Below are 71,089 nucleotides of genomic sequence, written 5' to 3' on the forward strand. Positions count from 1 at the left end.
TAAAATGTAGTAAATAATTAATTATTTATTCATCAACAATATTTATGATTAAAATATTTAAAATTGATAAATAAAATTTTTTATGTTATTTTATTTAATATATAAAAATAATTTATATGTACTAAATAATACATACATTAGCATTATTTTACAATATATTTTATAAATATTTTCTTAGTTTCTTTTACAACTACAATTAAATTTTTTAATAAAAATTGTTATTTTTAAAATAACTCATATAAAAAATAAAAAAATATATATATTTATAATACATGTAATTTAGGTTGCTAACAATCCCCCCATTTTGACAATTTTGTAATAAAATAATAATTATATAAGCTTTACAATACTCTAAAATAGGAAAAAATGTATGAACCATGATAGATAACTAAAGTCACAATCCAAAGATCATGATGTGATAAATAATCAAATATAACTGCAACCATAATCAAAATAAACCATCAAGAACATCAATGCAAAACATCATCCCCACATGTATCATTCTCCTCTATGAAGAATATGGGAAGCCATAAATAGCAAAATATGCAAAATAAGAAATATCATAGATAAATGAAAATGATGTCTAAAATACATCTATATATATCCTTTTAAATAGACAAGTATTAAAGTTATAAGGGCACATTTCTATTGTTTCTTTCCCTTCTACAGAAAATTTAAAAATTACCAAATAATTTTCCCAAGTCAAATCACTAAAACATAAAATTATGAAAGACCCATCTTTCCAATTCACCACATTTGCATCCCACCTTTGTATGGAAGTGGGGTTTCCCAATACTCCTCTGTACATCCTCCCAACTGAAAATGGCTGCAACTACTACAATAGTGTTCTTGCTTTTGAAGATTATCCAATAATCCAAGCACTCAGAAATGTGAACAATGTTGGAAAATTTTTATATGGGCTAACATTAATTAAATAATTTGTATTTGCAAAAACGGGTTAATGGATAGTCTATTCTATAATGGACCCAATTAACTAGTGATCATATTTTGGATTAGGTTTTGCATCTTTTGAGTAGAATCTCAGTTGAGTGGCAAGTGTAGGTTATGGGTCTCGTTGAAGCCCACTATGGGAGGGCCCAATGAGAATCCAATTTGAGTTATGCTAAGTCCCCCTCTCTAATCTAGATAAAAAGGGTTTTCTGTTTTCCCATAGAGTCACCATAGCTATTATCAAGATCATAGAGAGGAAGACTTGGTTGCAACAATCAATCACGGTTTTTTATCATGGCTCAAACAGGTATGTTCTTTATAGTAATTTCCTATTGTTAGTATCCTTTAATCATGTATGATTAATCTATGTGATTATGTAAATATTTTTACATGAACAAATCACAAAAACATAGAATCAGGAAACACCCATCTGCCAGCCTACCACATTAGTCATTTTACATACCACTCTTGATAAAAATGGGGTTCTCCGATGGCCACACAAAACCAAAAAATGGACTTGAAGATCCAGGTATATTCAATATTGAGGCTGTAGCCCCCACATTACAGTGACCTTTTTGACAGAAGAAACAGTAGAATTATGAATCAAAGAATGTTATAGAATGTCATACAGCATAACTGCTTCCTTCCTATGGATTACGCCCTATACAAACAACTCTCTTTTCCTCCAAGTTATGCTGGGATCACTCAAACCATAATAAATCCAACATCTAGTAAGCCAACCACTGGCCCCTTACTATTTGCAAGTACATCTGGTATCGGTTCATATATCTACAAGATAAAAAATATATATGGCTAAGGATTGAACTAATGTCTCTACTTGTTCAGCTTGGTTACTTTGAGTTTCTGCATGGTGTGTTTTGTCTCAGTTTCTGTTTGAAGAACTCTAGTTAACCTTCAATTCAATGCCCAAGGCCCAGTAAAGCTATATAACTACCAGCTTAACGATTCCCACAGCATTTAGGTCCGTTTCCTAGTTGCAGCTTCTGCCACAGGCAGAGCATTTCGCGGGGGCTTTGGTAGTGGGCAACAACGTACCCATCGTTGCACCCCTCATTATAGACCCTCACTTCTTTAATGTAACTAACCTCCATTCCCCCCTTCTTCATCTCTGCTATCCAGATCCCCATTGCTACATCTTCCAGCTTGAACATCTGCACACATATAATCTCGTTGTCAAGCAAAATTGTTGGTTCACCAACATGCCTTTTAGTACTTTGAACAATTATAAAATTCTTATTTAATCATCACTATAAAATTCAATTGCAAGTGATAAATGTTTCCCAAAGTACGTTTTTGCCTGCTTTTTCTTGTTTTGCCAAAGAACTTTAGAAATTATTTAATAAATAGGGAAAACGAATATAGTGAAGAGAAATTCGATGCAAGCCATGTCATAGTATGTTGGGAACTCAAAAAAATAACACTCCCCCATAAAATGAGCTGAGGCAAATAAGGATATTGAGATGGATAATTGACAAGAAGAGAAGATAGAGGAAGACATAAATGTAGCTGTTAGAAGCTAAATGTAGCACTAGAAGACAGGATGAGAGAGTTGGTAAAGATAGTTTAGCCATGTGCACAAGAAACTAATGATTGCACTGGTAAGGAGTGGCTTAAGTTCGAGACACTGTAAGAACAAGAGATAGCTGGGAAAATTCAGGGGTCTCAGTTTGGAGAAAAAAACATGATGGATATCCACTTACTAAAATGAAGCCTCTATGACATCGAACCTCAACATTAAGAGATAAACGAGCACAATCTTAAAACTACTATTCCATTTGGGGGCAACATAAGATCCTTAGCTAAACCCAATCTCCTGACTAAAATGGATAATCCTCTACAACACATGGAGGACAGTGAGCATTGCAAAAAATCTTCAGCAAAAAAATGAAAAAAAAAAAGGAAGCAACAAGTCATGGATTTCAAAAACCAAAAGATAGCAGATATAATTAACATACCTTTAAACGACCTTCTTTGTGTCTCTTGTACACTGTTTTTGCTATGTCATTTGACACCACGTAACCAGGACCATGTGCCCAAGGTGGATAAGTTTCTCCAGCCCATTCCTTCAAAAATAAAAAAAGAGTTGTTTTATTCAACTGATTCAATCCAACTGCATTTCACTAATAATAAATGACAATAATGACCATGAAGATGATAAACATTGCATTATTCCAACTGTTTGGCAGTGGTAACGAAAGTCCTATCTTGCCTATCAAAAGTCAAATAATTATTATGTTTATGCATATCCTTGTCGCATTCTGTCTTAATTGAACTTGCAGTAGGTCATCCCTTTACTTTCGAGATTCTTAATACATTTGAAGAATTTTGTTTTCATTCAATCAAGTAGTTTTCTTATACTTCTAAATCCAATAATGAGAAATTAAAAGTTGCACTGGAGTGAGAACTACCTCAGGGCTGATGTACCATTTACTGTCAGGACTACGATGAGGTCGGGCATCAGAGTTAATAAGACCATACAGCAACCCATGAGTCACTTTGGTCCTCTTTAAAGAAGCAAGCACTTCATCCACACGAACAAATGAATCATCATCTGTTTTCATCACATACTTGGCCGAAACAGCTTCAGTCTGTTAAAAAGAGGAAATGAGCACATATGATAAAATTTCTTTGTCACCAGAAGGAAGTGGAAAATTACCCCAAAGATGCAAATTGCTATGGTCTTCCAGGTTATAAGACTGTAATAGTCAACAAAAGGCATCAGCTGAATGTCTCCGTATGTCTGCACCTCCTTCCAGAGTTCCTCATTCACCATCTGGTTTTTATGCTGCAGCAAAGTGCAAATTTCAGACAAATGTTTCAACTAATATTCAGGAGAAACCTGAGACAAAAAGGTAGCAAAAACTTCTGTATGATTTACAGTAGCTGGTATTACACAAAGGCCTAATGGAACATTCTTCCAAACGAGAAACACTGATGATAAGGATGAGAAAAAATTTGGTGATATAAGAAACATACAAACGAAACCTACCAGACCAACAAAAAAGCGCACGGCAACTGCCCCTGACCTCACTGCCAAATACTGCATCCATGTCCTCCGAACAGCCATCCTACGCTTGAAATTGTTGGCTGTAGAAAAGACACCAATGAAGAGATCCACTGGCTGTCGAGGTGGAACTGGAACTGATCTCAGTGTTTCCAGATCAACAATGTGTTCAAGATCTTCTGATGTGGGTAAACCACTGGCCACTACAGAGATCAACTTTATGTCTCCAGATATCCTTACTTCACTGACAAGCCATGGCTCCAAACTCTGAGAACATCACATGCCAAGAAAGTAAGTTGAGAAACAAAAGCATTTTCCCTCAGGTGGAGAAGCAACTTAAGTGGGAAACAGGAATTGTTACCTCACGGTAAGCAAAGGATGTTGTGTGCTTTCCATCAACTGTCATCTGAATCCCTTCTTCTCCTACCCTAAGTGTCATAACAGATAGATACCCTTGCTTAAATGGAAAGTACCGCCTGGCTCTAGCTCTGTTCCATGCCAAGGTTGAGTGTGTAGAAATCTTTGGAGATTCACTAGCTGTCAACTTGTTGCTATCATTTTTACCCACCATCTCATTGCACTTGATCAAATCATCCACTGTTTATGATGCAAACAGGAAGATGGTAACTTTTAGCATCATCACATATATACATATAATGGAGCTGTCCAAGTTATACAGATACAGGAAAGTGTACATGAAACAGTTTTCAGGGATTGTATTTCTGCCTACGTTTTCCTTATAAATCATCTAGCAACCTTTTCTTTCAGCAGTTAGGGTGTTTTTGTCGAGGGGAATGTGTGTCTCACATATCCAAAGTACACACAAACTGAAAATTTTTAAGTGAAACAGTTCATGAGGATAGTATTTTTTATCAGAAGTTCATAAGGATAGTATTCTCCCTGTATTTTCCTTTCAAATCATTTTATTTTTCCTTCCAGCAATCATGATGTTGTTTGTCGAGGTGATTGTACGTATTCCAGCAATGTTTATAAATTGAACCCCATAATTTCCTATTCTTGACTTTCTGGTCAGAATCTTTTTATTGTCAAATTTTACATTGGACTTGAAGCAGAGTTGGTTTTTCTGTTTATTCAAGATCAGGCTAGTGAATATCTCTAATTTATATCTCTTGCACCCTTATCAGTGTCATTTGTATTTTGCCAATAGGCAAAATATCGAGTTGGAAATAAAATAAATAATAGAACATTTTTTCTATTTTTAAGTATACCATCCAGATATAACTGTTAATTACATGGGGTAGGGGCCAGAGGTGGGTTCTACATGATGTTTGTGCACATCATGTTGATGGCGGCAGAAAAGGAAGCAGAGATGGTACTGTGGGCAAACCAATAGGGGATGTATTGATTCTTTACTAAATTATCTGAGAAAAATTCACATAATATGCTTTAGTAACAACTTTCCCATGAACTATTTATTAAAAGAGAAACCAAGAATACCCTCAAAACAGGCAGAATGTTGGAAAAGGATTTTCTAAGCATGGATGAAAAAATGGAAAAAACCAACCACAGTACGCTAAACCTTTTCTTTTGAATGTAATGAATGGGAATGAAGGGTGAGTTGAAGTTTCCCATCATAGAGTTAAGTATAGTGTAAACAAGTGATGAGAAACAAAGAACACAAATAATAACCAATGAAAAGAAAGATGGAAAAATAGTACCCCTTCAGCATCAATATAATTATAAACAAATGCATGCCATTGAGTAACAAAATATGATATACCATTATAATTCATGTACAGCCTTACAAATCTAAAAGCACAGCATATCACAGGTATTGATACCTGTCTTATTACTGCTGGGAACTTTTGAGGGGCACCTCTCCTCTTCACCCCAATCATGAGCTGCAGTCCATGTGTTTTGGACAATGACAGGGTCCTCAGTTATCTTATCGCCATGAAGTCGAACATTGTAGTGCAAAATAATGGAAGGATCTGGCTCCCCTGGATGTGGTTCACCTGTTAAGTCAATCCGAAAATTACCAAGAAGGCCATTTGGAATGCCAATAATAGTGACTGAAGATCCCTGAACAAGGCCACATGGGATTCGTAATTTATAACTGTTGTCACCCAATTCTGTGGCATTCATTTTATTAAGAAAATGGGGACACTGTTTCTCCTTTGATCGAGCAAGCGAGCTTTCATTTGTATCACCTTGTTGTTCCTTCTCAACAGAAACCATAAGGTTAACCCATGCAGCCCCAGCTTCTCTGATAGCTTCTAATGCATTAGGCAAGCCCCGAGAATGATTAGTCAAGTGTTTCATACAGTTCCATGTCTGTAAAGAACTTAGCACTTCACTTGAGAAATTTCTCTGCGAAAATAGGCCAGAAAATGTATCAGGGGATACAGATTTATTGGAATTTTCGGGATTTTGAACTGCAGGTGGAGCCCGAGGTTGAACCCATTCAAGAGGATTAGATACATTGAAGATAAATGAACTTTGAATTGGCTCAAACCCAATTGGACTTTTCATTACACCATACCTCAAAACCAGCAACATAAAAAAGGAGCCAACCAAAAGACCTCCAGCACATTTCTTCATTTTCTCCGGTACCACTCTACATCCAACTATTATAAGCCTAAATTCCCAGGTATTCAAATCTAAAACTGAAATCCCAGAACCTTCTTATCTGCTCAAATGCCTATTACCATCTGAAATTATATTCTCTCTGAAGTGAAAGCTAAAAACTAGAAGCATTTGGAGGAAATGCAGGACAAGTCTGGAGCAAGAGACTCTTCTGCTAGGCTATTCCAACCAAAAAATTTTCATACATCTCCAATCTATTAGTCAGCTGCGTGATCAATTGATCCATTTTCAATAACAATACCACTAGGAAAGCACTTCAACAACCAACCATAGGGAAGGGCTTCCATACAAAACTGTAAACCCCAATCAAATAATCAAACAACCCTTCACCCTGTGAAGATTAAGCAGAAAGGAAACAAAAAAATTTCAGATAAAACATAGATGAACTGATGAAGATGCGCAGAAAATACATGGCCAGCAATATTACTAGCAAAAGTAAGCATAAATAGTTTTGTAGAAAAGAAATTCTATAAACTATCTAGTTTAAATTGGAGCATCCAAGTATAGATATTCCATATTTGGTCATACAAGACCTTCATTCAATTGGGAAAATTAATAAGCAATCAATGATAACCTCTGAAAAAAAAAATACAGGATAATAATTCAATCAACTTTGGACAATCTACAAAAAATCCTACAACAATCTAACATTCCACAAACCCAAAATACAAAACAAAATCAAAATGGAAAACCATATTAACCAGGAAACTCCAGCTCCATTAACTGAAACTCAAAACCAGATTATCCATGCAATTCAATCCTCAACCTCCCAGTTCTTGGAGAAATCACCCAAACCCGCCAACAAAAATCACACAAACATACCAACAAACTCTAAAAAAAATCCTCAAACCAACTCCAACATAGAAAAGATAAATCCACCGCTAATGTTAGCAAAAACAAAACGATCAACAAAGCCCAGAAGCAAAGATTCAAAAACTGAAACAAATCACAGAGACCCAGAGAAGAACGACCTCAAATCACCTAAAAACAATCAAAATTCCAAGAAAATAATACGGATACCGGCTGCATACCTGAGGATGGACGACCAGAGGGCAGGATGAAAATATGAAAAGAAAACGAACAAAAAAAATATATATATGTGGGCATAATAAAAAAACAAGTTTGAATAATACAAATTTGACGGGTGTAGCTCGTGGAATTCGAGAAAACGAAAAGGAAGGCTGGAGCAGTGTTATTGGATGTTTGAAACTTTGAACTTGAAGGCTACGCCAGAGCTTTTAGCTGTTGGAGGCGAGCAACTGTCTTCATTTTTGCTTTATTCTTAGTCTTTTGCTTTGACTGTGACTCCACAATCCATGTTTCGCTGAAGTTGCCTTACCGAACGGCGTCGTTTTAAATTTCTTCCGCATGCCGCATGCCGCCTCCGCTAGATTGACCAGTCAACTTGACGCGTGGATTATGGTTAGTTCATAATAAAAGCGATATTATATCTTTCTTGTTTTTTTTTTTTCACATTTTGAAATATTCTATTTAACTCAAAATTATAATTGGGTGTGTTATTTGTAGAATGGCCCCTGACCAAGTCCAGTCCAGTGGGCAATAGGTAAAAATCTACATACCGAGTCCAGTGGGCCCCCAACGAAGTCGGGCTCCACATAAGAGCCCAGCCCAGGCCACCTGACGACGCCTTGCTGTCATTTCAAAATGGCAGCACGTTTGCAAGGGGAGCAATCACAACCGTCAAAAAATGGACGGCCGAGACTTGGCGGATGGAAAAGGCACCATTTCGGTAGATTCGGTGACACTGCGACGGTACTTTCAGAGTATAAAAGGCCTCACCGCTTTTCTTGGACGATAGGGCAAAGAGAGCTAACAGACCACGAATATCCGAAGCTTGAGGTAGATGTGTTTTTTTTCTCCTTTTTTTCTCCCTTTATCTCTCTATTTTAAAGTTTGGTTGCCGAGAAAATACTGGAAAATAAATGAAAGAAGTGGACATTGATGTACTGAATGCGGTGTTTTGTTTTATTTTTAATTTTTATTTCATTTTTCAAGTTTTTGGTTTGGTGGTCTGGATTGAAATTTGGATAGCTCATGTAGCTGTGTAATGAAGGTTTGAGTGAAGATTTTGTGTAATGAAGAGTCGAAAGGTTTAAGTCTTAATTTCATTTGCTTTCCTGCACTTTCTCAGCAGCCAAAACAGGGCTTTTTGTTGTTGGAGGTTTTTTTTTTCTTTTTTTTAAATCTGTGTGTGCAATTTTGATTTGTGAGCTTGATTCAGATCTTGAGGCTCTCGAATCTGTGATTTGTAATTTTTGTTTCAGTCATTTCTGGCCAAGTTTGTGAAATGCATGCATGGATTCAGTTCAGTTTGTGTATTTATTTTATGCAATTGTGATGATTTTCTCTAAGACCAGTTTGATTGGTGAGTTTGGGAGAAGATTGTTGTATCATTAAAATAATTTGTTCGAGTATGCGTCGTCGGCATCAACTCTGATGTTTAGTCTTAGACAGTGATGTAGAGATACGGTTTGGGACTTGGGAATCAATTACATAGTGATTATAGTTAGGTGTAATGTTTCAATGATTATGACCATACGCAATGTTTTCAAATCTGATATAAATGTTGTAAAGTTCATCAGTATTTCAGAGAGTATCAAGTATATTAATTATTTCTCTCAATGGGACCACTAGACACAAAAGGACGTTGGTCTTTGGCTGTTAGAAAATCTATTGTAAATGGATTCCTTATATGTTCATTCTCCCTCTCTTCCATATACATACAGGAGAGCATTAGAAGCTCACTGGCTCATGCATATGGGGAAGCAAAAATCAATCAGGATATTTTAGCAAGTGCTCATGTTGAAACAACAAATTTTGCAAAGTCCAAACTAGTTTATCTGAGAGTGATGATTGAATGGTTCATTGGCTAGAGAAAAACCAAAAGGAGCTTGAGTAGTGACAATTGAAAAACCAATGGTGAAACTAAGCATGCGGATAAAAAGGTCAACTATAGAATAAGAGATGGGTTGAAGGTAGAAATGGTGCATTTGCCCCTTTGTGTTGGGATGTAATAGGCCTCTGCCCTTTTGGCATTTGGTGGATAAATATTGAGTATTTGATGTTACTATATTTTTTTAGTACCTTATCCAACTTTCCATCTAAGCATTTTTAGATATGTTGAACTTGTTTATGCCATAGCATGTAGCTTCAGGTATATGCAACAGAAGAAGCAGCCATTGGTGAATCTCAGTATTTTAGGCCTTCTCCACTACTCTGGGATGAAACTAGTGTAAACTCAATAATAGGAAAGACAGGTAAGAATAGGAAAAACAGGTAAGGCCAAGAGCAGGGATGTGATGAAGGTTTAGAGTTGTTGTTTTTTATTCTAAACCCATCATGGACGATTAACTAGTGTAGGGGTGAATTGATTCAATTGTATTTTATACTCCTAGTTTTCTTTCAGCAAGGACTGCCTGCCCTTCATATTCTTTTTAATGATTAACCAATGAATCTTGTTGCTTCTGATAAAAAAATAAATAAAACTTTGAATTTGTAAGGTCTGTCCAGTAAGAGGAATGATGTTTGTGTAGAATGATTCCAGATTTATTTCATTTTATTTTATTTTGGTTCATTCATAAAAAATCATAGTTGAAGCTGTGTTGAGGCATTGCAGGAAGGAGAAAAATGTCAAACACTCAGAAAACCCCACAGAAACCGAGAACTCACCTCCTGTTTATTATCCTTTGCCTCCATCTATATACAGAAGTATATACTATACACGGAGTCTAACTGATTCCTAATATTCAACATTTATACATGGTAAGCCAATCTGTACAACTAATATTGATAGAGTCCTAAATTATATAACTTCCTAAATTGTATACGGTAACATTAACATCCCCCCTCAAATTGATGTTGGTAAGTCAACCAACAACAATTTGCCAACAAGAAATTGATGTCGTTGTCGAGTCAAAGCTTTGGTGAAGACATCAGCCACTTGGAGATTAGAAAAGATGTGAGGAAGAGATATCACCCGACTTTCTGAGGTGTCTCGAATAGAATGGCAATTAACCTCAATGTGCTTGGTGTGTTCATGGAAAACGGGATTGGTGGCAATCTAAATAGCACTAGTATTATCATGAAGAGGGGTAGAAGTAGTCTGAGGAAACCCAAGCTCCTCAAGAAGACCGCGTAGCCATACAATTTCAGAACAAGCAGTAGACATGGCATGATACTTGGCCTCAGTAGAGGATTTAGAAACACGATCTTCTTTCATACATCTCCAAGAAATTAAGGCATCACCTAAAAACATACACCAACCCGTAGTAGATTGATGTGTATCTGGACACCCAGCCTAATCAGCATCACTATAGGCAACAAGTTGAAGAGAGGAACCAGTAGGAAAAAACAACCCACGAGTAGGTGAACCTCGAAGATAGCGAATGATGCGTCGAACTGCAGCAAGATGGAGATGCCGAGGAGAAGACATAAACTGACTAACCTGATGAACAACATAGGAGATATCAGGTCGAGTAGCGGTCAAGTAGATAAGGCTCCCAACCAGGCGCCGTAGAGATTAGGATCATCCAGAAGGTCCCTTTCATCTTTCCTGTATTTGACATTTACCTCCATAGGAGTGTCAACAGAGGAAGTGTCCTTCAAACCAACCCAAGTGATAAGATCTTGAATATACTTATGTTGGTTCACGAAAATACCACTGGGCCAATGATGAACTTCCAATCCTAAGAAGTATGTGAGTTGTCCAAGATCTTTCATATGGAAAGTTGTATGTAACAGCCGCTGAAGCTTAGTAATCAAACCACAGTCAGTGCCAATAATGATAATATCATCCACATAAACCAAGAGAAGGACTATACCCGACACAGACATGTGGAAGAAGAGGGAAGAATCATACTGACTTTGGGTAAAACTAAAGGAAAGAATTGTACTGCGAAACTTCTCAAACCAAGCCTGGGGTGCCTTCTTGAGCCCATACAAAGAACGTTTGAACTTACAGACATCATGAGGAGAAGAATTAGTCATACCAATGGGAAGCTTCATGTAAATCTCTTCTTGGAGATCACCATGAAGAAAAACATTCTTCACATCCATCTGATGCAATTGCCATGACTGTGAAGTGGCAAGAGCTAAGATGGTTCGAACCATGGTCATTTTGGCAACAGGAGCAAATGTCTCCTCATAATCAACCCCATATTCCTGCTTGTTACCCAAAGCTACGAGGCGAGCTTTGTACCGGTCCAAAGAGCCGTCAGAACGAAGTTTTACAGAGAAAACTCATTTACTCCCAATAGGTTTGACTATAGGAGGACAAGGAACAATATCCCAAGTATGATTCTCCTCAAGTGCTTGAAGTTCTGCTTACATTGCATTTCGCCAACACTCATGTTCCATGGCCTGTTTGTAGCAATAGGGAATAAAAATAGTGGATAAAGTAGCAACAAAAGAGATAGGAGAGAAGAATCCATACCAATCAGGGGGTTGAGAAAGACGAGTAGACCGACGAAGAGCGGTGGAAGCAAGAGCAAGATCAGGCGTCGGGTCAAGATAGGAAGAGGGCATAAAGGAAGTGGAACCGGACTCATGTTGACTACGTCTTTCATACACAAAACCAGGTTTGAACCTTTCCACAATTGTTGGGGATTCAGAAAAACTAGGCAGAAGAGATACAGATGCAGATGGCAGCTCAACATGAGATGGAAAGAAATATTGATTTTCAAAGAAAATCACATTCCAGGAAACTCGCATACGACGAGCATGGGAATCATAACAAACATGACCCTTGTGAGGGATAGCATAACCAAGAAAAGCACACTTAACAGACTGAGCAGTAAGTTTATGTCATTCATGAGTAGGGAGATGCACAAAACAAACACAACCAAATGTACGAAGATCAGAATATAAAGGAGAATGACCAAACAACTTAGAGAGAGGAGAAACATGATTTAACATAGGAGAGGGTAAGCGATTGATCAAATGAACCGCAGTAGAAAGTGCTTCACACCAAAAACAAAGAGGAACAGATGAGTCCAGTAAAAGAGTTCTTACCACATCAAGAAGGTGGTGATTTTTCCTCTCAGCAACACCGTTTTGCTGTGGTGTCGAAGGATAAGAATGCTGAGAGATGATCCTTTTGCTTTGAAGAAAGTCCTGAAACTCATTAGACATGTATTCGCCGCCAGAATCAGAGCGCAAGACCTTGATGCTGGCAGAGAATTGAGTCTCAATAAGTGCAAAAAAGCGCTTAAAGACTGAAAAAACTTCAGCCTTAGCCCGGAGGAAGTAAACCCAAGTAAAATGACTAAAGTCATCAATGAAAGTAACAAAGTACTTGTAATGTGCATGAGAAACAATAGGTGCAATCCCCCAAACATCACTATGAATAATATCAAAACATTGTGAGGCACGAGATGCAAGATGAGGAAAAGGTAGAACTTTACTTTTGCCAAGTTTGCATGACGTACAATCGAAAGAAAGATCAAGAGAAGAACATGTTTTATTTCCCAATAATCCAGAATTAAACGAAGTACATTAGAGTTGGGGTGGCCAAGACATCTATGCCACATCTTATGTCCAAAACCATCAACATTACATGCAAAGGAAAGTAAAGGAAAACTAGGAATAATAGTGGAAGGAAACATGAAGAGGAAAGAGTCATCCCACTTTAGAGTGATCTTTGATGCCAAACGTTGATTGGTAGAAGATTCTCTGATGCCTCGGTTCAGAGTGATCTCAAGCATTGGTCATTCAAGGTCGTTCCTGGTCCTGGTTCTGGTGACAAACCCAAGATCTCAGTCACCTCGGTTCAACTTGAAGAACACTGTTGTTACAGTGCCTGCCTACTTCAATGACTCTCAGCGTCAAGCCACCAAGGATGCGGGAGTTATTGCCGGCCTCAACGTGATGCGTATCATCAATGACCCAACAGCTATCGAGATACACCCCTCAAACGCAGCTATTGAAGGGATCGAAACCCAAAAAAACACTCACGGCAATCCCCAAAAAAACCACAAATCACCAACAGGAAGTGCTGAAACCTCCAAGAAGCACGAACTCCACTCAGAAGGCACCAAAACCTCGGTCTGATACCATGTCAAACACTCAGAAAACCCCACAGAAATCGAGAACTCACCTCCTGTTTATTATCCTTTGCCTCCATCTATATACAGAAGTATATGCTATACACGGAGTCTAACTGATTCCTAATATTCAGCATCTATACATGGTAAGTCAATCTGTACAACTAATATTGATAGAGTCCTAATGCAGTTAATATTGATAGAGTCGTAAATTATATAACTTCCTAAATTGTATACGGTAACATTAACAAAAAAGTGATGCCAAAATGTTTCTATCATTGATATTCAAATTCAATTTATATGCTATCATGGTTCAGTCAAATGAACATGTAAAAGGTTCCAGGCTCAAGTTTCAGCAAGGACCAAAAGAGGAAAAAAAAAACTATCAATATGAGTGCATGTGTGTGTGTGTGTGTAAAATGGTTGACCAATCCTGGATGATTGTTGTACTCTCAAGTCTGTACTCTTTGTTGCCTTTCATTTTGTATGATTTGTTTGACCGATAGTCATATGCAATGAAGTTGCACAATTTTTGTAAAGCAGAAGCAGAAAATTAAGATGTATGACATGATATAGTAGGTTGTTTGAAAGTGAATTTGATAATTTGGGTTCTCTATGGGTTCATTCATCTAATCTTTTAGACTGCTTCAGACCTGAAAAAATATGCTGGTGGAGAGCATCAGCATGAACATGCTGATGAGCAACTTAGACATCAGTTTTTCTCTCAAGAGAGAAGGCTGGGGTTTCTGGTGATGCATAACTTTTGTGGGAAGGGCAACCTTTCATACCCACACTTTCCTAGGACTAGTTAACTCAACCTTAGGCTAGGTGATTATAACCATCTTGCTAGGGTCAGAGAGTATTCTCAGTGGTCCCGTGCTCACAATCAAGTGTGCTAAGTTGCTAAATCAAACATGGAGTTACAGATATTCATTCTGAGGTCTCTCTTTTGTATAAAGTGATAGCTCTTGGGACTTTGAACTTCCTGTGCCTTTGTCTAGTCTGTTGGACGAGTTAATGGCAGCAATGCCCCCCTAGCATCTTAGGTCCTTGTCTGTGGGTCAAATACTCTTGATGTTGCTGCCCAAAGATTGGTATTGGGCATGGGCTTAGGCTTCATATATGGCCCTTGGGTTGCATCAATGTGAAAGTTCAAGAAATTTAAGCCCAGGAATATCTAGTGTGTAAAATAAAGAAATCCGTGTATGGGTTAGAGTAGGAATCTAATTATTGTGCATTAGCTTGCATCAAATCTAGTTGTGCACTGTAATAGCCATATACTCTGTTATTTTCTCTTTGATTTTTGACTCTGTACATTCCTTTACTACTATGATTTATTTTAAAATGCAAGAATGGGCTTTCTTCTGCTGGCTGAATCAACTTAATTGTTGTGCATTGTAATTTTTGTATTTTGGTGCCATAAAAATATCTAGTGTTGAGAAACTATGGCCTTGTCAATAAATTCTGAATTGGTTTGTGTCAATGGAGCACAACAAAACTATCTCAAGTGAGGTGTCATTTTGATGCATTTACTTATGGATCATAGTATTGTGGACAAAAATGTGTTTATTAGGTGTAGTTTGTGAGGATGATATTAACATAAATGTTTGAAAGTTTGGAAGGTTTTTGGCAAGTGTGGTGCTATCATTATCTTTATATTTGAAGTTTTAAATGTAGTTTCTATGGATTTTATTGATCTAGTAGATCAAGTTATTGGCCAACCAGTTTCTCTGTTTTCTTTAACTTCAAATGTGTGTTTTACTTCATTCACCTAATAAATAAAAGTTGCCTCTTATCAGATTGCAAGATGGCAGCAACATCAACAGCAAATTTTTTTACCACATCAACTGCTTCATGCAACTCCAAGCCATGTATGGTTTTGAAATCAAAGCCATTTGGTTTGCGATTCAACTCTCCTAACTATCTTAGGAATTTCAGTGGTCTCAAGGCAGCACCATCTGTAAGCTGTGAATCCGAGTCCTCTTTTTTGGGCAAGGAAAGTACTGCTGCTCTCAGAGATTCTTTTGCACCCAAAGCTGTAAAGCAAAACGGTGACTCCATCACTCGTTTTCAGCCTCGTGCTTCATCTTTCAAAGTGGCCATTCTTGGAGCTGCTGGAGGGATTGGTCAACCCTTAGCACTTCTCATCAAGATGTCTCCATTGGTCTCTACTCTGCATCTGTATGATATAGCAAATGTCAAAGGAGTCACGGCTGATCTCAGTCACTGCAATACCCCCTCTCAGGTTCTGGGTTTCACAGGAGCAGCTGAATTACCCAATTCTTTGAAAGGTGTAGATGTGGTTGTCATTCCAGCCGGGGTTCCAAGAAAACCGGGAATGACCCGTGATGACCTCTTTAACATCAATGCCAACATAGTGAAGGATTTGGTCGAGGCTGTTGCTGATACCTGCCCTGATGCCTTCATTCACATCATCAGCAACCCAGTCAATTCAACAGTTCCAATTGCTGCTGAAGTTCTGAAGCAGAAGGGTGTCTATGATCCGAAGAAGCTATTTGGTGTTACAACTCTGGATGTCGTTAGGGCAAACACATTTGTAGCACAGAGGAAGAATCTGAAACTCATTGATGTTGATGTCCCAGTGGTGGGCGGACATGCTGGGATCACTATTCTACCACTCCTGTCAAAGACAAAACCGTCAGTGAGTTTCACTGATGAAGAAGTGGAAGAGTTGACTGTGAGGATCCAGAATGCTGGGACTGAAGTTGTGGAGGCAAAGGCAGGTGCAGGCTCTGCAACACTGTCTATGGCATATGCTGCTGCCAGATTTGTCGAGTCATCTCTCCGTGCTCTGGACGGAGATTCAGATGTGTATGAATGCTCATACGTGCAGTCAGAGCTGACCGAACTCCCTTTCTTTGCATCCAGAATTAAGCTCGGAAAAAAGGGGGTTGAAGCTGTGATACCCTCTGACCTCCAAGGACTGACTGAGTACGAAGCTAAGGCCTTGGAGGCTCTTAAGCCAGAGTTGAAGGCCAGCATCGAGAAGGGCATAGCATTTGCTAATAAGCAGCCAGTGACTGCTTGAGGCTTGCAGTTGTGGTGGACCAAGGTCGAACAATGAAGGAAAGATGTTGCCCATCCATTTTTGTCACTGGTTTCAGTTTTGTAGGGTAGAAGATTAAGGCATAGCTTTATATTGAGTGGCATTTTTCCTTATACCTGAAAATTCAGATTCGGGAACAGAGTTATGGTGTAATTTATAAAACCATTCTGGCCCTGCATTACCTTTCCAACCTTCAGCCCATTTCAAATGGTATTGATAATTTATACCATTTTCACCCAAAATCTGCTCATTTTCTTCTCCCTGTAGAGGTGAGTTGTGAATTGGCGAGCTATTCCTGTTGCCCCCTGCTCATGCAGCCATTCTCAGGGTTTTAAAATTAGTCAATAGTTTTTACTTGAATTTCTCATAGCAAATAGCCAAAGACTTTACCATGTAGTTTTCTCTTGATGATTCGCATTAACATCTGCTTGAGAAAAACCTAAAAGATAGGAGCACTTTTTGGCCATGTGATTTCAAAAACAATTTTCTATTTTTGAAAACTAACCGTGTCTTAAAAATTTTATAATTTTTTGAAACCGGTTTTCAAAATAAAAATAAAAATAGTTAAGTTAAATATAAATATACATGTTAAAAAAATTTTATTTAATATTGTAAGGAGATAAAAAGGGGAAGGTATTCTTTGCTGACATTTGGACTAAATGATGCAAAACAATGACAAGTTTCAAACAACTCGGTCAGAATTCAGTCTCAAAGGAAAACTATAAGGAAAAGGAAAGTGTGGGAAAAATAGAGGGAAAAGTAAGGGTTATCTTTGTAACCGTTGTTTAAAAAAAAGAAAAGAGAAAAAGAAAGAGTACCTGAAAAAATTATATATTTAATAGATTTTTGAAAATTTGTTAAAAAATAAGTTGTTTTTTAAAATAAATTTGAGGTATTTTAAGATTTTTTTAATAGATATTTTGATAATAATTAAAATACAAAAAATGTTTTGCATACTTTTACATTATCTAAAAGAATGGAGAAAATAGTTGTTTCATATTTAAATTCTCAAATGAAATCTTACTCATAAAAAATCTTGAAATATTATTATAAAAAAAAAAGTTATAAATTTAAATTTGATTGTTTTTATATTTTTTTATATTAATCTTTTTTGTTTTTTCTCTTTGCCCCACCATTTTCGATCATGCAAACAGAATCAAGGTAAGTTGGAAAGTAGAATTGGATATCAAACTCTAACCAATGGTATCATGTCTCTTAAGATACCAATAGTCTGAATGATTCCTTTTGATAATTTTAATTAGTCAATTCTTCAAATCATGGTTGGATTTGAAAAATCCCCTGAATGGGGTCTGAATTAAAGCACACCACCAACATAATTTAAAGCTTAAAAACAACAATAAAATAAATTAAAATAAATTAAATTAAATTATGATTAGTAATGAGACCTCAAGTTTGTTTTGGTCTTGTCCTTTGCTCTTTGTTTCAATGCTTCAAAGGGCAAAAACACCCATATTGGAATCTCAAACCTCACCATCAATTTGAAACCTACCCATTTCCAATAATCTATTCACTTGGATTTCCACCCTCCGCCTGACCTCAACCGTATAGCCAATTTTCATGGTATTGGATTTAAATTTAATTAAGATGAAAGCCCACCCATGATTGATTTTTAAGAACAATATTTATAGGCTCAAGATAGCTACTTGGGGTTTCTCTAATCACCTCACATAAGATAAGGTTTGAATAGTAAATCATCATTAAGGAAATAGGAGGATTAGGGTTGCTTTCAAAGATCGCAACATCGAAAGCGAGATTTATTGACGTATAATGTAATTGTTTAATATAAAGTTGATGTCAATTGCTAATTAATTATTAATTATCAGATATTGTTGATTAATGAAGATGTTATTGTTGACTTCTATCTTGAAAACAAGATTTCTTTTGTCTTAATCAATTCTAAAGTATTAGTATTGTTGAGCGTGTCGAGGAACCGGACCTACCCTAGGTTACTTAAAAGGATAGCTTATTCGTTCAAGGGCTCCTAATCTAATATCAAAAATATAAGTTTAGATCGGTTTAAACCCGTTTGGTTAATAAAAACATGATAAACTATTAATAAATTTGTATCCATGAGATTAAATTATATCATTACTATTTTTAGTTTATTATAACACAAAAAATCATCTCTTTTTATTCTTTTCATCACTCTTTATTATATGGGTATAAAAACGTAATTGAACTAACAAAATCCTTTTATTTACGTCAATTTGTTTATATATTTTACTCTTAGGGGGTGTTTAATACGTCGGAATAGGGAATGGAAATAATATTTTGTTTCCTTTCCTATTTCTTAGTGGAATAGAATGAATTTGATGATTCCATTTCTAGCATTTGGATGAACTTAGGAATGCAAGATTGGAATGATTATTTGTTTCCATTCCAATGTTTGATAATAATAGGAATGGAAATGAAAAAGAAATAAATTTACAATAATATCCTTACATATAATTTAATTTTTTTTTTTTTTACTTTTATTTTTAAAAAATAAAATTTGAGAGGTTTTTGTTATTAAATAATAAGACTAAAAAATATATATATACTCAATAAATAAAAAATTAACCAAAAAAAATCGTATAACCCTAATGCACAAATATTCAATTATTATTTTTATTAAAAATTTGAATAATTTGTCATGCTTAAGTAGTTATAAAATTATATTTTTCAAAAAAAAATTATTTATTATAATATTTAAATTCTCAAAGCTAGCAAATGTTTTTCCTATTTTCAAAAGAGGAAATAAAAGAATTCAAATTTATTCTAATTTTCAACAAGTATCATATCCGATAAAATCCATAACCTTAAAAAATTTTAAATATTCGTTTTTTTTTATCAAAATTTTAAATAATTTGTCATGCAAAAAAAGCTATAGAATTATATTTTACTAAGAAAAAAAAAAGAAAAAAAAAATAAGAAGTGGATGATGAATGGATAGACCTTTACAAAGAAGATAAACATCGGGTTTGAAAAACAAGATAAGAGGGTAAAATAATAATTTAGGTTATTTTATATTATCAAATAGGTTTAATGAATCAGAATACCACCTACTTTTAATGAATGCAAATCCGACTCATAAGTTGGATTTGATTTCTGCCGGAATAATTTTTTATTTCATTTCCGCCTTCTTAACATTTATCCAAACATAGGAATAAGGGAGAAAAGGAATGAGACGTCTATTCCCACTTCCTATTCTCGTGTACCAAACACCCCCTTAAGGGATAACTCATTAAAGGAATGAAATCTTTGACACTTTGGAAAACTAACCCTTCATCATTTTTCAACATAAAAAATATAAATTTTTGATAAAAATGTCTTTTTTTCTTGTAAAAGTAACAATTTCTTTTAAAACATGCATATAAATAATAAAAATGTTGAAAAGTATTTATATCAAAAATGGGTTACTCTTCAAGTTCAATAATAGGGGAGGTTAGTTTTACAAATTTAATAATGTTTTCTTCCTTTTCCGATCTATTAATCCTATTTTTAATCACTTGTCACGGGTAAACTAAGAATACAATAAAAATGGGATTATTTTAATGACCTTTAATGACCTCTTGGCTTTAACTACAAAATAAAGTAAAAATATGATCCTAAATGACTTTTTGCATAAATTAAAATAAAAATTATATGAGAAGTAATATTTTTTATCTTTTATATTATTTTTTTAAAATTATTTATTTATTTAGTAAAAATAGTCAAATAATTACAATTTAAAAAGAAAAAAAAAACTAAGAAAAATTTATTGATTTCTCAACAACCATAAATTTTTTTTATCTAAAGGTGATAGAAAAATGAATATTTTATTGTTGCTTAGCATACGTAGCTCAAGAATAAATTAGCTTACCCGCCAATAATTCTCTAAATTTTATGAAATACCTTCTTAGAATTCATCATCACAAATTCAAAGGAGACGAAGGAGACGAATTAAATACCATTTCCAAATTTCCAAACTTGTGGAAATCTTCAAAGTTCAAAACCCTCCATGGAAAAAATGGGCACAGAAATTTTAGCTACAAAGGAATTTGCGTGCATATTTTAACAAAACCATTTGAAAATTAGAACCATTTACCATTAACCAATGACTCTCATGAGGATTTGGACCATTGGAAAAATGAAATTTTCACTGAGAAAGAGGTGTGGGAAAATGCTTAAACTTGACCAGTTTCTCAACTTGTGTTGGATGCATGGACTCCAAAGCCCTAGGCCAACCAAGCAACAGACAAAATGGGTTTCAAACGAGGGCCCTCCATTTGGGAAATTTCACTAATTTTGGAGTCCCCCGATTGGGGATTTGACCCATTTATTATTGGTTTAATGCCTTGTTTTCAAAGAAGGAGACATGGGGGTTAGCAAACTTATGCAGATGCATATATTTTAGTTAAAAGTTTAGGGGCATTTTAGTGGTTTGGAAAGACAAAATTGCCCATGGCTTGTATGGGGTGAAATAATGGTGGGCATGGGTAGTGATGTCTTTTTGCATATCACGTGGTTTTGAGAAAGTAGTAGCCCTAATCCCAATCCTTATGACTTAAAACCCGAATTTTGAAATTTGAGGATTTTGTAGTTCGATGCTTGCAAAATCTAAGGAATTGACTCATGCTTCATCAAAAAATTTATGATAAAAATGTGATGCTTCCTCTTTAAGAAGAATGATAGCGAATGATATTAAAATAAAATACCATGATTTATTTCTGAATTGTTTTTAAAAATAGTTTTTAGGTTTAAATTAAATATATATATATTTTTAATTCAGAAAACATGGCTGACAAGTTTATAATAGAAAATAATTTATTGAGAAAATAAGTTATTTTTTAAAATAAATTTGAGATGTTCTTAGTTTATTTTTTTATATTATATTAAATAATAATTGAAAATATGAAAAATACTTTGAAACGTTTATATGGTATATAAGTATATTGTATAGAAAAATTGTTTTTTAAAAGATTTCCCAAAAACCTAAATATTATGACTAAATGGTAACTTGTTACCCTAAAAAGTTGGATGACATATCCTAGTTTTTAAATCCTAAATTTGTCACCAATACTAATTATTGAAGTGTTTACGGCATATTACATGATGTTATGATAGAATCAAGGTTGAAATATTTGAATATGCCTACCAAGAAGTGAAAAAATAAAAAATAAAAAATCTCAACTACCATGACATCGGTGACATGAATTCAATAATGTTAGGGTTATTAAACTTGGCACTTTGGAAAATGGAAGCTTCATGGTTTCAACTGAAATTCAAACCTTTCTCATTACCAAAATTTTAGGTGTTGAAATTTCACTACACCAAAATTCCAATATCATTAATTAAATTAAATATTTGATAACGAAAGAAAAAAAAATTATTTGACCCTTATTCTTTTATTTTGCCAGTCTTCATCATGCGTAGTCATACTTTTTCTATCTTGCTTATATTTTTCATATTGTTGATCATATTATTTTTACCTTAATCATATTTTTATTTTACATGTATATAATTTAAAGTGAATAAAGTATCTTAGTAAAATACCAAAAAGTATAATGTGATGTTAAAAATTAGTCCTTTTAATTTATTGTTACATCATTAAATTATAAACCCATACCCTTCTTGCCAAAACAATCAAGTGGACAAATATATATATATATATATATATATATATATATATATATATATATATATATATATATATATTATGATTTACTTCTTCAAAATGTGAATACGGGGTTCTCTCATTAGGGTACCCCGAAAGAGAGGTGGTTGTGGGGGTCCTTTTGAAGGGTCCAAATGATTATTGAAGAGGGTCCAAAATGTCCACTCTGACAGGTCACGTGTTCATATGTAACAGAAAGAATGAGGAATAGAAGCTCTGAGAGGAATGGAATAGAAATGGCATTTTTATATTCTAGGGATACTAAACTGAATTTTTTTTTCTTTTTGCTTTTTTCCTCCAAAGGGGTCTGTGAGGAATTTGCAGAGAATCTCTACGTTGATTGAATATAGATTTGAGCTTTCTCCATGTCTTGGGAAAATGGTCTGTGCATAGGTTACAAAAAACAATTCAAAGAAACATTATTTTAAGGGCAAGAAACTATGACATGGGAGCTAGCTTTGTCACTTGACTTGTCTTCATTTGAGGAAGAGATCAAAAGAGATGTATTCGTGAGAAGTGTGAATAGATTTTCAATGAAAATCCCCAAAAACTGCTGATTTGTAGTTTCTTGGAGTCCTTAAATTTGATTTAAACAAACCCCAAATGGATGCCAAAGGAGGAGGAGGAGAAGCAGGCAGCCCTGAGCTCCATTGAAAACTGCACTCCCTTGTAGCTAGCTGTTCTTCACAGAGCTTTCCTTCACCTGCTCTCATAAAGTCATCGTGATCTTCGCTGATAAACACTCCCCCTTACAGCCACCATAAAACCCGGCTCAAGCTGCGCAGTCAAGCCCCTTATCAGGAGGCATATAATGGCTTTGAATCAAGTGAATTGTAATTTCCATTGATGGGTTGGTGTTAGTTTTCCAAAAGCTCACTCCCATATCAGTTTAGAGAGTCCATTGATTCTGATTCCTAACCGGGTTTGAGGAGATCAGGGAAGAAGAGGGATGATGGATGAGAGGAATGATACTGATAAAATGGATGATGTCATGCTGCCTGGCTTCAGGTTTCATCCCACAGATGAGGAGCTTGTGGGGTTCTACCTAAAGAGGAAGATTCAGCAGAGGTCTCTGCCGATTGAGCTGATAAAGCAGGTGGATATCTACAAATATGATCCATGGGATCTTCCAAGTAAGATACCAACATAAACAAATCTTCTGGTTTCCTTTTATATTCAACTGTTGTTTCAATCTTTGGTTGTTGGGTTTCTGCAAGAAGAGCTGGCGACCACAGGGGAGAAGGAGTGGTATTTCTACTGCCCAAGAGACAGAAAATACAGAAACAGTGCTAGACCCAACAGGGTGACTGGAGCTGGATTTTGGAAGGCCACTGGCACTGACCGCCCCATCTACTCCTCTGATGGCACCAGGTGTATTGGACTGAAGAAATCCCTCGTCTTCTATAGAGGCAGAGCTGCTAAAGGGATCAAAACTGACTGGATGATGCATGAGTTCAGGCTTCCTTCTCTTGGAGACTCAGCCCCACCCAAGAAGTTCTTGGATAAAAGCCTTCCTCCAAATGTAAGTTTTTCAGTCTTCCACAAACCTTTTTTTTCCTGTACTTCTTTTCAACATGGATTGAATCTTTTTCTCTTTTTTTTTTCTCTCCATGAATGAACAGGATTCATGGGCAATTTGCAGGATCTTCAAGAAAACCAACTCCATGGCACAGAGGGCTCTCTCCCACTCTTGGGTCTCTCCCCCATTTCCTGCAACGGCTATGACAGCTGATATACTCTCCCAAGGTGCCCACTGCACACAGTTCAGTTCAGAGAACATCTCTTGCACAACTGAAAATGGATCATCCATAGACTTATGCTGCAATAATGATTTACAGCAGGCTTCACCTGCTAGCTTCTCAGCTCTAGATATTCCCTCTTACAAAGCCATTAACCCAGCTGCCTGCAAGCCATCTATGTTCCCCATCCCAAATGCAGGAGACCTCCAGAACAGCTCCATGTTTTTGCCTCTTGAAGTTCCAGGATCATCCCCTGGGCTTTTGAATCTTCCCCTGGGCTCCGACAGCATCGACTTTGGAGGGCCACAGCAGCAATTCAATGGCTTCTCAATCAGTTTACCAGAGGAACTGCAAGGAAACATCCACACTGGAGAAGAAGACACAGGCTTCAGGAAGAGCGCAAGTGCAGGACAGGCTAATAATCCATGTGGGAACATTCGCTCTATTGGATTTCCTTTCAGCTTGCCTTCAAATGTTGCTGATCCATGGAAGCTTAATCTCCCATGGGACTCTCCTCCATGTCCCAGTGAGATGTCCACAAGTTATTCCACAAACAAAGGCTATACATAATAACCAAAATGCTGTGTTAGAAGGAAAATGTTCTGTCCTGTTCTCCAAAGTGCTTCTTTGAATTGCTTCTCAAATCAAACTCAATTGTATGCAATGTATTTCTTTGTATTTTATCCATTCGAAGAAGCAAATCGGAAAAGCTGTCATGAAGTCATGGCAGTCTGTTTCCGGTCTACTGTACAGTTTCCTATATTTCAACCTCACATGTTTGCTGTATATATGGTTTGTTTCAATTATTCAAGCGATTTTCAGAGGGAAAAAGAAAAGGCGTAAAACAGTTTCTTGTTCTTTAGAGCGTACTAAGAGCCCGTTGGGCAATGCTTCTAGCTGAAGTATTTTCATTAAAAGTGTTTTCCTTTACAGTATTTCTAGGAAAAAAAAAAAAAGGCTTTTACGAGAATATAAAAAAGTAATTTTAATTGTATAAGTATAAAAATATTTTTAATATTAATAAATTACTAAAAATTACATTTATTATAAAATGAAAATATTATGATAAATCAAAAACTTTTATTACAAAAAAAATTATATAAACATTTATATTATTAAAAAAACTCAAAAAATTATTTTTATTAAAGGGAAGTGAAAGAAGAAAAGAAGAGTGACAAGGAAAATGAGAGTGAAAAGAAAGAGGATGTGGGAAAAGGGTATTTTAGAAATATATGAAAAAAATTTAAGTGTTTTTTAAAAATAAAACACCTCCTAAGTACTTCTTTAAAATACACTTAAAATGTTCTTCTAAATTTTTTTAAGTATTTTTCAAAATATCACTAAACATCTATTTTTTTTATCTTAAAAAACATTTTAAAAGTATTTTTAGGACTAAAAACACTTTTAAAAAATATTGTCACACGGGCTTTAAAACATATTTCACAAACTTTTACTACAAAACAAATTTTTCAGAATTTGTTAAAAAAACATGTTTTGTAGAATAATTTAAGTTGTTTTCAGGTTTTTTTTATTTAGTGGTCTCAATAACAACAAATGAAAATATGAAGATTTCCTAAAAAAAATTTGTATATATTGTATATAAATATATAATTCTTTCACAAATAATAAGCTAAAAAACTATTTTTTATATTTGAATTCTGAAATAAAATTTTGCTTTTTAAAAGAATTAATAATATGTTTTTAAGAATTATTCTTAAAAACCATTTTTAAAAACATTATGGAAAGAGTAATGGGTATCACTTGATAAAATGCTTGGGGGTTTTCATGCCATCTCATATATGGCTGTGGGAGATCGGAGGTATGAAAGCGGTGAATTTCAACCCTGGGATTGATTTGGAGCCCATGAAACTTCACTCCTGTAATGAAAATTCTCAAGAAGCCAATTCTGATCAGGAATATTAGTCAGAATGATATTGATGTAGGCCCTAGAAAAATTAGTTATGATGTGAAGTAGTTGAATGTTCCCGATAGTTTAAAAAATAGTCAATTCCTTACATTTAAATCAAATCTTAATAATTTCAAATTTTTTATTTTAAAAAAATGCAATTTCGCTCTATTTTAAATTTTTAATTGAATTCAAGAAAGCATCTTTTACAATCATTGTTTTCTGGTTTATATATTGGATGAATAGTATCAAATATAATTTTTTAAAAAAATATATCATTCATCAACAATGAAAGATTGACAATATTCTTCCCTAATCTAAAGCTCATATTTCACAAATTATTTAAAAAAAACATATTTTCTAATTTAAAATATCATTAAAAAAACCCAATTTAAAAAGCCTTCTTGCCGACCTTTTACCCATTACTAAATCATTTTTAAAAATCATTTTTCTTTATAAATATATATATATATATATATACATAAAATAAAAGTAATTCAAAAGAATCTCAAATAAATCCAAACCAATCTAAAATAAAAATAAGGTAAAAATGAAGGTGAATTACAAATACTAGACCCATGGGGGCCCAGCAGACCATTATCAAGAGGGTCCAAAGAGCTCTATTTGTTTTCACTACTCATGTACACATTATGTAAGAGAATTATCACCATCATACCTATACCTAATCATCCTCCAAGCCTCCATATAAAACAGGAAAAAATAAAACATTGGTTTTTTAAATTATAAATTCTTTTTCCTTTTCTGGCCATAAGGCTACCAAATTAGCGCAACAGTGCAAGACAGAAGAAATTTCTGAAACTCATTTTGAAGTGGTGGGAACAAAGGTCAAAAACTCAGAAAGTCGAGATCTTAGGAGAGAGCCAAGATGGTCTATACTGCCTCATGAAATAAAGTATGGAACAATAAAAATTATATAAAAAGGCAAGAACATAAAGAAAACGAGGTTCTTGTATGGAAGCAGCCTAATTTTCTTGGCCATTTGTACCAGGGAATTTGCCTCCAGCTTGAGACATTCAGAGTGAATGTATACCAAAATTCAATAGAAGAATAAAGATTAAAGGGCAGTCAAAGCATAATATATCATAAAACCATACATTCCAAGTCAAATTGTCATTGAAGTGAACAAATAGGGAAACCTAATAATCATTCTCAAAACAAACTAAGATGTCTTTCAAATTCAGAGACAGACCTCATTATGGTATTTTCCACCTTTCGCCACCACCACCAACTAAGCCAAAATTTCACTCAAGCATAATAAAACTCAAAACCTTTTCGCTTAATCACTCTCTCATTTTTCAACTCTTTGAGGCTTGCTTTTCCTTTGCCTTCTGGATCTTCAACACCTTTTTCACAATCTTTTGCTCCTCCACCAAGAAAGCTCGAATTATCCTCTCCCTGAAAAAGTTATTAATCAAAACCCCAACTAGTGCAGTTAAGAAACGAAATAAACTTGAAATCATTTACAGGATCATACCTCTCCCTGACAGCACCACCCGACAAAACACCTCCATAGGCCCGGTTCACAGTCCTACGGTTCCTTGGCAATCTAGACCTCTTGTATTCAGCGGGTCTCAGGTGAGGAATCTGCAGATAGATCAAAGAATTGTAAAAGAAAAAATTGACACAATTGAAGCAGAATATATGGTTCTAATCACGAGTAAACACAAGTGAAAACTCTGGCCACAGGACTCCCCGTCCATAATTTTGACATTTGCTACCCATACAGTACCCAAAAGAAAGGGGATGGGATACAGAAACTTCACATGGAAAGGATAAAGAAATCGTATGGACAAAAATGAACCATAATATAGAGTAACAAAAGCAATTCAATCTGAACATAGAGCACCCTAATAGAGTATTTCCTTCAAGAATATGAATTTTTTTATAATGGTTAAAATTGTAGGCAAATATGAATAATACTCATGGCGCCTACCCTAGAAAAGAGCATACCAAATTATGCATGGAGTATACAAACAGCAAAGTACACAGTGCTATATATTTATGAATGGTTCCATTATTATGCTTGGAATCAAAAACCAAACACAAGCATTTAACGTTTTTTGCTAGGGAGTACTTTTGGAAAGTGCAGAAACCCCCCAGGTAGGAATTGCCTAAGAATGCGTACAAGTATGCAAATACTTAATGAAGACACATGGGCAAAGAGTCATTATCAACCTCTGATTCATGGCACCCAGCACCTCTCCACTGATCGGAATAAAAGTAAAACTAAATGTAACAATTTATAATTGGCATACAATTAAGAATAGTAGAACATAAAAACATTACTTCTCTCGTGTACACCAACCTCCTATTCACCAGGGTATGACATTACCTATCTGCCTGAAAACACGGACTAAAACCCAAAATCTAATACATCGCCATCATCAAAAGGCTGAAATCTCAGTACACCCATTATCATAGCATACTGGAGAACCCAATAGCCAGCCATATTTAAAACCCCAACATACAAAAGTAAGTTCAAATACACACACAATATCGACACATGAACACACTCACTACACTGACCAGAGATGAATCGAATAAACATAGAAAAGGCATACCCCTTGGATTCTCTTCCCAGTAACTGGGCACTTGGGACCATTGGCCCTCTTCTTGGTGCTCTGATACACCAACTTTCCTCCTACATACAAACCACATTTCGTTCAGCCCAGATCAAATACACAAAAAATAAAAATAAAAATAAAAATAAATCATTTTCATATAGATGCTGAAAAAAAAATATATTTCAGATTTTAACACCCAGTTGCAAAACAAATCTAGGGTTAATAAAATCTAACTCAAATACACGTTCCGATCAACAAACCAAATCACCCAAATAAACTAACAGATGCAATAAAATACTGAAGAAAAGAAAAACCAAAGGTTTTACAGAAGAATCACCAGGGGTTTTGACGACCCTGTGCTGGTTAGATTTGGTGGCATAGCTATGCCGTTTGCGGTATGTGAGACGCTGGACCATTTTCAAGCGCTCTCACCTCCCTCTGCTGAAGACGACCGAAACAAAAGGGGTTTTGCGCACTGGGAGAGAAATGAATATATAGGGTTTTGGGATCCAAAACCCTAGATCCGATGGCCGTGATGAATCCTATGGACGGATGAGATTAATTGAATGGTTAAGTTTCTCAATTTTCAAAAGTGGCCCCTCAATTTCATTTAAATGTCTTAAAGAGGTTCAATCTAGAGGGTATGAATTTATGGACAATTACTAAGAGATCCTTCAGATATAAATTTTAGAGTAAACACACCCTTTCTTCTTTTCCTTTTTCCTCTTAATAATTAATAAACAAAATCTTTATCTTTCTAAATTCTTATCAATCTTATCAATTTGATGTAATATCATTTTCTCTTTAATTAATAAATAATAATCATTCGTGACTTTTTTTTATCTTATTTCAATATTGACATATGGGCATCACCTTAACCTCATATTTGGTTTTTATAATTTTTTAGAATAAATATAATTAAAAAATAAATAAATAAAATCAAATTTTAATTTAATAAATTATTTTTATTTATTTTTTCAAACTCATTTCACTTATTTCTTCGTTTCTATATAAAAATTAGAAAAATTATGATAAGAGATGAGAAAATACTTTTATCTTTAACGTAGATAAAAGTCATTGCCTCTAATAAGTCTAATGTCCTTGTACGATTAATTTGTCTTATTACTTCCTATTAATCCAATAACACAATCTAGGGCTCTATTTTTATTTATTGTTGAAGCAAAAAGAAAAGGCAACTGTTCTCAATGTCACATATGACTCAATCTAAAAGCATTTTAAATGCCTCACTTCCCCATTTTGTCAAGGAAAGAGTTTTGGACATTAAACGTCTTCTTATAATCTGTGGAGTGAAAAGTAGGAATGAATTGAGGTTGAGTAAAAAATTATGATTACTTATTGTTTTTTAATTTTATTATTTTAAGTTAATGAATAAAATACTCTTATTTTATCATTTTATAAAAAAAAAAATTTAAAATTACTAACTTAACTTAATCTATACTATTTCAATCTAAAAAACTATTAAAATAATCAAACATTTTCTTATTTAATTACAATGAAAAAGATAAAAAAAAAACTAAAATATAATAAAATTATTTTAATTCTATTTTTTAAACTCTTTATTATTTATTTGAAAAACTAATAGTGTTGTAAAGGATTCAAATTTATATTTTATTTTTATTAAAAGTAGTTATAATAATGCTTAACAATACATTTTTTTTTCCTTTTAATTATCTATATCTACAACATACAAATAGTGATGTTTTTTGGGTAACATTATTAAAAATATTTTTTTTAAAATTAATTTTTAGTAGTTTTCAGAGAAAATAAAATAATTCAAGTCATCCATATAGATTCATATCAAATAACTAAAAAACATCATTATAAAATAACAAAAAACCTCAACATTGTCTTCTAAACAAATTAAAAATTAAAAATTAAATTAAAAAAATAAAAGGGAAACTGTTACAATATATAATTTATCAATTAAATTAAAAAATATATAAATATAAATATTAAAGATAACCGATTAAAAGGGAAAAAAACATGAAATTGTAAATCTAACATTTTTTCTTTTTTTTATCCAAAATAATATCTATTTTGGACAAGAATACTCTCACTTTTTCCTCGTAAAAATATCATTTTCCTTTAAAATACACATATAAATAATGAAAATATTGAAGGGTATTTATGTCAAAATTGGATTACTCTTCAAGTTCAAGAATAGAATATGCTAGTTTTACAAATTTTTAATATTTTCATCCTTTTTAATCGATTAATCCTAAAAATTAAGTCATTTTGAGTTAAAAGATTAAGTGAAAATGGAATTGGAAAATGGGATGAAGATGTTTGAATAAGAGGAGTTATAATTTTAAGGGTTTGATATAATCTATAAATAATAAGTCATATGTTAATTAATTATTATTTGATTATATGACATTTATATTTTTTTTTTTTAAATCTTATTGTCTAATAATTATATGAAATAAAATATGTTTTAATATTTTTAGACTGAAAAATGAAAAGTTAGTTACATCATTTCTTCTTAGATAATTTAGAAATTCATAAATTTCTAACTAAATTTAGCCATATTTGATTTTTTTTTATATTTACCCTCTCTCTCTCTCTCTCTCTCTCTCTCTCTATATATATATATATATATAATGAAGAAAAATAAAAAATAATTTAAAATTAATAACTCATTTCACTTATTTCTTCTCTTTTATATAAAAATTAAATAATTCAAAATGCACGAGTTTTTTGCTGATAATTCACTCGTTTCACTTGAGTTTTCAAAAAAATTTCATGCACTTGAAGTTTCAAAAATCATCCTTTGTTGAGCTTAAATTGATCACATCTTCAAAAATTTGTAATTTTGTTAAACCTATGGCCTTAATTCTTCCAAAACTTGCTTAAAAGGGTTTATTTGGAGTTAAGCTAGCCTCAATCAATTTTGTGTACCCATCAAGGCAGGATCAAGGATTAGTCAAACTAATTATATTGTCAATTGAAGTCCAAAATCCAATGATTACCTACAAGTACATTTAATCTATAACAATTAGTGAATTGGTCAAACCAATTACTCAACATGTCGAGCTCAAGTTGTGTGTTTTGGGGATTTCGAGTTGCTTATATGTAAGAGTGTGTAAGAGCATTCATGAACCATAGTTTTCAAGTGCATCTACAAGGCATTCTTTAAAATCTTGAATCCAAGGATACCTATTGAAGAATTGAAGTTGAACCCTTGAAGTTTTAGTGGAACTCATACTCAATTAGGACGGGAGTTTGAGGAGTATGAGTGAAAGTTGACTTCAGGCGAATTGTCAAACCACTATTAACAGAGTTTGCATTCATTTTCTCAACTCTTTTAACATTTGCTCTTTATTAGCTATTTTCTTTATTTTTAATCATTTTTAAATAATTTTCTTAAAAAGTGACTAATACTCAATTCATTCCTCTATTAGGTGTATAACTAGGTTTGAATGAGCTTGCTCATCACGTTCCTTACTCTATATATAGTTTTGAAAAATAGGTGGAAAAGAAGATACATAAAAAAAAAAAAATAAAGTGAAGAAGAAAAAGTGAAAAGAAAATAAAAAAAAACAGATTTAAAATTAATAAATGACTTTTACTTGCTTCTTTAATCTTATTTAATTAATTAATTTTAATTGCATTTTTTTTCCAATATTTAATGATAGACAAAAATGAAAAAATCTTTCTTTTTTCCTCATCACTTTCTAAGAACTAAATGTAACTAAATATTTTTTTTTCTTTGAATTTTCTCAGAACCAAACATATTAGAAGGGGTTGGGTAGAGCTCAAGCCCAGTTCTGCCCTGAGCCGCAATTGGGTTGGGTTAGATCTGACCGGCTTGGCCCTTCATAGACTTGAAAAATGTTGAGGTTGAAATAAGTAAACTCCATGTCTCCATCTTTGCAAAAACATCAAGGCCAAGATAGCAATTGAACAATCACATGCACCTAACAATGATCTCTTTATATTAATGTAAAATGAAAATAGGTGTTAAAAGGTCACTATGCTTATGCCTAAATATAAGCTAATAATCAACATGGAAAAAGGAAAAATGAGGGCTCTACATGTATCCTTCTGCTTACAAAATTAATAGTGTTCAGCTTATTCCTACACCAAACTAGCTGCTCTGATGTTATTCTAGACATACTTAGAACCCTTGCCACCAGCCTCATGTCCACTTGAGAGAAGAAGTAAAGCACTTGATCTCCATCATCCTCCCTATGCTTTTGGAACTTCTTCAATATGCAGTTCCCACTCCTCAGTATCTCTTTCAGCCTCTTCTCCTTCTGCAGCCCAGTAGAGAACAAATTCAAAGAGGAAAAGGACCATTTCAGTGAGCTCATATAAAGCAAAAGAGAATAAGAATATGATGAGAAGATTGGAAGTGAACCTTTTGAAGACTTGTTCGAATCTCTATGAAAAGTTGTGATTCTTCTGGGTTTTGGAGTTCCACATGAGTCCCCTTCCTCCCCTTGGACTCGAGCTTATCGGCTCTGACAAATCGCCAGAAGATTCGGATGGATTCTTCCATGATCTCAACTAGCATATCGCTTGTGATTGTGTCATTGTCTGGTCCCTTTCTTTTGGCCCTTTTTTGCTCCTTCAAGCTGTCCTCTGCAGTGGAATGGATAATGTGATTAGGGAATGAGTATCAGTGCTTGAAGTGGTGTATTTATAAATAGTCACCTCTCATGACAGGAACTTGAAGAAGATTGCGAAGAACGCAGCGATTTTTGACATAGTTTTGGACCCTAGGCCCTTGAAATGGTTCATTCTCTATGAATCTCTGCATCAGGACTTGAAACTGCTGGAATTCTCCTGCAACTTCATTGTATCTACGAATCCCACGAGGGTCAGATTCCCAGAGCTCAAGGGCTCTCTCATACTGCCAATGGAGGAACTCCCATGAAAGACACAACTGCCCCACATAAACCATCTCTAGATCACTATGCAACTCCTTAATGAACTTCACCATTGGGTCGGTTTCAGACTTCTTGCGACGAAAGTTCTGGGACAGAAGAGACGTGAATGCCGGAACTGAAGATTTCTGGCCTGAAATGGATTGGAGTGGGTCCTTCGACTGGAGAAAACCTATTGATATGGCCATGAAACACATGAGAAGTGGGGTCATTCACATGAAAACCAGACACCTAAACCTCAAACATAGCACAAAAGGCACTATCATTAGGCCAAAAGTAAGCCTTTCTGGTGCATATAGCTTCTCCAAAGTGCATTTCACTACTACAATGTTCTCCAAAGTACCAAAAAATAGGTTTAAGCCGACAAGAATTGGGAATTAGGTAAAGACATTCCCTAATAAAACAAGGTTTGAAATGCAATCCACGCCCTTAAATGGAAGTTAGGTGGCATTAAAAACTACTGACATGAGCCTTCACCAAACCGAGATTTTTTTCATCAATGTTTTAAATGGATTTCCTCTGTACGCTCAATCCCATTCATATTTCATAATCCTAGGATAGTTAAAATCATCGAACAGCTTGAATGAGAACAATTTTTTCATTTTCTCCTCAACCCACCTAACCAGATTCACTGGGCCCTTGTCCCTTGTATAATAATGGAGGATTATTTGAATGGTCTAGTTCAATGGCAAGATCTTAGGAAAATAAAGACTTTTCAAAACAAGTAATCATGAAGAAAACAAAGACAGAAGGACTGACCTATTGCATACATCTTCTGGTAATTCAAGATGTCGAATTTTCGCATCCTCTCACTGTAAAGCTTGTATATCTTGTGGAGCTCATCCATTCGCTCTTCGTGTTGGAACTTCTTGTCGTCGATCTTCCAAGGCTTGAGGTCTTCCATCATCTTTGGGGACTCGGATTCTTCAAGGATTGTGGGCAGGCCTGTGGCTCTGACCTTTCTCAGTTCCATCTTCAGCTGCTCGATCAATTCTTGGTGTTCCCACAGTGTTTCCAATCTGTTTGAATCTTCAGTCTCATCTAAATTATTCTTGTTTCCACCGGCCTGGCCACCATGTTCTTCCTCTTCAGGATTGACCCTTTCTCCATGAAAATCTTCCTCAGACAACATTCCTGAGGCCAAGGCATCTGAACCATTCAGTTCAGATTCTTCCAGTCTTTGAAGTTCTTGATGGAAATCATCATCTTCTGTGCCTAAAACTCCCTTCATCAATTCCCTCAAATCTATTTGCTGCCCACCTATGTCTATCAAATTATCGAGCTCTTCAAAATCTTTATCAGACAAAAACTCATTGCTATTCGAATCAACTGACTGAGACAAATCAGGGCTCCAATTAGTAGACTCCTCGGACTTAGAATCTGAGGCCAAAACGTCCTCTGGAGAAAGAAACTGAACTTCCTTTTCAGAAACATGAGGCTGTTCGTTTTCAGAAAGCTGATCTAGTTTCAGAGAAATCTCTGAAACTTCTCCATGAACAGCCTCTGCTTCTGAGTTCTGTTGCGAGAAATCGTTTTCCTGTGAAGACCCATCATTGGAATTTGTATATAGTTCTTTCACAGTGAAGCTCACAGCCTCTGGCTCTTCCATGAAAGAGCTGACTTCCTTCCCATGCATGAACTCATGCTTGTTGGTGCTCATGGTTTCAGGGCTAACAGGATCGCCATTCCCTCCAAGGGTTTTGGCGAACTCTTCATAAGCTTGAAACTTGAAACTGAGAAAGGACTTCGGTGTCTCTTCTTCAACCTCCGAATCCTCAAGTTTGACAGCATCAAGCTCTGCTTCTTCTCCATCTTCTGTTTCTGCCGTTTTGTCTGGGTCTGCGCAATTCAGATCAGTTTGTTTGATTTCTTGAGGAGGGTTCTCCGAACCATTCCAATTCAAATTCAAATTCTTCGTTCCAGACTTATCATCTTCCTGAAATCTGAAAACAGGGAAAAAATAAATCAATCCATGGGAAAACAATAAAGCTCTTGCATTAACAATAAAAATATTGAAACCATGAATACCTGAAGAAGTATCTGAAGATGAAAGAAAACAGAGGAAGCAAGTAGGTAGAAACAGAAACCCAGAAAGATTGGGCGAAGAGAACCATCTTCTGATACAAAAACTGATTAACAGAACCCATTTGGATCAATCCAAAATGGGAATTGTAGAGAAACCTGTATGGGGTTCACATCAATATAACCCACCAATCTCTTAATTCAGTTCTAAGCAAAACAGGGGAAACGGAGCGCTTCATGAAACTCATTCCTCCATTGAATTTCTCGAGAAAAAGGACCCTCCACCTGTAAAAAAACCCAAAACCAATGTAAAAATCCATATCACTACACAAAAATATGATCGAAAGAAGTTGAAATCTGACCTAATTGAAGAGATTTATATGGAATTTTGAACGAAAACTAAGGATAGAAAATAACATGTCATCTACTTGAGCTTGAGCTAATCCTTCGGTTGCTTAGAGCCTAGGAATTCTGAGAACCGTTATGAGATAGATGTGGAGAAAGATTAATCAGTTGGAGGGTCTGTTTTGGAGTCTCAAGACAACAGAGAGAAATCAGAATTGGGTAAAATTGAAAGTTTACGCCTTTCTTTCGGGTTGAATGAATGGAAAATTTACGTCAGTTTCATATTATTACTTCTGAGAATTTCCACAGGACCCGTTTGGGAGGTGGGAAAAGATTGGACCGACCGAACCCTGTTGGGTGAGAAAATAAAATAAAAAAATTACCCAATGTGAAAATCAATCAGCATTAAATTAATAATAATAAAAATAAAAAAACGCCCTTTTTTGGGTTTATTCCATTAGAGAATCCCCTTAAGGGAAGTTTATTAAATGCAAAGTTTTCCTTCTCAAACCCCCCCACCAACTTCTGAACAAAAATAAAAAATAAAAAAATTCATGACAAAGGAAACTCATACCTTAGTAACCAAACATGGGAACAAATTATATTTTTTTACCATAAATAATGAAAATTTATTATTTCTTTTGTATTATTTTCTAGGGCCTTCTCTCGATATCCCACTAGGTAGTCTACCGTATTTGCTTGGAAAAATTCCTTTTTGCTGGGCAGACCATTCTCTGTCAACCTTTGACGTTCTAGAATTTTAATTATTTACGCAAAGTAAACTTTAAAATAATAATAAAAATTATATATACATATTCATAATTTTGGGGTTATTAAGAAAAATGTAAAAGGTACGAGCCATCCACAAAAGAATTTACAATTAAAAAGAAACCTTATTGTCTCTTTGTGGAGTCGCAGACCCCCACATTGATTCAGAAGTACCAGGTGTACGGACACATGCCTCACCATATATTCACAAATATCAATCTAGACTAAAAAAAAAAATCCCTCCCCCACCTTCACTATTTTATTAAAAATTAAGAAAGCATAAAAAAATAAAATAAGAATTATACATAAAAATAATTTCTAAAAAAGGAAAAATTATACCGACAATATCGAGAATATCTCAATTTTTTAAAATTAGACCGACACTCTTTAAGAATTCTGAGAAAGAAAAGTGAAATTTGTAAGTGTTAAGTCGGCAGACGGGTTCAAAGGTCCACGCGGTTTACGCAGAAACGAGTGGGGTTTTAGCCAAGGAAATAGAATTTGAGATTTCTTGGGCTTTATGAAATATGAACTTACCATCTTTGTTCCCCACCCAGACTCCAAAGACTTCACATCAAATTCTTCAATCCGACAGCGACAGAAAACACGCTCAGCCCACTTTTGGTTTTTCGCGTTTCGGGTGGGATCAGAAGAAGACAAGTAACATCCCCACCATTGGACCCACCACTTTTGCACCACTGCACAGAGATGGGAGGAGAGCCTTTCCCAGTCAAATCACCCGCTCCTGTTCTGGATTTCTACGGCATGATTGCTGTTTTTCCGAGCAAATGTGTGTGGAAATCCTTCCGTTTTATTGGTGAGACTTGAGAGGTGTTTTCTACTTTATCTTCCGACGAAGCTCGCGGCATGATCCGAGCTGTTTTTTACCTTATACTCCTTCTGATTAAATGCATCAACTATGGATGGGTTGTTTCTGGGATTTTTTTTGCCACCTGGCATAATTGTATTTAAATTTTTGAATAATCATTTATTTATTTTATTCTATATATGATATTATATGAAAGGTAAGGGTGTAATTTAGGTGGGTTTGCCTCATTTAATTAGATACCAACAATTAAGCGACTTTAGAAGATTTTCAATCCAACTTTTTCATTAAATTATTTATAATATTTATAAAGTATATTATTCATCTAATAATATTTACTTTTGAAAATTTAAGAAAAAAAACATTAAATTATATTATACTATATATATTTTTATTTATTTTAGAAAGTCATTTAAATGTATTTTACTTTTTTAATGTTGTCTTTAAATTATTTACTATTTCAAATTTTGATATAAAGATATAGAAAAAAATATTATGGATAGACTCTGAATTATATAATTTGACTAACTCAAGTCAAACTAATTCCATCAATTCATGATACCAATGATTTTAGAGTTTATTTGGGAGTTATTACGATGAAAATCTTTTTGGTTATTTTTTATTATAAAGGATTTTATGAAGATTCAATTATTGTTTGGATATCATAAAAGAAAAAGTATTTTTTGTGATATGTTTAAACAAGAAAAAAATGATTTTTAGAAAAAATTAGGTATTATTTAGACATGATTTTAAGAGGACAAGAAAAACTAATTAATTTTCATACACCTAATTTTATTTTATTTTTTTAATAAAAATATTAGGAAAGGTTTTTATATTTCCTAAAATCATTTCCAACCAAATTGTTTATTAAATTATAGATATAATTTGGGCATTCCCTCACTATCTTAAAAAACTTAATTATTGGGAAAGCTCAAACGGGTGACATCTTAATTATTACAATAATTTTAAGTTACTCAATCTAAATTCAGATTAAGCTCGGAATTATGAAGGCAGGTTTAGATTAGTTGGTTTGTTATGAAATTAGGTTGGGTTATAACTTTAAAATTTAAAAACAAAATGATTGTAATAATTTTTTTTTTTTTAAATATATAGCTTAACTTAATAATTAAGTTTCGGGTCTACTTTTTTCTTTTTTACGGAGACCAACCCCAAATTACAAATCAAACTTCCTGAATTCATTAAAAGTTGGGTTGGACTAGAGTTGAGCCCATTTCTCCAATGAATGATTCGAACCAGCCTATGAACTTTTGGGCCCATCTGAAATGATCTTGGACCATAATCGGAAAAATAAGTGTCAAGGGCCCACAACACGTGGTTTAGTCGAATGGCCTTGGCCGATTTTTATAGATGAGCTTGGGTTGGTCGATTCTAATGGGCTCTAACCGTGATATGATGCCCACAACCTAAAGGCAAAACCCTCACGTGCTTTCCGGTAAACAACCTGGTTTACCAACCAAACCGATCTGTGAGCATGTGGGCCCAAGCCCACGGATCTGAATTTAAAAGCAACGTTTTGTAATTTATAGACTACTTTCACCTACCAAAGCCCATTTATGGTAGTCGGTCACAATTATTTGCTACACATGGCCTCTCCACAAACCTTAAATATGCGGCCACGTGTACGATTAAAAGGCCCAATGGGCCCAACATTAGGTGGGCTCACACCCCTTTTGACAACTGTTTTCATGTGTTTGCCAACTAAGGTGGTAGCTCCATCTTCGTCACTCACCCCTCATTGTTCTTTTTTCAAAATTCAATCATACCAAAATTTTGAATCTGAGTTGTTCATATTTTTCATATTCGAATCTTATTTTATATTATCCGTATCATAGTGGATAATGCTATCTAATATGGATCTCAAGAGTGGCATTCCAACGTGGCATTAGACTTGTTATTTTAAATATATATTTATTATTATTATAATTTGTAAGTAGCAAATGGGTAAACGCCTAAAACATTATGGAGTTGAATTAGGGTGATTTGATTATTGATGTGCCACCAATTGATGTTGGGGCTATACCTAAATATTAGGTTAAGTATAGTCAAGTAATGGGCCATTGTCTCTGGATTTTTTCAACAATTATCATTCTAGTGTAGCTTAAAGAGTGGTAAAGTCAGCATCAAGATTTATAAAAGAAATATGATTTGAGAGCTCAAAAAAATTGTTTCCAAACATAATTTTTAATTATTACTTAGGAATTGAAAACCCCTTGTTGTCAAAATTCACTCTATTTTTACCAAAAAATTAAAATTAAACATTGTCTTCAGTTTCTTGTATTTCTCTCAACTTTCTCAGGATCCAAACGGAAACAGAAACTAAATATTTAAAAAAATAAATAAATTTGACTCCAAAGGATACTTGGTGGTTGAGAATTAAAAGCAGCAAATTTCAACCACAATAGTGAATCAAAAACCAGACACTCGTGCCTCTGCAAAGAAGAAAAAGAAAGAGAGGAAAAAAAGAAAAGGAGGTAGGTTGTCAGAGAGTTTTTATTGAGAGGTGAATGGGAGATCCTCAGGCACATGGTGCAGTCCAAATCATCTAGAAAGCGTATGGACCAAAATCAATGTCCTCTCTTCGTCTACAGTTTAAAAAAAGAAAAGAAAAGAAAGAAAGAAAGAAAGAAAGGGAATTAAGCAAACTTTGATGGGAAATGAATTGAATGGTGGCGTGGGGGGTGACGCTTGAGGTCAAAGATTTGTGTTCTTTAGGCCGAGGAGGTGGGTTTCAGGTCTGATTCGTCTGAAATTCCAGGCGAAATCATAAATAACAAGTATGGAAAATTTAGCATAGAATCCAAGGTCAAAAGGCTGCTGTTGTACCGAGCGTCCCTGGTCCGAGGTGATGAATGGTGATGAGCACCATGATGCAATTATGGTTCACAATGTCATCGATTTCATGGCCATCCCCTTAGTAGTCGCCTCGTGTTTTGGGTACCATACCCATTGACCTCGTCAATTTTGATATCATATAGGGATGGGTACCCTTCAATGTAGTACTTAATCAAATCGAATCAGTCTCCAAGCATGGATGTTTTTTTTTTCTAGAAGATGAATAGATACTCATTCTTTTCATAATATAATTTGTGTAGTTTTGAACTTTTTTTTTTCTTGGTAATTTTCTTATGCTCTAGAGTTTATTATCATTGCCTCTATCCATTTTCAATACTTTCAAATTTAGTAATCTTTCTAAATGATACAGAATTACTCAAATATTATGTTTTCAATCATTATAACAAGATTAATTTCATCAAAAGCTTTGAAAATCAAAATTTAAAAACAATTTAGAAGATAAGAGTTGAACGAAACTCTTCAAAAGATATTCAAATCTTTAAAAGAAACTTCGATGAATCTTTAATTTTTTTATATTTTTTTGACTTATCAAAATCTTCAAAACCTCATATTTCAAACTTTAAATCGAAATTAACATAATATATCTTAAATTTAATAATCAAGTTATTTAAGTCATCAATCGACGTTGTATATGTTAAGACCACAATTAAGTCAAATTAAGTTTATGTCAAGTCAAAGCCCAAGTTATGCCAAAATCCAAATCAAGTCAAAAGTCTAATCATACCAATATATAAGTTAAGTCAAGGTTTAAATCATACTAAGCCCTAGTCAAAGCCTAAAAAGAGGAACGTTAATAAAAAAATCAAAAATAGAAGTTGTTAAAGACTATAAGTAAGAGGAGGATGATGAACTCGGGAAAGTAAATAACATACCATGGGTATTAGCTGGATTGGCTCTAAAACACTCTTATTGGATTGGGTAAGAAATAAGATGATTTTGTGGTTAGACAAATCACTTGTAATTCAGCAAAATTAGAGGGTGCAAATTTCTTTAAGCTCTCAATTAATAATTAGAAAGGAAAGAATTAAAAGACAAATCTTTTAATCAATAAAAATCCAAACATAATTTTCTTCAAAGAGAAAACTTTATTATAAAAATATTTTATCTAAGGATATGGATTTTTGTTTGACTTAGTTCAAAAGAACACACTCCTATCTCAAACTAAATCAAATTTAAATGGTTAAAAAAATCCCAATTAAATCAAATCAAACAATTAGATTCACCTTGGTCGGTTTAGATTAAGGGTTCATCAATCATATGACATAATATTCTTGTTCAAGTGTTATTTAAAGAGAGTAAAAATGTTTATTTATAAATTCAATTTTTAGAACTTTTTTCACTGTCTTGCTTTTTCCGAGGTAGTGGGCTTGGGGAATTAGTACTTTAATCACAAGACTAAGTAGGAAGATTTTGGGGTATATTTTTTAGCCAATTGATTAAATGATGAAGGGTAGTGGCAATGATTAATGTGAGTAAATTAGGGGGCATGGGCCATATTTTAAAAAACTCAAGAAATGGTCACCCATTTATTTAAAGGCACTGTCAGAAAAGATTAATATAGCATATCCCAATTGGCACTTTGGTGCAAGTAGCTTGGAGGGTATGAGATGTATGGTGAACAAATTTTGATATAAATTAAGCAATTTAAAGAGGTGGAATATGAAAAAATATAAAAATAAAAATAAAAAAATTAACCGGAGAAAATTTGAGGAGAATGAAGAAAATTACATTATTTATTTATTTACATTTTTGCCTAATTTAATACTTTTATTAAGTTTTAATAAATTAATAAGAGAGTCAATCAAATTAAATTCACAAAGTTATATTAAAAATTATTGGGAAGTTTGATCTTGTCTCAATTTAACCCCTAATTTATTTTAAAGAATGTCAATATGAAATTATATTAATTAAATTTCTAATAAATCATTATAATTTTTTTATTTTTTTTATCATGGATAAGAAAATCCTTGTAACAAGAACTTGAACAAATTAAATATATTTATACATATGATGCAAAAACTAATGCCAATATCCATATGTTTTCACATAAATTTTGTTATGAATTTGTGATGAAATAATTTGAATAGAATGTTTAATTAAAAATTCGAATATAGTTAAAAATTAAAATTATTTCAAAAACATGTTTAGAAAACGAGATTAAGATGCACAATGGTCATTTTTACAATTTTAAAAGAATAAAAATCAACTAATTTAGTACTTATTTGGATATAATTTCTATTTTTTTTAAATAATAACTCCTATATGAAACATAATAATGCTTATGTAAAAAAATCAACTTATTTTATATCTTTAAAAATTATTTTTAAAATTTAAAAAAAAAATTAATATCTCAATTTTTAAATAATTTTTAAAAACTATTATATTTTTAAATTACATTTTTAAAAAATTTAATATTTTATATAGGATTATTATATTTCTACTCTCTGATCGGTCGTTTTCATCTTTTCCTCACGGTACTATTTCACTATCAATGACTTAAGAGTATTTAGTGTCCTTACTTCTTTTAATATCTCAATTTTTAAAAACTATTATATTTTTAAATTATATGTCAAAAAGTTTTAATATTTTATTATATTTTTGCTCCCCCGTTGAGTTCTTTTCACTCTTTCCTTACCGTACTATTTCAATATTAGTCGGATAGTAGTATTTAATCTTGTAAAGTGGTCCTTGCTTTTTTTAATATCTCAAATTTTATATAATTTTTAAAAACTATTATATTTTTAAATTATATGTCAAAAGGTTTTAATATTTTACATATATCATTATATTTTTGCTCTTCGATTGGTTCTTTTCACTCTTTCCTCACCGTACCATTTCACTATTAGTCAGATAGCAGTATTTAATTTTGTAAAGTGGTCCTTGCTTTTTTTAATATCTCAAATTTTATATAATTTTTAAAAACTATTATATTTTTAAATTATATTTCAAAACAATTTAATATTTTATATAAGGATTATTATATTTTTACTCCCCAATAGCTTATTTTCACCATTTTTCTCATAGTACTATTTCACTATATATCATTCAAGAGTATTTAATCTTGTAAAGTGGTCCTTACTTAACGGTATTTAATTTTGTAAAGTGGTCCTTGCTTTTTTTAATATCTCAAATTTTATATAATTTTTAAAAATTATGATATTTTTAAATTATATTTCAAAACAATTTAATATTTTATATAAGGATTATTATATTTTTACTCTCCGATAGCTTATTTTCACCATTTTTCTAACAGTACCATTTCACTATATATCATTCAAGAGTATTTAATCTTGTAAAGTGGTCCTTACTTTTTTTAATATCTCAAATTTTAAATAATTTAATTTTTTTTTAAATTACATTTCAAAGAATTTTAATATTTTATATGGAGGTTATTATCTTTTCTGATTTTTTTTTCTTCAAAAAAATCCCAACCATACCTTCACAAATTGTTAATTTAATCCAACTATTTTCTTCTAAGACAGAGGAGTACCTTGCCTTAGTTATGCGGTAGTCTATTTGAGGACTATTTCTTTGTCACCTCAGAAATATCTGGAAGGAATGGTCTTATCATATGCAATAATTCTTTCTTTTTAAAAAAAAAAAAAAATTAATTTGATTTATTTACTATTCCAAGAATTGGACAGATGGAAATACATTTGAGAATTGAAAGAATCTCTTTATTTTTCTTTGGATATTAAAATCCTCATAGAGGGGACCATATTTATTAATAATAAATAGCTGGTTACATTAATTAGAAGCATTTGTGGCCAATGCTTTTAAGCCATCACTTTCCACTTACAAATTGATGGGTCCAAGTCAATTCATTCAATTACTACTATTCTTAATTTTTATTAAATTCTTTAAATCCTTCAAAAAAAAAAAAAAACGTACAAATAAAACAAGATAGTGTCTCTAAATGTTATTTTTTATTTTTAAAAATTAGGTGAAATATTTTAGCTATTTTTCAAAATTTTAATACAAGTTTAGAACTTATAGAAAATTTTAATATAATTAAAATTAATATATATATATATATATATATATATATATTTTTTATAAAATTTTATTTTATTTTATGTAGAATGGTGTTTAATATTTAATATAAAAAATATAATATTAATACTACATGATCATTTCAACTATTATTTGAGATAAAAATATAAAAATTTGTCAAATAAAATTGTAAAAATGTGTTTATTTAATTAATAAAATTATAAATTTGACTTCCAAAATGAGGAATTAATATATTTGAAAAAACAAAAAGCATATAAGAAAATGAAATGATGTGAGTGACTTTCGTTTACGACATTTTATTCCTTAATTCTAAGATTTGAATTGTATTCTTTCTTGTCCAAAAGTCAAGTCTTGTTATTTTTTTTATATGTAAGTTTTACAATATGATAAATTAAGTAGAAATCTTCTATATATCATAAATTATATATATTTGTCTTTTAACTATTTGTATAAAAAATTTAAATATTAAATTCTAGCAATAATAAATAAATAACTAAAAATAAATTTTTTAATTTCAAAATGATCTACATGACAGACGTCTTGAACTTACTTGACTCGAGTCATGAGCTCCTCTTTGTGATTCAATTTATATAATAATTTTCTTATTTTACTTCTATAAAGTTTTAAATTAATAACTAAAAAAATAAAAAAATTAAAATCGCACACTTTTGTATTATTATTATAAAATTAAAAGCATAGTTAAAAATTATATTTCTATTAAAAAAAAACTAGACGTTTTGGACGGTCCAATAAGACTTGATTCAGCAGCCTTTGCCAGGCCAGTCTAGTCTCGTGGCACTTGTCTAATTCTATTCTCTCTTGTGCTTTGAACACTTCATGCATGCACCGCTTTCAAATTTATTACATGTTCTGTTCACAACCCTACAAATAATGCAATTAATCCACCACTATGACCATAAAAATCTATAAAATATATACATGTTAACTAATTCTTTTTTAATTTTTGCTAACCAAAAGATATATATGAAAACTAACCAAATTGGGGAGCTATAGCGCAAAATTTTCAAGTTGTTTGGAAGGACAGAAAATCTCAGAGTTAATGTTATAGCTATATATATGCATTCCCTTTTGGTAAGGACCACAAGCAACGGTGGATATTTATATATTTTTTTTCAAAGAGTTGAAGTTGCTTGATTTTTAGTTGGGATGATACTGATTTTGGATGAAGAAGTAATCAAACATTAAGTCAAGAATTGGCCACCGCTGGCTGGCCAAGGAAGAAGGGGTCATACAAGTGGGCCTATGTGCCTGCTGCTGACTGATTCAACTGCCAATAATCTATTAATTATCCAAGCATTTTCAAAGATAGGGTTAGTGCTTATTGATACGGGTTTTCAATGTTGAACCCAGAACCAGGAGAAAGCTGTACACTGTCTGTAGTGGGTGTTTACAGATTGAAAAGTCCCATGGGAAACTTAACAGCAAGCAATAAATTCTTGGAAAGCAACTGCATTGAGAGTTGGGAGGGAGTTACCAAAGGCTTAGTTTTGATGGGTTTTTTGTTTTTACTGGGTTTGATGGCATGTGGGGATTAGAGGTATCAACCAGATTAGGGTTTTCCCAGTGGACGCTCATTGAATGCCCACGCGGTTTTGCGAGGCAGAAGAGGTAGTGTCACAGCTGACTTTAGCTTGGCCACGAGTAAATGCTCTTGCTGTCATCTTTTTGACTCTTGGGTTGCCCTTTGCTACTTTTAGGTCAGCGTCCTCATCTTCTCAGGTATCTTTTCTATATATGCAGATCAGGCAACGTTGGGCTTAGAAGCTTTGTCTTGGCTTTTAGAAGAAGAAAAGGAGGAGGGTAAAGGAGAGAGGGAGAAGCCCATTTTGTGTAGAGCCCTCAAAGAAATTAAGAAGACTGGTAGGAGAAGCAGGTGACATGGGAAGACCACCTTGCTGTGATAAAATCGGTGTGAAGAAAGGACCATGGACACCTGAAGAAGATATCATACTAGTCTCTTATATCCAGGAACATGGTCCGGGGAATTGGAGGGCTGTTCCTACTAATACAGGTTAAAACTTTTTCCTGTAGTTGCCTTTTTCTGTTAGGCTGTCACAATTCAATTTCTTTTTGTTATCTCCTTCTGAGGAAAAAAAGGGGTAAGGAGGAGGTGTTGATCCTGTCTTACTCATATGTTGTGTTCTATTGGGGTTTTCAGGATTGCTTAGATGCAGTAAGAGTTGCAGGCTTAGATGGACTAACTACCTCCGGCCTGGAATCAAAAGAGGTAACTTTACCGACCATGAGGAGAGGATGATCATTCACCTTCAAGCTCTTTTGGGCAACAGGTAAAAATAGGAGATTCTTTCTCAAAATTGTTCTGTTTATTTTGGTGGGTTTGGTGTGGTTTGTAATGGGAGTGTGGATGTGGCGCAGATGGGCTGCCATAGCTTCTTATCTTCCTCAGAGAACAGACAATGACATCAAGAACTATTGGAATACCCATTTGAAGAAAAAGCTGAAAAAGCTTCAAACAGGCTCATCCTCAGATGGTCACTCTAGAGATGTGTCCCTAGCATCACAGTCAATCTCAAGAGGCCAGTGGGAGAGAAGGCTTCAAACTGATATCCACATGGCTAAGCAAGCTCTTCATGAGGCCTTGTCTCTGGAGAAGCCACACAGTTCCTCTGATCAATTGAACCCCACTAATGGCTATCAGACTTGCACAAGACCTGGTCAAGCATCTTCCTATGCATCCAGTACTGAGAACATTGCTCGGTTGCTAGAAGGGTGGATGAGAAATTCGCCCAAGCAAGCTAGAGCAAGCTCAGCTACCACTCAAAATTCATTCATCAACACTGCTGGGACCGATTCCACCTCTAGTGAAGGGACCCCAAGTGCAGCAAACAACGAAGACATTGAATTAACTGAAGCATATGAAATGCTCTTTGGATTCGACTCCTTGGACTCTTCCAATTCTGAAATTTCCCAATCTAAATCCCCTGAGGCAAGCTTTTTCCAGGAAGAAAGCAAGCCGGATCTCAGCGACCAAGTGCCATTGTCATTCCTTGAGAAGTGGCTATTTGAAGAAGGCGGTGCTCAAGGAAAAGAAGACCTTACTGATATCTCATTAGATGAAAGTCCTGATTTTTTTTGAAGGGGGTTCTTCTTTTGGGGTTCTTGATCACCAGAATCCTTATGTCTCTTCTATGTTCTAGGCCTATAACTCACTCTGGCCTGCACGGGAAGAGATCAGTACTATCAGTACTAGTCCTTTAGTGCTAGAACAGAAGTGTATATCTCACATTTTTGTGTTATATGAATTGACTAAGAATAAATTCATTTTGCTTTGATTTGCTGGTTAGATCAAATGATCAATATCTGTAAGTTCTGTTTTCTTGAGTATGATTTCATGCTCCGAACTCGAGCTTTTCAAATTTTATATGTAAGACCATGTGATTTCTATTGGTTGCCATTGCTTATTTCTATGTAGCCACCTGAATACTGTTTGAAACCCAGCTCTATCCATGAAGTTACCTCTCTGCAACATTTCGTTTTGTGTGAAAATGGATGAGAAGCTCAGTAAGCGAACACAAGTTGCTTTAACTCATCAGCAGTGATGATAGATCACAACACATGTAGTTTAGCTTACAGTTTAGAAGTTAACTGAATGTTTAAAAGTATATTTACACCGTACTAATATGGCCAACTAGGACTTTGTAAAGAAATTTAAATATCAAAAACAGCTAAGCATGGAGATGGATTTTAACAAATTTTATGATAAAAGTTCAGGCAGATTCAAAAAAAAGGAGGTCAATGGTGGAGCGGTGCAAACTGAAGCAATTCATTTCTTTATAAATTAGTGAGAATAAAACTTGGGATATGTTTTTACTAAGGTCACAAGATGCTCTTGATTTTTTTTGTTTTATTTTTTAAAAATTTTACTTTATTTTTTATTTTTTGTTTTTTGTTTTTTAGGTTCTTGTAGTACCGCACAGACACTCCTATCTCTCTCGTGAAATTGTTTGGATTGAAGGAAAACCCATGGGCAGGATATCTTTGGGAATCCGCATAGTGGTCTCTTAAATGCACTTGTGAATGGTTTTGAATATATTTATAACTCGTGTTCTTCAACTAGGAAATGGTTAATCCTGGCCATGCAAGTAATCCAATCTGTAAAGGCAAGGAAGAAGCATAAGTCCCTCATGAATGCCGTTACCAAATGGCAGAAATGGTTTAACATTCCCGACCATGCAAGCAATATTTCAAACTGTAAAGGCAAGGAAGAAGCATAAGTCCCTCATGAATGCCGTTACCAAATGGCAGAAATGGTTTAATATTCCCGACCATGCAAGCAATATTTCAAACTGTAAAGGCAAGGAAGAAGCATAAGTCCCTCATGAATACGTTACCAAATTGCAACAAACAAAATAAGAATTCTGATGGGTTTATTAAATAGTTGAACCCCTCTCAGACACTCCCTTCTATCAGATTTTAGCGGGTGGCTAGCTAGCTGCCTGGAGGGTTGGAAGCAGACAAAAAAAAGAAAGTCAAGATCCATGTATCTTTATAAGGATACTTCTTCCTTCTCAACTTATCATTAACTGCAAATCTGTGGTGAACTGATGGGTGTCCGTAGTTGGCTTAGTGCAGAGAACACAAGGTCATGGCAGCATGAGAGCCCATTTTTCTTTCCTATGCACTATTTGATAACAGATTCCGGCCATTTAATTTTCTTTTTTGTACTGGTGTCTCTATAGTCCCCCTTACTGCATGTCCAGCTGCATACCTCAATAGAATAGACCAGTGGAAGCTCCACAAGCATTGTAAAAATGTTCCTTTAACATGTGAAGGTACCCCCCAGGGGTCCCATGAAATGACCAGTGTACCTTTTAATAGTTGCAACTGTCTAGCCCCCATTAATCCATTTTCTCTGCAATCCAGCTATTGGAGTCTAGAGAGAAAGATTTCTTTCTTTCCTTCTTTTTTTTTTTTTCTTTTTTTTTCATTTGCTGACAATCTTTTTCTTATTTGTGTTGGACTCTAGCTCCTTTCTTAGTTAATATGGTCATCATTATATGAGTCCAATTCTTACCAACTGCAACAAACTTCTAAAGACAAGATCATGTGCCCTTCAGACTGGACCTCATAAGCCCACCTCATGTTGTATTAACTGAAGCATGTGGGTATATAAATTTATATTGTAATGGGGACAGCATTCAGTTTGCATCTAAATTTTCATAAACAGATTAATTGATGTTATCTAATGAATTTTACCTTTCTAATATTCCATTCAAGAGTTTCTAACATTTATGGTCAAAACATATATATATATATATATATATATATATATATATATATATATAGTTGAAGTGATGTTAGTGATCGGTCTATTAATTTCCGTGAAGAACAAGGCACGTACATCTTGGTTCTGGTTTTACTTTAATTACCAGAACAGTGTTCTTGAATTGCTTGATTCAAGTGTGGAAAAATGACCCATGAGATGACTTAGAAGTCTTCCTCAGAGTTATTTACATTTAGTATATGGGACTGTGGCCATTAAAATTCACAGTAAGTATCCTGACTGGAATCATGGATCTTGCCCTTGATTCAGTTCAGACACCCCACCACCTTCACTGCTATTCCTTCAGTGTTTGAATGGAAAAATATGTTCAATTCTATGTACCCAACCCACATTTCCAGAAGTCCATTATATGAAGTACAATGCCATGCCCCCAAATCAAAACTGGTCAGATGATTCTCAGGAATGCATCTAATGCCTTGTCATACTATATATGAACATTCATATATATACTGAGGCTGAAGTTCAAAGGAATAATGAAACATGAAATTAATACTACAAATTAGGATCGATCATTTAATTAAACCTGGGTGTGAGAGCTTTTGATTCATGTTTACACATACCGAAGAAATCCAGCGATCAAGGTGTATTGAATTAGAATCAATAAGTATGACGAAATAGACTGACATTTCATGGATGTTGTGCTTTTATTACCTAGGCGGTGGGTGCATACCCTCCCATGAGTTGAACTTATCGGAAGGTATGCCTATGCTACATTATCCAATCTTCACAGTGATAATTAGTTATCGATTAACCGATTGAGATAGTTATCATGGCGACAAAGTATGATTATCTTTCTGTTGTCAAGTGAAAAACTGATTACTCGAGGCTTGGCCTTCCCTAATGATTTGAGCTTTGAAAGGATCTCATATGCTTTACCTAATTAATTATACATAGATGTTTAATTAGGTAAATATGCTTAGCTTGTCATCACTTGATTAGGCATTTTAAAAATAATCATCACCAAATCTTTGAGAGATTAGGTGGTCCTGATACCACCACAGTGGTGATTTCACTCTTGGCTAGACTTTCTATGATTTAATGGCCACTGACTCAGATTATTCCTGCTCAATTTCTCTATCAAGAGAGCATATTCACCTTTTCCAAAGTGAGCTATGATCTCAACCTTTTAATCACGTGTTACTAACTGGCCACTGATCTTACCTTTATACTTAGAAGAGAAAGAATCTTCAACTTTGAGGAGCGTATGCAAAAACCTATTGCTGGTTTGCAGATTAAGATGGCTTCAGTCTACCAAAATCATGTCGTAATCTGAGGGTTGAATGAGGGATTATAGCAAGGGCCCCTCATGACTAGCCTTTTTTTTTTTTCTCTTTTTCATTTTTTCATCATGTACATGTGGTTTCAAGTTGAAGTTACACCTACAAGATCGGTGTCATTTGTCAATGTTGAATGGTCTGTCTTTATCATAAGTATATATATACACACACCCACAGCTCTAAAGATCAAATTAATGGCTGAAACTTTGTGATCTAGCTAGGGCAAGTGTCACAAGTGGGTTTGTTCAAAATTGAAGAAGTCAAAGAGAAAATACACTAAAATTTCAAGAAATAAGCAGAAGGTCACAAGCCCACATGAAGTTGAAATCAGCTAACCAAATCTCTCTACATGTTCTGTGGTCCAATCAACAAGGCATCTTGCCCTATTTGTAGCCTAAATTTCTTTGTACATGAACTTGCCAACTTGGCTTTTTTTTCCAAACCTTTTTCCAAAGAGACGATATGCAATTATACTTGAAATTTTATTCGGTGATAAGAGTCATGGAGGTCAAGTTGCATCAATCAACACCAAGTTTCCTTATTACACTCAACATTACCAGTTTGTTCGTATTTTTGCCTGGTCTAATTAGTGAGTCGGTTTGGTGTGTTTCCTTATGCCATTTACATCACAAAATGGAAAAAGGAAATAAAGTGATTTACAAGCCTAAGATGCTTTGTATTCGAGACCATCCAAAAGCCAAAAACCCTAAAAACTTTTTGGTGGACATCACAAGCTGGGTTGGGTAGGTGAGAAGCAAAAGGCCTCATCTTTCTTTATCCTTCTCAAAACACAATCATACACTTCTTTTGAGTCCCCATCACCCCTCAAATCCATCTTATTAACTCTCTTCATCTTTTCTATTCTTCTTTTTCTTCCCATTCCAATATACTTTACCTACATTACCAGTCAATTTTTAAAATTAATATCTTCTTTTCTTCTTCTCATTTCAGTAAGTCAATTAGAGCAACTATTACACACACACACGTTGAACCATTCACATGCATGCGTGCACATAGAGATATGTGCATACATGTTCATTCACACAACCCTGTGTACACGCAAACAACACATGTTACAATCAATCGGATGAGTTTAATATTAGCTAACTCATAAAATAATCAATAAAATGTAATTCCTATATGTTTGATGTTGTTGTTATTATTATTATTAATATTGTTGTTATTTCCATTCTCTTTTATAAGAAGATTTGAGATTGAATTAAAGTTATATATGTTAGTAAAATATATTTTTTAGGTCATTTTCTTTTACAAAATTAAAGAAGTTTTGTTTCTATTTTCTCTTATAATTAGATTTTTTTTTTCATTTTTTTTATTAATTATTTACAAAAAAAAAAAAAAAATTAGTTCCAAATATTATATGAAATAACCCAAATAATCCTCCCTAACCATCATGCATGATTATTTTTATACCATCAAATAAACTAATCAAATCATATACTTACATTTTCTTTTTCCTTTTCCATGAACTTTTTTGAATTCTCACTCGACTTCTTACTTTTTTAATACAGTATAAAGTCATTTGATATAATTAGTGTTAAGATAGAGATGAAAAGATGTTTACAATTCAAAAAAGATGGTAAGAAGTTTGAAACGCAAACTTACAACCATCAACATCACTACCTCAAAATTGGGTTCTTTTCCATGACTTTCTATACAAAACATTATTTCTATTACCTTTTTAGCCAAAATAATTTCTTGGGACATGATTTTACACTTTGATGCACCGCAATCTTCACTAGTCAAACAAGCATTAAAAGATAAGCAATAATTCAATACAAAAGCCTATATCAATAAGCTGCTATAAAGAAATATGCAAACATCCATTAGGCAAGTTCAAACTCATAAACATAACTCTTATACCATGTTCAATTATTTATGAACTTAAAAGTTTAAACTATAAAATAACAGTGGAGCAATCATGTTTGTCAAGACGATATATAGAGGTTAAGTCAAAATATCTTCCATGAATTTTCGAGAAAAAAAACTTTAGTACGATATGAAATTACTCATTTGTCTAAAAATCTGGCTTCATTAGTTAGCGTTCAATATTAAGCTTCAAAATATTAATTTAAAAGCAACAAAATTGGACATGTCCCACAGGCCTAAATGCATTAATGAAATGAAAGTTATCATTTTTTTGGGGTCCAATTATCTTCAACAAAGGAGGAACGTTTGACTAGCGAGAATAATTACGGATTAGAACTTCAAACCTTTTGTGCTTGGTTCATCGATGAAATCCATAGGAAACTGACAATCCTATAACAATTAGGGGTTAGAGCAGCTAGTGTATTGGTTCCCACCATTAATAATTGTTTCCAAATAAAAGGAGCATGGCACGTGGGCAGATCAGACAAATGCTGAATACACATAACTTTTTGTTATTCAAAGTGCCCAATACTAAATATATATGATGTGGGTTCCATTTAATAATTCAAGCATACACGATAAATTTTGGTTTTAATGGGTTCAGTGTTTGATTTTGCTTTGATTCTTTGAATTAAAGTCTATGTACATGTTTAAAAACTTTAGAAATTTTTGTTATAGAGGATTTAATTTGAGTTGTTGTTATTCATTTAGATTAAATAAGTGAAATATTCAATTATAAATAATAAGATAATCTCGATTTCGAAAAACTTCAAGTATAATTTTGCCCTTATTTAAATATCCATTACCCCTCAATATTCATTTTTTCCTTTTCTGTAGATGTTTTCTTCCAAAAAATTATATTTCATATGTATTATCGAAAAAACTAAAGTTCATATGATAAGAATTCCTAATTCTCTAGCAAATGCAATCTTTTAATTTTTATCACTTTTTTGCATGTACTTGCATTAACATTTAAATAATATTGATTTAAATTTTTTTAATATGTATTTTATAAATTGTTTCAATACAAAATAAGAAATGATCTCTTTAACACAAAAATGATTGGAAGTTCATGTTCTCATCATCTTTGATAAAATCAAATCCACTAGAAAGACATTCGTAAACTACCATATCAAAATTCTCAACCGTTAACTCGATTTAGAATTGATAGTACATCATGTTAAGGGATTATTTCGTCCTTTTCGATCAAATTTCTCTCCATTATTTGACTTTACGTAACAAGAGAAGGGGTTGAATAATTGTTTCATCATCTTTTCAATTATACTCAAACTTCGTTTTCTTAATAAGCCACTTTATTGGTTCAATGTAATGTGGTGAGAGTTGGCACCTCATTTCCGGCCACTTCAATCAACCTGATAGTGGATGTAAATTCTTTCCACAATATCAATTTTAATAATTTCATGTGCTCACATCTTTGCCTAATTAAGGCATTGCACATCTATCCCTTTTACAATAATTTCAAATAATGCAATCTTTGAATTTGTACCAATGGTATAATGAGAATCAAAGAAAATATTTGAATAGTTGGCATGTCTTGTTCATTAATAGAAACTATTCCCACTTGCCCATGGCTGTGTTGGCTGTTTTGGGATATCTAATTACATCCATTAATAAAATTTATTCTTCTTTTCAAGTGATTTAAACACCGAATTGATCAAGATGTGAATAACCTCATCATTTTAATTTCTTTAGTAAACATATGAAAAAGATATATTTTTAACTTTGACACCAAATATCACTTTTTGGTATCACCTCAAATTGTCCTTTTCCAATCTTTTGTTTAGATGCATGCCAAAACGTGATTATTCACATGTTCTAAAACCTAAATATAATCGATTTTTATAATTAACATATCCAATTATACACTAAAATTTAATGACTCATGATAATTAAAACTTTGATATAATAATCTTCATAATAAAATATTTCTATTTAACAAGGTTTCATATATAAATTTACGAGTTAGACAAAGTGTTTTAATTAAAGTAACATATTATAATGATTTTAAAAGGTATTTATAGTTTTTTTAATATTTAAAATATAAAAATTTTTAAGTGTTAATAATATTAGAAACCTGTCCTACCGTCTCTATCAAATAAAAATGGCTTTGGAGAGGAAAAAGAATGCAAAACGTTAACTAGCATGATTGCAAAGTTGTTTTTGAAGAAAATTCATTTTAAGGGTTTTTAATTAAATAGTGAAGTGTTGGTATAAGAAATTACATAATCTGTCTTATAAAAGGCGAGAACTTCTCATTATGCTGTGTCCCACGATCCCCACCCTTTACAATCTTTCCCCAAAAGGAAAGATGGATCTACTCTGTTAGCTCTATTGACCATGTTTAAAATAGCTATCACCATTTTCTTAGTTATGAAAACGTCAATTTCAATATGACATATATTATTATAAAAAGCAAAGAGAGAGTGATTAAATAATCGCACTGATTTTCCTCTCAAACTTTAGGTACATGCATCTATGCTTAGACCAATCTCTTCATACTTCAGGGCATAAAATAGAAAACAATGCATTAGCTTTTTGGGCCATCAGCCATTTTTTTAATGTGTGTGAGTACATATCAAACTCCACTCAATTGTAAATAAACTAGGGGGACTCTTTGGGCCTTATTGATCCTTGAGAACTAAGATAATTGAACTTTTAAATTAGTTCGAGTCAAATGTTTTTTTATAGGAAAAATAAAATCATAGCAGCATTGAAAGAGAGGAAGCAAGAAAGAAAAAAAACAGTGATCAAACCATTGGCTGTAAGCCTCAACAAAGATTGAATTCAAGAATTAAAGACACAATTGACTAAGATGTTTGAGATGAAGGATTTAGGAGCAGCAGACGATATTCACAGAAAATAACATTAGTTTAATTAGAGGAAGATCTTTTATTAACTGTTGATGTTGATTAGTACTACTTTTTTTATATCTATGAACAGAATTGAAATATCTTATGATGGACACTTTCTTAGAATTTGAGTAGAAAAAACAAATTAAGGGGCATACATTTTCCTTTTCCTTGATGTATTGGATTCTCTTGGATGCAAACAAACAAAAGCACAGGTTTGGCAAACCTAGTTTTCAAACCCACGTTTTTAGTTCAAGCTTGACAATTGTTGTTGGCATTGTTTTAGCTTTTATCGCACCCCATAACTGCCTTTTAGATTCTCTTGTAGGCCAGGAAACTTCTAAAAAAAACAATTACACAACACCGCACCCCAGACTGACTAACATAATTCTTTTATCATTTATTGTAAAATAAGGTAAATATCGTGAGATGATTGAAAATCAATTTTAATTCTTTCGTGATAGAGATTATAGTAAGAGGGAAACAAAAAAAGAAAAAGAAAGAAATTGTAGAATCTCTCTTAATTAAGAGGAGATTGCGTCCACACAATTTTACATTATAGAAGGAAAGAAAGGAAGAAAGAAAAATGTAAGAGCATGGAGCTTTAGATTAAAAAGGAAGCTTAGCTGGTCATTCTATTACAAAGTAGTCACTGTAATGGGCCAAACGAAAGGTTTTCTCATCATTTTAGGGTTTGCCTTATTTGCGCGGGAATCGTTTTTATTCAGTGATGATGAGATATTGGGCAGTTGGACAATCAATTCACAACGACCATTCTAGGGTTTTTGGAGAGTAAAATACAGAAAATGACACAAAGTAAAAGTTGGTAATGGGTTTTTTCTTATTTGCAATAAAGATTAACTCCCTAATAAGAGGGTTACAGGCTATAAATAAGCATTCTAGGGTTAGGGTTGGCAGGAACAAACTCAGAGCTAGTTTGCCACTTCCCCTCTTCCCCCATCTTCCTCTCTCTATTTCTTTCTTTCTCTTCTATGCCAGCTTCTGATTCTGGATCTCTGGAAGAATTGGAGAATTGCAGCTGTTTTCTTGGTGGGTGTGGAGAAGAAGGTAGAGTAGATTTGGGGTCTTGTAGAATGAGGAAGCGTCAAGTTGTGCTTAGGAGAGATGAGCCATCAAGAAGCTCAGCTAATTCATCTTTCACAGTGAGGAGTGTGAGGTATGGAGAGTGTCAGAAGAATCACGCTGCGGGTGTTGGAGGGTATGCTGTTGATGGGTGCAGAGAGTTCATGGCGAGCGGTGAAGAGGGAACCAGCAGTGCACTCACCTGCGCCGCCTGCGGCTGCCACCGGAACTTCCACCGCCGGGAAGTGGAAACCGAGTTAGTGTGCGAGTGTTCTTCCCCTACCTCAAATGGGAAATAGAATTTTAATAATCATTTCATATCTACATCTGGTGTTTCCTGTAATGAATTGTCTCCTGCTTTTCCTTTGTTGGGTTTTGAGATTGTTGTGTTATTTTCTTTCATGGTTGATGATGCACTCGACTGAACTTCCTCTTTGATAACCATATATATTGATGGAAAAAAATATGAGTGTACTGTTGCGTTGTTTTGAAGAGACAAGACTCCTTTTTTTCTACTCTCATATGCCATGTTATTACCATGGTTAGCTAGTATTATTTCTCTGTTCAATTGAGTAGGATATTGCTTGAGTCATGAGGCTTTGGAGCATGAGTTTTTACTTCTAAATGGAAAGAAACGTTAACCAAAGAGAGAAGGAATCTAAATGGACAACACCAGATAAAAAACTTTACCATCTTCAGGTTTATGAAGTTGCACCATTTCAACCAAGTGATACAATAGTATCTGCATAGCAAGCACCCAAAACCCTAAAAGATTAGAATCTTCTTTTGTTTAATTACTCCTTGTTTGATCAATTAATTAGCCTTATATATGTGTCTTTTGCAAATTGTAAATTTTTGCACTGTTTGAATCTATTCCTAGTTTCAGTATCTGGGCTTAATTGCCCTAATAATTAACTTAGCATAAGACATGATTTTATCAAGATGTGCTTTCCTGTGGCTCATATCGACTGATGGGGCTCTTGAAATTAACAAAAATGGTGGAAATTAGTTTTGACATGAACCGAGAAAGTGTATCTAGTGATGCTCATCAATGACCTGTTCTTGGATTGTACAGCATCAACTTATAGGTATGTGCTGATCCTTGGCGTTAATTTCACTTTAGCAAAAATTCCGTAGCATAAGTCAAAAACAATGCAGTCTAATCTGTATGGAAAGATCACTTTGTATTTTATCAAAGGCTAGAGGCCCACATATCTAATCATGTTGGTTGTTATAATGGAGAAGTTCTTTAACCATGTACTTAAAAGGTGATTAAAGCTTAAGCTAACCACTGATATCATAAGGTCTGATATCATATCCATCTTTTGGTTGGTAAGTATAATTTATTGTTAATTAAGGAACCAAATAAGGAAGCACAGAAGAAGAGGTCCAGAGTTAAACAACTCTTAATTAAGTATCAAAGCCTTTTTTTCATCTATTTTAATCAGTATTGCTTGATTCCTAATCCTCTTTTCTTTTGCTAAAAAGGAAAAAACCCTCGGACTCAATTAAACCCTAAAACATTTTTCTTGTTGGTACTGTAGAAGCATAATAGGAACATCAAACTGATGTGCTTGGGCAAACTTCCCTATACAAAGTATCATTCAGCAGTGACAACATCTAGCTTTTTTGGTCTGCAAACATTTCTGATGAAGATCCAACCAATGTAATACTAAAACTCCTCACTAATTCTCTTTTCTTTCTTTTTTCCTTTGCTTCAAGAATTTCAGACTCATCATCCTACGGTTAGATGTTTGCCATGTGTGGTATGTAAGCAATAAAGTGCTCAAGTTTGGCACCAAGTATGGAGGGAGCAAACCTTCAGGTATGTGTTAAATTAAATCGGGCAGATGTCAAATCCGCAACATCACAAATAGTCTTTGCATGATTCTGGAGTATGAATATTTACTGAATGGGTGAAATAATGGTTGAATTGTTAGGCCAGTAATGTTCAGAATACTGCACAAATGGTAACAACTAACTCATGAGGGGATACAAGGGGTTTCAAAAATTAGTATTTTTCAGCTATATACCTAACAAGATATTTTCTAAGGTAGCTTTGCTCCATTTCTTCTTCTCACAGTTTCCATTGTCTTCTTCTTTTCCATTTTTTGTGTATGGAAAGGATAGTACCTCCTCATCTGAGGCCAATAGCTCTCGCCAACACCTCAAAGAGGGTGAGATGAACAAGTAGCCAAGTACATGATCCATAGAGAGAACTGTATATATGATCATGTACGTGCAAGTCATATAGCTAGCTTTGCTGATGTGGAGGTGTAACAGCTTCCATTCTGGCCATGGACTCTTGAGTAATCTTATTCCAGAGCACATAAAAGAAGATAACCAAAAACAGTAGGAGAAGAAGAAAAGAACATCTAGAAGAAGAGATTATTTATAAATGAAACATTCCCTAGAATTTTTAGACTTGTCATATGTAGTGGTTTTATAATCTTTAACTTTAGGTATTTATATTTTCACTTTTCATCATCAAAAGCACATATTAAAAAAGCATACTTTGTTCAAAATTGTAATGAAATTAAGGGCACTAATGCGGTACCTTTTTCCCCCCAAAATTGGTAAAAATTTGGATGGGATCGAGTTGATCCAAGTTTGTTCCTCAGATTTAATTTTTTCATATTTTGGTAAATGTCTTTAGCTGCCAAAGCTCAAGTCATGAGGGAGACAATTTTATGAAAATAAAGGACCTTACCCAACTCACCATTTCTTAGACTCTACTTTGAGAGTGCCAAACTTGAAATATATTTATATAAGTTTTATTTGCAATAGCTTTGATTTTTATGTTTGAAAACCATATTTAACAAAAAAAATTATTAAGAAAACAAAGATATAATTGATATTTGTAAAAAAAATTAATCAAGTATAATATATGCTTTCAAATCCTCAAATGCTCATGTCTCCCTATTTTTCCAAAACACATATTAATCATGTTAAGAAATAATATAATTATATTTGAAAATTCTCTCAAACATCCTTAAAAAAATAAATGAATAAATTATATTTGAGCTTCAAACTTGCTTTTGCAAAACTCTTCCAAGCATGGTTTACAATAACCTAAATTTGTCATACTCCGTACTAACGTAAACACAATGCATCCTTTGAAATTGCACTTGGGCAAGAATTCCAATTACTGAATGGGCTTATGGATAAGAAAGAAAGAAAAGTCCAAGGGCATGCATTGAGGGCCGAAAAGAAAGTAGGAATGTACTCACTAGAAAATGATGAGGCCCATTATAGCTTCAAAACAACTCACGTCAAATTACTTGCTTTGATAACACATTTGAAAGCATAGATTGGATCCAAACTTAAGATGGAACCAAGGTTATAATATTATATATATATACATATATTACCATACACTAATTAATGACCTTTATTTGTCTTCCTAGAGAGTTCTATTAGTAACATTTATATCAAGTGCATCAATGGTAATTCAATTAAATGACTTTTAGGCATAGAGTTGTATGCTAGTTTATATATTATACTTAAGTAAGTCTGATCTTGATTACGAAACTACTTGAGGGAGGGGGAATAGGTAATCAAGCAATAAGTTTCCCAATTTTTAATTTTTATCTCTTGATTCTCAAAGTTGACAATTGAATCAACAAGAGATAATAGAAAAGCAATCAACAAGAAGCAATTATACGTGCGAAGACCACTTATAAAGTCTCTTGGAAATTTGGTAGATGTTAAAAAACCTTGGGTCAAACTGACCATAAAAACAACCTAATACATTGTTTTACTTGATTTGGACTTACATATTCCCAAGGATCTTAGACTAGTTAGCACCTATAATATTTTTCTTTTATATCTATCACACAACACCTTGTACTCCTTAATCGATTACCTCAACATTGTGTTGAGGCTAGTAGTTCAATAAACTATGCCTTTTTACCGAAAGGACTCTTAAGAAGGTTCTTGAAAAAGCTTGATAGTTGGGAGTGCTGGGGGGGGAGAACACTGACTATGAGATCACATGCCTATCTTCATTTCAAAATCCAAGATTTTTATATCAAAACCCTTGTTGATATTTAGAGAAGGGTTTTGCAGAGTAAATTTACCAAAAAAAAAAAAAAAAAACCTTAAAATCACATTTAAAAACTAATATGGAGGAGTCAATGTTTAAACATCCTACAATGGATCGAAGTGTTTGAACCACATATGGATGTTTGAATGCCTACCATTATTATTATTATTATTTGCCTTTTTTCAAATTTTGTTTCTTTAAATTTCTATTTCATTCACTAGCATTGTCATTTACCATATTATAGTACTTTTGACACATATGTACCTCACCTGAGTTTAGCTCTTTAATAGCTCATAGCTGACAACAACCCTCAAAACATAAGATGTATTAGATTCAATGCAATAATGGAACAAAATTTCTAATTTAATACATAAAAAATCTTCCTGTTTGGAAATTTTGTGACAAATCATAGATTACAATGATGTCCTCAACTCTTAAAAGCAACCTCACTAAATCTGAAAATAGTGCTCATCTCAATCATTACATTTAACCTAATCAAGATCTCCCTCCTCATCTCCTCATCCTTAGTGTTATCAGTAGAGTCGAGAGACGCAGTTGACATGCTTAGACCAAAAGCTCCTGTCAGTCAATACAAATTACCATATAACTTAGAGCTCGTGTTGAAACCCAAACCTCTTCTCTAGCAAAATCTATGAAATGACGACTAGGAAGGGACAATGATGAAAATATCGATAATCACGGATATATCGGTATTTCACTTTTGCAAATATATCGGATATATCAAAGATATATGAGCGGATATTTTGGAAAAAAAAATATCGGTAAGCTTAAAATTGATCAAAATTCATAAATAAATAAATAAATATATATATATATATATATATATATAAGAAAAACTTCATAAAAATGTAATTAGAAGTATAATAGATATTTTAAAGTTGTTTTATTAAAGAATTTGATATATGTATAATATGATTTATTATATTTGATTATAATATCGTATGCATCAATAAAAAATATGAATTTTATAAGTGTACATTTATTATTAAATTACATCAAATATTATTTCATAATAATATTGTGATATTTGATTATAATATGTTTAATTTTAAAATAAATTTAATATTAAAATTATGATCCATTTAATTCAATTGTATTAAATGATATAAAATAAATTGTGATATATGTACAATTTTTTAATATTTAATTAATCTATTAATGATATTAAAAACACTATGAAGAAAATTATCATGATAATTTTTATATTTTTGGTAATCAATTAAAATATTTTTTTGTATTTAATTATAAAATAATTATAATTAATTTGTTCTATAAAATATTCTTTTAATATTTTGTTTATATGATGACTTTGAATATATATGTTTGGTGCAATATATTTAAAAAGTGGCAAACTTGTCCTAGTGGTAAGTTGAGCTAAAAGTTAAGTCTTTTGTTTGGGGTTCGAGTCCCTTAACAGGGGTACTATAGCGCATTTGACCACCTATTGACCCACGTTGACCATTTGATATATCGAGAGATATTGGCAATTTTTGAAATGTGTATGTTAGAATATGTTGCACCCAAATGTGCCCATAACTCAGCTAGAGGTGTGATCTAAGCACAATATGATATAGGAGTTTAAATTTATTATATGGATGAATATAAGGATAGCACAGACATCTAAAATTTTTTAATTGATGATAATTTAGTTGTTTTCTAAAGAAAACTTGAAGGAGTGACTAAAGTTGGAGTACTATGGTAAGCATGCGATTAATAAGAACTATGGAAATGTGAAATGCATAAAGCCAAAATTTCAATGGTAAAGAAGTAGTAGCCTAGAGTGTAAAACTAGTTTCTACTATGTGTCTCATCTTAAATTCAGCCCTGTCATTTTGTTTGGATATTTTAAGGCAAGATTTCAATCTCACATAAAACAAGAAAGGCTAGAAATGCTTTGAATTCACCTCCATTATCATATTGTAAACAATGTATATGAGAATTGAATTGATTTTTGATTAAAGTTTTGAACTTAATGAAGATAGCCAAAGTCTGATCTTTAGTATGTAAAGGATAAAGCCAAGAAAACTAAGAAAAATCATTAATGAACAATAAAAAATATCTTGCACCAATTGTGGAAACAATAAGACCCTACAAGTCAGTATGAACTAAAGCAAAAGAGTGAGTAGTTCTACATTCAGATAATGAAAATGGTAATCTATGGTTTTTTACATTTTGGAAAGCACAAAAAACAATATTTTTAGGACAAAGTCCAACCATATTATTTAAATTCCTAGTAGGAAATACATCCGAATTAGAAGTGAAGAGGGCTAAGGGTGCAGTTGTTTGAATAAATCTTGTGGGGAACTTGTACAAAATAGTTGTCCACTATTTGCATGCACATTACATTAAATGGGAAAGGGTCCAAACCACTATGCCACTTGTTTGTTCATTAGAGGGACAAGGTATTTATATCACACATATCCTATTCTAGTTCAATAAAAGGTAGGATAGAATATATTGCACCCAAATGTGCCCATAACTCAGCTACAATTATGATCTAAACACAAGTAACCTTTGTGAAATGTGTTATAGCCAAGGAAGACACATTGGACTGAATGATATAGGAAATTACATTTATTATATGGAAAAATATAGGGATAGTAGAGACAACTCAAAATTTTGAAATGATGACAATCTAGTTGTTTTCTAAAGAGAACTTGAAAGAGTGACTAAAGTTGGAGTACTATGGTGAACATGTGATTAATAACAACTATATAGTGCAAAATGTATAAAGCCAAAATTTCAATGGTAAAGAAGCAGTAGCCCAGAGTGTAAAACTAGTTTCTACTATGTGTCTCATCTTACGTTCAACCCTGTCCTTTTGTTTAGATATTTTAAAGTAAGAATAACAAATTTCAATCTCACATAAAACAAGAAATGCTACAAATGCTTTGAATTCACCTCCATTATCATATTGTAAACAATGTATATGATAATTGAATTGATTTTTTATTAAAGTTTTGAACTTAATGAAGATAGCCAAAGTCTGATCTTTAGTATGTAAAGGATAAAGCCAAGAAAACTAAGAAAAATCATTAATGAACAGTAAAAAAACATCTTGCGCCCATTGTGGAAACAATAAGACCCCACAAGTCAGTATGAACTAAAGCAAAAGAGTGAGTAGTTTTACATTCAGATAATGAAAATGGTAATCTATGGTTTTTTACATTTTGGAAAGCACAAAAAACAATATTTTTATGACAAAGTCCAACCATATTATTTAAATTCCTAGTAGGAAATACATCCGAATTAGAAATGAAGAGGGCTAAGGGTGCAGTTATTTGAATAAATCTTGTGGGGAACTTGTACAAAATAGTTGTCCACTATTTGCATGCATGTACATTACATTAAATGGGAAAGGGTCCAAACCACTATGCCACTTGTTCGTTCATTAGAGGGACAAGGTATTTATATCACACATATCCTATTCTAGTTCAATAAAAGGTAGGATAGAATATATTGCACCCAAATGTGCCCATAACTCAGCTACAATTATGATCTAAACACAAGTAACCTTTGTGAAATGTGTTATAGCCGAGGAAGACACATTGGACTGAATGATATAACATTAAATGGGAAAGGGTCCAAACCACTATGCCACTTGTTCGTTCATTAGAGGGACAAGGTATTTATATCACACATATCCTATTCTAGTTCAATAAAAGGTAGGATAGAATATATTGCACCCAAATGTGCCCATAACTCAGCTACAATTATGATCTAAACACAAGTAACCTTTGTGAAATGTGTTATAACCAAGGAAGACACATTGGACTGAATGATATAGGAAATTACATTTATTATATGGGAAAATATAGGGATAGTAGAGACAACTCAAAATTTTGAAATGATGACAATCTAGTTGTTTTCTAAAGAGAACTTGAAAGAGTGACTAAAGTTGGAGTACTATGGTGAACATGTGATTAATAACAACTATATAGTGCAAAATGTATAAAGCCAAAATTTCAATGGTAAAGAAGCAGTAGCCCAGAGTGTAAAACTAGTTTCTACTATGTGTCTCATCCAAGGAAGAAAATGTCACGATATATATCGTGTATCGAAGGGTTTCACTCGGTCCGGCGATATTTTTCGGGATTAATCTCAAGAAATGGGTGATTTCTCGCGATATATCGCATGGTCAACACGGGTCAACGAAAGTCAAACGCGCTAAGTGTCCTCCCATTTGTTGCTGCCGAGAGGATTTGAACCCCAAACCAAAAGGTTTGGGGTTCACCTGCTTACCACCTAGGCCAACTTGCCCTTTGATATATAATATGCAATAATTTTATATATACTTAAACTCATTATATAAAGAAAATATAAGAATATTTTAAAGAGCAAATTAATTATAATTATTTTATAATTAAATGAAAAGTATTTTAATTAATTACCAAAAATATAAAAATTATATAATTTTCTTCATAGTGTTTTTAATATCATTAATAATTAATTAAATATTAAAAAATTATATTTATATATATATATATATATATATATCATAATTTATTTTATATTGTTTAATACAATTGAATTAAATGGATCATATTTTAATACTAATATATATTTTAAAATTAGACATATTATAATCAAATATCATAATATTAGGTGAAATTTAACCATAAATGTACACTTATAAAATTCATTTTTTTATCGATGCATACGATATTATTATCAAATATGATAAATCATGTTATACATATATCAAAATTTTCAATAAAATAACTTTAAAATGTCTATTATACTTCTAATTATATTATTATGAGGTTTTCCTTACATTTTCATAAGTTTTTAACAATTTTAAGTTTACCAATATTTTTTTTCCAAAATATCTGCCGATATATCTCTGATATATCCGTAAAATCGAAGTACCGATATATCTGTGATTACCGATATTTTCATCCTTGGTCTCATCTTACGTTCAGCCCTGTCATTTTGTTTAGATATTTTAAGGTAAGAACAACAATTTTCAATCTCACATAAAACAAGAAATGCTAGAAATGCTTTGAATTCACCTCCATTATCATATTGTAAACAATTTATATGAGAATTGAATTGATTTTTTATTAAAGTTTTGAACTTAATGAAGATGGCCAAAGTCTGATCTTTAGTATGTAAAGGATAAAGCCAAGAAAACTAAGAAAAATCATAAATGAACAATAAAAAATATCTTGCACCAATTGTGGAAACAATAAGACCCCACAAGTCAGTATGAACTAAAGCAAAAGAGTGAGTAGTTTTACATTCAGATAATGAAAATGGTAATCTATGGTTTTTTACATATTGGAAAGCATAAAAAACAATATTTTTAGGACAAAGTCCAACCATATTATTTAAATTCCTAGTAGGAAATACATCTGAATTAGAAGTGAAGAGGGCTAAGGGTGCAGTTGTTTGAATAAATCTTGTGGGGAACTTGTACAAAATAGTTGTCCACTATTTGCATGTACATTACATTAAATGGGAAAGGGTCCAAACCACTATGCCACTTGTTTGTTCATTAGAGGGACAAGGTATTTATATCACACATATCCTATTCTAGTTCAATAAAAGGTAGGATAGAATATATTGCACCCAAATGTGCCCATAACTCAGCTACAATTATGATCTAAACACAAGTAAACTTTGTGAAATGTGTTATAGCCAAGGAAGACACATTGGACTGAATGATATAGGAAATTACATTTATTATATGGAAAAATATAGGAATAGTAGAGACAACTCAAAATTTTGAAATGATGACAATCTAGTTGTTTTCTAAAGAGAACTTGAAAGAGTGACTAAAATTGGAGTACTATGGTGAACATGTGATTAATAACAACTATATAGTGCAAAATGTATAAAGCCAAAATTTCAATGGTAAAGAAGCAATAGCTCAAAGTGGAAAACTAGCTTCTACTATGTGTCTCATCTTACATTTAACCCTATCATTTTGTTTAGATATTTTAAGGTAAGAACAACAATTTTCAATCTCACATAAAACAAGAAATGCTACAAATGCTTTGAATTCACCTCCATTATCATATTGTAAACAATGTAAATGAGAATTGAATTGATTTTTTATTAAAGTTTTGAACTTAATGAAGGTAGCCAAAGTCTGATCTTTAATATGTAAAGGATAAAGCCAAGAAAACTAAGAAAAATCATTAATGAATAGTAAAAAATAACTTGCACCAATTGTGGAAACAATAAGACCCCACAAGTCAGTATGAACTAAAGCAAAAGAGTGAGTAGTTCTACATTCATATAATGAAAATGGTAATCTATGGTTTTTTACATATTGGCAAGCACAAAAAACAATATTTTTAGGACAAAGTCCAACCATATTATTTAAATTCCTAGTAAGAAATATATCGGGTTTAGAAGTGAAGAGGGCTAAGGGTGCAGTTGATTGAATAAATCTTGTGGGGAACTTGTACAAAATAGTTTTCCACTATTGGCATGTACATTACATTAAATGGGAAAGGGTCCAAACCACTATGCCACTTGTTTGTTCATTAGAAAGACAAGGTATTTATATCACACATATCCTATTCTACTTGAGTAAAAGGTATGATAGAATATATTGCACCCAAATGTGCCCATAACTCAGCTACAATTATGATCTAAGCACAAGTAACCTTTGTAAAATGTGTTATAGCCAAGGAAGACACATTGAACTGGATAATATAGGGAAATTACATTTATTATATGGAAAAATATAGGGATAGTAGAGACAACTCAAATTTTTGAAATGATGATAATCTAGTTGTTTTCTAAAGAGAACTTGAAAGAGTGACTAAAGTTGGAGTACTGTGGTAAGCATGTGATTAATAACAACTATATAGTGCAAAATGTATTAAGCCAAAATTTCAATGGTAAAGAAGCAATAGCTCAAAGTGGAAAACTAGCTTCTACTATGTGTCTCATTTTGTTAAGATATTTTAGGGTAAGAACAATGATTTTCAATCTCATATAAAGCAAGAAATGTTGCAAATGCTTTGAATTCACCTTCGTTTTAAGATAGTAAATAATGTATATGAGATTTAAATTGATTTGCGACTAAAGTTGTGAACTTAATGAAGATAGCTAAAGCCTGATCTTTAGTATGTAAAGAATAAAGCCAAAAAACTCTGAAAAATCATTAATGAATAGTAAAAAATATATTGCACCAATTGTGAAAATAATAGGGGTAAGACCCCACAAGTCAATATGAACTAAAGCAATGGAGTGAGTGGCTTTACACTTAGATGATGAAAATGGTAATCTATGGTTTTTTGCATATTAGAAAACACAAAAAAAACAATATTTTTAGGATAAAGTTGAACCACATTATTTAAATTCCTAGTAGGAAGCACATCAAGATTAGAAATGAAGAGAGCTAAAGGTGCAGTTGTTTGAACAAATCTTGTGGGGAATTTGTACAAACCAGTTATACACTACTTGCATGCACATTAAATGGGCAAGGATCGAACCCACCACGTCGCTTGCTTTTTCATTAAATGGCCAAGGTATTTGCATCACATATATGATAGGATATATAACATATATCATATTCTAGTTAAGTAAAAGATAAGATAGAATATATTGCCCCCAAATATGCCCATAACTCAACTAGAGTTGTGATCTAAGCACAAGTAACCTTTGTGAAATGTGTTATGGCCAAGCTAGGAAGACACATTGGACCAAATGATATAAGAGCCTACGTTTATTATATGGACAAACATAAGGATAGCAAAGACATCTAAAATTTTTTAAATGATGATAATTCAGAAATGGTGACTGCAGTTGGAGTACATAGTAAGCATGCAATTAATAAGAACTATGGTAGTGTGAAATGCATAAAGCTAAAATTTCAATGGTAAAGAAACAGTAGCTCAGAGTGGTAAACTAGTTTCTATTATGTGTCTCATCTTACGTGCATCCTTACCATTTTGTTCAGGTATTTTAGGGTAAAAACAACAATTTTCAATCTCATATAAAGCAAGAAATGCTACAAATGCTTTGAATTCACCTCCATTATCATATTGTAAACAATGTATATGAGTATTTAATTGATTTTTTATTAAAGTTTTGAATTTAATGAAGGTAGCCAAAGTCCGATCTTTAGTATGTAAAGGATAAAGCCAAGAAAATCAAGAAAAATCATTAATGAATAGTAAAAAATAACTTGCACCAATTGTGGAAACAATAAGACCCCACAAGTCAGTATAAACTAAAGCAAAAGAGTGAGTAGTTCTACATTCAGATAATGAAAATGGTAATCTATGGTTTTTTACATATTGGAAAGCACAAAAAACAATATTTTTAGGACAAAGTCCAACCATATTATTTAAATTCCTAGTAGGAAATATATCGGGATTAGAAGTGAAGAGGGCTAAGGGTGCAGTTGATTGAATAAATCTTGTGGGGAACTTGTACAAAACAGTTGCCCACTATTTGCATGTACATTACATTAAATGGGCAAAAGTCCAAACCACTATGCCACTTACCTATTCATTGAATGGGCAAGGTATTTCAATCACATATATGGTTTGTGATATTTTGATGTGGGATAAATTTTGGTTATAATAGAAAAGAATTGCATGGTGAGGATTAGAACTATGTACTGATGGTTGGCAAAATGAACACATGACCATTGTGCTACACAATCGATTTGATAAATGTTATAAAAAATATTTATATATTTTTTTTCTTCAATTTTTTCATATAAATATTTATTTATACATTTACTGATAATAATTATTAATGATAAATATGAAAATAATATAAATTAATTAATATAATAGTTTTTAAACATTTAAAATATAAAAAAAAATACACAAATATGTAGATAAAATTAAATATTATAATTTTCTTTTCATCTTAAATATTGTACATTTCTATTTAATAAAATATAATCTATTAATGCATTTATATTTATTTTTTATCATTTAATTTGACAAATCAAATATAAAAATAAAATATTATTAAAAATTATATATATATTAATTTTAAGAAATCATATATTTATGATGTTACTGATTCAACCATTGTTAAACCATTAATCCGACCATTGAACCATGAACTGATAACTTTTTCAGCTCAATGATTGGTCATGTTTTAAAGCATTAGTACAAACCATTTTCAAGTTGGCCTTTAAGATGAGCTTTCCTCATAACATGATCCTTAACAAGAAAGAATTGGGGATGGAATTCAAGAAATCGATTATTGTCAATGCAAAATTTAGAGATACTGATGAGATTAGAAGCAACAAAAGAACCATGAAAAACTTTCTTTAATTGAAAAGTTTTAAGAGAATAACCAAATAACCTAGTACCAACATAAAGGTGGAAAGTTTCTTACCATTACCAATTATCTCTTTGTCATTTTCCCAGTATGATTGAACACTTAAAAGTGTACTAGTACTTTGAGACAGATAGTGTTGTACCAGTATCAAGGAACCTAAATTCATCATTTACAGTAGATAAAAAGGTAACTATAGCTCGCATCTAATTACTATTAGTGTTATTTGTTGAAGCAATGTTATTGGTGATAGTTGAAGTAGTGTAATTGAAAGTTTATTTCAAAACGATGATAGCAACTAAGGACAATGTGCCCAAATTTCCCATGGTGTTGTCGCTATGCTTCAATTGCCTTAACCACAAACACTAGATTGATTTTTTCCAAAATTATTTATATTGTTAAAATGATTATTTCCTTCATTGTTATGGTTTTTTATGTTGTTGAAGTTTCGCCTTTGTGTGGCAACCATATTAGCATAGATATTATCTCATTTTGTTATAGAGTTTTGAATACACAAACGTTGTTCATGAGTAAGAAGTATGTTGTGGGCTAAATGAAAAGAAATATCATTTTCACAAACTATAAAGGAAGCAACTATAAAGTTATAATCTGCTCCAAGACCTCCAAGAAGTTGCAGGATTTTATCTTCTTTTTTTTGCTACAAGTTCTCCAATTGCTGCAAAGTTAGCAACAAAATTATCAATAAATTTTTTACCTTGGAGATGACTTGAAAAATTGTTTTTTACTTATTCATTTTTAAGTTTTAATTGTATTGTTTTTATATCGAAGTTACACAAACATCTAACTAATTATTTAACAAAGATTTTAATAACTTTTCTAACTTTCTAACAATCTCTCTAACTGTGAGATACCTAACAACATCAATTAACCATTCTATGCATATTAATCTTTGTTTGAAATAAATAAATAAATATAAATAAATAAATATATATATATATATAT

At 32.9% G+C, this 71,089-nt stretch overlaps 7 protein-coding genes across 14 annotated transcripts; 4 read left to right on the forward strand and 3 right to left on the reverse strand.

Annotated features, from left to right (window-relative positions):
- Nucleotides 1-1,384: 1,384 nt before the first annotated feature.
- Nucleotides 1,385-7,835, reverse strand: LOC117930967 (beta-1,3-galactosyltransferase GALT1-like). 5 transcript variants are annotated; one of them, XM_034851791.1, is made up of 9 exons: nt 7,615-7,709; nt 6,480-6,914; nt 5,779-6,307; nt 4,338-4,573; nt 3,962-4,243; nt 3,629-3,757; nt 3,381-3,560; nt 2,928-3,035; nt 1,385-2,123 (listed from the first exon to the last, which is right to left on the reverse strand). In XM_034851791.1, exons 2-9 carry the CDS (start codon nt 6,528-6,530, stop codon nt 1,911-1,913), a joined length of 1,728 nt encoding a protein of 575 aa, XP_034707682.1. In that variant the 5' UTR covers nt 6,531-6,914; nt 7,615-7,709; the 3' UTR covers nt 1,385-1,910. The 5 variants fall into 5 exon arrangements, with proteins under 5 accessions (XP_034707682.1, XP_034707683.1, XP_034707681.1 ...); XM_034851792.1 differs by having other exon boundaries at nt 5,779-5,952; nt 6,148-6,914; XM_034851790.1 differs by lacking the exon at nt 7,615-7,709 and adding an exon at nt 7,717-7,835 and having other exon boundaries at nt 5,779-6,914.
- Nucleotides 7,836-8,337: 502 nt separating this feature from the next.
- LOC117930858 (malate dehydrogenase, chloroplastic-like) lies at nt 8,338-16,953 on the forward strand. 2 transcript variants are annotated; one of them, XM_034851617.1, is made up of 2 exons: nt 8,338-8,443; nt 15,444-16,953. In XM_034851617.1, the coding sequence occupies exon 2, from the start codon at nt 15,452-15,454 to the stop codon at nt 16,691-16,693; it is 1,242 nt and encodes a 413-aa protein (XP_034707508.1). In that variant the 5' UTR covers nt 8,338-8,443; nt 15,444-15,451; the 3' UTR covers nt 16,694-16,953. The 2 variants fall into 2 exon arrangements, with proteins under 2 accessions (XP_034707508.1, XP_034707509.1); XM_034851618.1 differs by lacking the exon at nt 8,338-8,443 and adding an exon at nt 13,238-13,790.
- Nucleotides 16,954-23,044: 6,091 nt separating this feature from the next.
- On the forward strand, nt 23,045-24,919 carry LOC117931094 (protein FEZ-like). Of its 2 annotated transcripts, none has more exons than XM_034851960.1 (3): nt 23,045-23,500; nt 23,585-23,889; nt 23,990-24,919. In XM_034851960.1, exons 1-3 carry the CDS (start codon nt 23,317-23,319, stop codon nt 24,674-24,676), a joined length of 1,176 nt encoding a protein of 391 aa, XP_034707851.1. In that variant the 5' UTR covers nt 23,045-23,316; the 3' UTR covers nt 24,677-24,919. The 2 variants fall into 2 exon arrangements, with proteins under 2 accessions (XP_034707851.1, XP_034707852.1); XM_034851961.1 differs by having other exon boundaries at nt 23,588-23,889; nt 23,990-24,917.
- A 2,162-nt stretch (nt 24,920-27,081) lies between these two features.
- Nucleotides 27,082-29,068, reverse strand: LOC117929485 (60S ribosomal protein L34). Its single transcript, XM_034849785.1, has 4 exons — nt 28,935-29,068; nt 28,595-28,674; nt 27,508-27,617; nt 27,082-27,422 (listed from the first exon to the last, which is right to left on the reverse strand). The coding sequence occupies exons 1-4, from the start codon at nt 29,011-29,013 to the stop codon at nt 27,329-27,331; spliced, it is 363 nt and encodes a 120-aa protein (XP_034705676.1). The 5' UTR covers nt 29,014-29,068; the 3' UTR covers nt 27,082-27,328.
- A 3,419-nt stretch (nt 29,069-32,487) lies between these two features.
- On the reverse strand, nt 32,488-36,137 carry LOC117931385. Of its 2 annotated transcripts, none has more exons than XM_034852358.1 (6): nt 35,947-36,137; nt 35,536-35,814; nt 34,267-35,450; nt 33,275-33,679; nt 32,979-33,202; nt 32,488-32,874 (listed from the first exon to the last, which is right to left on the reverse strand). In XM_034852358.1, exons 2-6 carry the CDS (start codon nt 35,652-35,654, stop codon nt 32,620-32,622), a joined length of 2,187 nt encoding a protein of 728 aa, XP_034708249.1. In that variant the 5' UTR covers nt 35,655-35,814; nt 35,947-36,137; the 3' UTR covers nt 32,488-32,619. The 2 variants fall into 2 exon arrangements, with proteins under 2 accessions (XP_034708249.1, XP_034708248.1); XM_034852357.1 differs by having other exon boundaries at nt 35,892-36,137.
- A 9,924-nt stretch (nt 36,138-46,061) lies between these two features.
- On the forward strand, nt 46,062-47,809 carry LOC117929721 (myb-related protein 306-like). Its single transcript, XM_034850107.1, has 3 exons — nt 46,062-46,388; nt 46,536-46,665; nt 46,754-47,809. The coding sequence occupies exons 1-3, from the start codon at nt 46,256-46,258 to the stop codon at nt 47,472-47,474; spliced, it is 984 nt and encodes a 327-aa protein (XP_034705998.1). The 5' UTR covers nt 46,062-46,255; the 3' UTR covers nt 47,475-47,809.
- Nucleotides 47,810-56,633: 8,824 nt separating this feature from the next.
- LOC117931112 (mini zinc finger protein 2-like) lies at nt 56,634-57,320 on the forward strand. The gene has a single exon (XM_034851986.1). It carries the CDS (start codon nt 56,709-56,711, stop codon nt 57,096-57,098), a length of 390 nt encoding a protein of 129 aa, XP_034707877.1. The 5' UTR covers nt 56,634-56,708; the 3' UTR covers nt 57,099-57,320.
- Nucleotides 57,321-71,089: the final 13,769 nt, after the last annotated feature.

This window comes from Vitis riparia, chromosome 14, assembly GCF_004353265.1.
Source record: "Vitis riparia cultivar Riparia Gloire de Montpellier isolate 1030 chromosome 14, EGFV_Vit.rip_1.0, whole genome shotgun sequence".
Lineage (NCBI taxonomy): Eukaryota > Viridiplantae > Streptophyta > Magnoliopsida > Vitales > Vitaceae > Vitis > Vitis riparia.

Excerpts from the sequence above, each read along its gene's own strand:
- LOC117930967 (XM_034851790.1), bottom strand. The coding sequence starts at position 6,538 with ATGAAGAAATGTGCTGGAGGTCTTTTGGTTGGCTCCTTTTTTATGTTG. Across the intron at positions 4,244-4,337 it reads CATCCTTTGCTTACCGTGAG|AGTTTGGAGCCATGGCTTGT; the intron begins GTAACAATTCCT and ends TGATGTTCTCAG. Across the intron at positions 3,036-3,380 it reads AATGGTACATCAGCCCTGAG|GAATGGGCTGGAGAAACTTA; the intron begins GTAGTTCTCACT and ends TTATTTTTGAAG.
- LOC117930858 (XM_034851617.1), top strand. The coding sequence starts at position 15,452 with ATGGCAGCAACATCAACAGCAAATTTTTTTACCACATCAACTGCTTCA.
- LOC117931094 (XM_034851960.1), top strand. The coding sequence starts at position 23,317 with ATGATGGATGAGAGGAATGATACTGATAAAATGGATGATGTCATGCTG. Across the intron at positions 23,501-23,584 it reads TGATCCATGGGATCTTCCAA|AAGAGCTGGCGACCACAGGG; the intron begins GTAAGATACCAA and ends GGTTTCTGCAAG. Across the intron at positions 23,890-23,989 it reads ATAAAAGCCTTCCTCCAAAT|GATTCATGGGCAATTTGCAG; the intron begins GTAAGTTTTTCA and ends ATGAATGAACAG.
- LOC117929485 (XM_034849785.1), bottom strand. The coding sequence starts at position 29,013 with ATGGTCCAGCGTCTCACATACCGCAAACGGCATAGCTATGCCACCAAA. Across the intron at positions 28,675-28,934 it reads CAGGGTCGTCAAAACCCCTG|GAGGAAAGTTGGTGTATCAG; the intron begins GTGATTCTTCTG and ends GTTTGTATGTAG. Across the intron at positions 27,618-28,594 it reads CTGGGAAGAGAATCCAAGGG|ATTCCTCACCTGAGACCCGC; the intron begins GTATGCCTTTTC and ends ATCTATCTGCAG.
- LOC117931385 (XM_034852358.1), bottom strand. The coding sequence starts at position 35,654 with ATGGGTTCTGTTAATCAGTTTTTGTATCAGAAGATGGTTCTCTTCGCC. Across the intron at positions 35,451-35,535 it reads ATCTTCAGATACTTCTTCAG|ATTTCAGGAAGATGATAAGT; the intron begins GTATTCATGGTT and ends CCCTGTTTTCAG. Across the intron at positions 33,203-33,274 it reads TCAAGTTCCTGTCATGAGAG|AGGACAGCTTGAAGGAGCAA; the intron begins GTGACTATTTAT and ends ATTCCACTGCAG.
- LOC117929721 (XM_034850107.1), top strand. The coding sequence starts at position 46,256 with ATGGGAAGACCACCTTGCTGTGATAAAATCGGTGTGAAGAAAGGACCA. Across the intron at positions 46,389-46,535 it reads GGCTGTTCCTACTAATACAG|GATTGCTTAGATGCAGTAAG; the intron begins GTTAAAACTTTT and ends TGGGGTTTTCAG. Across the intron at positions 46,666-46,753 it reads CAAGCTCTTTTGGGCAACAG|ATGGGCTGCCATAGCTTCTT; the intron begins GTAAAAATAGGA and ends GATGTGGCGCAG.
- LOC117931112 (XM_034851986.1), top strand. The coding sequence starts at position 56,709 with ATGCCAGCTTCTGATTCTGGATCTCTGGAAGAATTGGAGAATTGCAGC.